Genomic DNA, 66,544 nt, shown 5'->3' with positions numbered 1-66,544 from the left:
CTGGTCACTGTCAGCCTGTCCCTTGTTTCCATGCCTCTGATTCTATTTTGCTCGTTTGTTTGATTTATTCATCAGATTCCTCTTATAGGTGATATCATGTGGTATTTGTCTTTCACTACATGGCTTATTTCACTTAGCATAATACTCTCCAGTTCCACCCACGCTGTCACGAAAGATAGGAGCTCCTTCTTTCTTTCTGCTGCATAGTATTCCATTGTGTAAACGTACCACAGATTTTTGATCCACTCATTTACTGATGGGCACTTAGGCTGTTTCCAGCACTTGGCTATTGTAAATAACATATGCTATTAACATAGGTGTGCATAGGTTCCTTTGAATTGGTGTTTCTGGATTCTTAGGGTATAATCCCAGCAGTGGAATCACTGGGTCAAATGGCAGTTCCATTTTTAGTTTTTGGAGGAAATTCCATACTGCTTTCCACAGTGGCTGCACCAGTTTGCAATCCCACCAACATGTGATTCTTATGATCAGAGGAGTTTGGGAGTTCATTACATCAAAACTCAGAGTACCATCACTGAATATGATCTCAGGCTGGAATAGGATATCATGGGGTGGGGATGTCATGGGCATTGAAGGACAGCATGAAAGAAAGCCCCAGGAGAAATGGGTAAAGCTGAAGGAGGGGGTAAGAGGGGATCATCAGGATCGCAGCCTTGTCTTGACCCTTGCGCAGTGCGTGCAAAGCACAGGAGCAATCATCTCAATCACTTGGCATGCCTCCTTATGCGTTATCAGTACAATTGGATGGGGAGGGCCAAAGGCTCCAGCAGCTACAAATAGCCAAGGTGAAACTGGGTCAAAAGGCAATATTGGAAGGTCATCAAATTTGTCATTCATTGATTATTTCAAATGGGCTTGGTTTCCCCAAAAACATAACAACACATCAGTAGAAAGGGCTTTTATTGATTGATTGGTTGATAGGTTGGTTGGTTGGTTGATTAATTGGCACATCCTCACATGTATAATATTCAGGGTCAAAGTTGACTTTATGAGTAATTAGAGCATATGGCTTCTAGAGCCTCTTGTAGCCAAAGAGGTTGTCCAGGTTTTCCCAGAACAATTCACTATTATCCCAGCTTTCTGTACAATCCTCAAAAGTATCCTAGTCTGTATGACAAATTGTATTACTTATATAAATTAGATAAATTACTTAAAGCTCTATTATTCCACATGTACATGGATATAATCATAGTTACTTATATTTGTCTAATAGCTTATATCTTAAAACGTATTTGTGTAAAATAAGTTGGAGATTATTATCCCCACTGTGAAGTTTTGGAAACACAGAGAGGCTAAGTGACATGACCAGTATCACAAAGCTATTAGAGGCAGAATAAAAACTGAACCCTCTTCTAAGCTATAGCCCAATGGGTTTCTTCCACAATAGTATTATTTGAAAGTAAAGCGGTCCTTCTCTTTAAATTATATTATCTTCATGTCCCAGGAAACACTATTTTGTCATTAAGATGTTCGTTCCTTTGAATATTTTAATATCAGTGGTAAAAGTTCCTTTTAAAATAAAAATATACTAAGCCTCTATCAACTAATACATCAGGGGGCTGTTAAACAAAGGGGTAGTAGAAAGCTGGGCCTAGTCTAGCAGGTAATGAAGGGCATGCCACCACTAGGACCCGTAACTTCCTGCCCTGGCAGGCAGTAGACAGAAAGATGGTAACAGAAGGAGAGCCAGTGAGGAGGGAGATGGGCCTTCTCAAAGGTTTTTTGTTGAGGGGAGTTGTAGGGCAAGGAGGGCACCATAGTTCTGCCTCTCAGTTTTGCCACTGTGGTCCCCAGCAATGCTAGTTGATTCAAAATAAGCAGAAACTAGTATTAACTCTGACTGGAAGCAAAGCGAGGCTTTAATTTTGCCCTAAATTCTCCCTTTATTGATTAAGGGAGAGAGAGCATCTTCTCCTTATAGAGAAAGACCTGATCCGATGATGGCAGCCAAGACGCTCCATTTAGAAGAGCATTTTCAAAATGTTACCAACCAATAAAGAAGTTTGTTCAGAATGAGACCAAGAATCTCCCTGGAGATATTTTTCTCTTTCTCCTCTGAAAGGCAGGATTCTGGGCCATGTCATTGTTCCCTGGTGGTGACCCCCCTTCTTTCCTGCAGCACGGGGTGGGGGCTTCTTGATTAAAGCAGAAACTCAAGGAGAAGGCTATTAGAAAATTGGAAAGGGTGGCAGCTAGAGAACAGATGCTCCTGCCTTATAAATTAGTAGAAGATTATGCATGGCCAGCTGTACCATATAAATGCCCGGTTTTTACACCACACCATGACCCACTGTGTTTATCATATGGTCCAGCATCTGGTCAATTCTGCCCCCAACTTCCATATATCTATTCAAATCAAGCATTGGCTAGGGATTTATTTATGTATATGATTCAATCTCAATCAGAATACCCTCCTGAGGTCTTAACTTGCAACATGGCCGAGAATTTAACCCAGCAAGTCCTTTGTGTCACAACTAAAAGTTCCTCATTCCCCTGGAGGATCATTTTATGTTCACAAGGCCTAGGAGACAAGTAGCAGCCAAATGAGAAATACACACACATGCACGCGCACTCACATAGATAGATATAGATACAGAATCCTCGAAGTCTTTATATACCAAGGGAACCAGGTAGGGGCACTGTAGAAAAAGGGAAAAGTAATGTTTTGTATGCCTTGAATAACTAAGACCTGAAAAGATAGGTTTCCCTGTGTTTTAAAAATCTTAGGCTTAACCTGAGGTTACAGGAAAGTTTTTTAAGTTGCTTTCCTTCGTAAAGCCATATTTTCCAAGGAGAAAAATCCATTAATTGATTTCCTGCCATTGGGTGTTTTACTTTAGATGTCTTCATTCATTTCTTTTTAAAAAGACCCACGTTATGCGGGCCCATCTTTGTGGAACAGTCAAAAGAGCAGTCTGATCATAGCCCCACACATCAAAACAAACTGTAGGTTGACCGAAGAATCAAATGAAAAAGTTCAAACCAAAAAGAACCTTAGAAGAAAACACTTTACTCATTTTCCTCTGGTGTGTGGAAGGTGAAAAGTTTTAGATTATATAAACAATGGAAGAAGTTGTAATAGAAAAGATTAATAGATTTTACTCCATGAAACTTTAAATTTTCTAAATCTTAAAATAGAACATGAACTGATTTAAGAGACAAAAAGCAAGGTGTGATTTGATTTGATTTGATTTTTTTTTTTGCAACAAATGATGAACAGAGTTAATAACCTTAATAGATGAAGAATTCTTAGGGATCGACAAGAAAAACCCCAAAGCAATTGTTAAATAGGAAAAAGACATAAATAGTTCTCAAAAAAGTAAATAAGTATCCCTCTGATTGGTATGGAGTGGGATAGTTTAAGATGTTCAGAGTATTCAAAATAAAGCAATATAAGAAAGAATTGTCATGCTAATAGTAATATTTTACTTATAGGGAACTTTTTTTAAAGACCAAAATATTTGCAATAGAATGATATGCCTTCTTCTCTATGATTTCATCCAACTAAAAAGTCTTCTGATATCTAAAGGAAAGTTTGCCTAGAAGTTGTAAATCTGAAACTCTAAACCCGGATGCTAAAGCACATTACTGAGCAGAATGCTATAACTATGGCCCACATCTTAACTCTGCATGGTACAAACAAAGGTGTCTCAAAATTGCTCACCTAGTGACCTATAAACATCAGTGATGCAAGGAAAAGTAACTTGTTTGCTTCAACTACATCATAATGATCAACGCATTCTCTTTATGAGATTTTGTTACCTGCAGTTTTCTTTTGTTTGTTTTTGAAAGGTAGCATTGTCCCTTTGACCATATTCCACACGTACGTCAGTACGGAGATTTATACATCAGAGTTGGTCAACAAAGGAGCTGTCGCAAGGTGTGTCTCTGCTTGGTACAGAAAGAAGTCATTTAAGACTTAAAAGTGATCTGGAAAATATTTAAGAATTAGAGGAAAAGAATCATCATGTACGGGCATTAAGTTGAGAGAGCTGGTTTTCAAAAATGCAAAGGAGGTGAGGGAAATGAGCTGCCTCCTTTTCCTTATGATTTTATCTCATGTTAACTTTATTTAGGTCCTCTGTATGCAAACATGTCAGTAAACATGATAAATCTGAAATTACACATCTTGGATTTGAAGCATATTATTTAATGGAATACTCTAAATGTGATCACAGCAGTTTCTTCACATTCTTCAAAACACAGGTTCCAACATGGCCCACCAACTGGCTCCTAACTGTCCATGATGAAAAAAAATTACCTTGGTTTTATGTAACTCAGCACTGTGGAGATTTTGAAAGGCTTCTGATTTCACTGCTCATGCTCTAACAGCCAGAGGTCACACAAAGAGAAGGAGCTGTCTCCCTTTGACCTCCACTGGGCCACACAACCCCTGTCTCCCACTTACCTTTAGATTCTCCCTTAACAGGAAAAAGACTGGGCATTCGGAACCACAAAATGTTTACAGCTTTATGTCAGGCACTTTACCTATACTGTCTCATTTAATTATGACAATAACAATATAATCCTCATTTTAAAATTCAAAATCGCGGCTCAAAAAAGATATGCAATTATCCATAATGATGAGATCCAAGATACTGAAGTGCCATCCCAAATAGCAAAGACATATGAAATTATGCTCACTGTAATTCTAATGATACATGCTTATGAGTGTATTTTCTTTGACAAGTTGTGATCTAAATATGAGATATATGGTAACACAAAGGTGTTAACTAAAACATAGGTTTAATAAAAATAGCCTTTCTTCAAACACAATGGTACCATAGCATGTGAATCTTTAAGACGAGGTCAGCGCCTATTCTATTTTGTAAGTGGCAAACATGCTTTCTTCAAGCTCACCCATCAATTTATCTTGAATGTATGGAAGGAATAAGGCACACTCCTGGTTCATAATAAGGAATTTACTGATTTAAAATAGCAGAGGGCCTCAGGTTTTTGCCTCTCTGTAGACGTGTAGCACGTCACTGACATCCTGTGGCCGTATTTCAAGGTGCAGTCTTCTACCTAAAACTAGCTTCTTTGGAGAGCCCAGCCAACAGCTGCCGGAAAGGACTACGGAGGGACGGCCCCTGCACTCTGGTGGCATCGTTGGGAAGCTGGTTATCGTTGGACTTGAATTCGGAATTGCTCAGCTAGGAAGGGCAGCTTTTCTCTGCTTGAAAGCCACAGACCACATCTTAACAATTTGCCCATGCCTTCGCCCACAGCACAACTTCTGTATTTTGTCTGTTTATATTCAGAGCACCTATTATGTTTGGGGCACCTGACAGGTATCTAACCTAAATTGTCTCATTTAATCACTGCAATTATTGTGTTGTCTCCCTTTTACAGATAAGACAGTGAAGTTTGAGGAGCAGTGTTTTCCCCCTAAATCAGATGCATAAAAAAGGACTTTGAAAAAAGAATTCACACTTTTCTCCCCATCTTCAAGGTCTGCCAACATCTCCACGAAGGTTTCCATGACTGCCTGGCACACAGGGATCTCACCCTCTCCAAACTTTAGTACTTAGCATATTCTGCCTTGTAGTGTTTTTATGTGTGTGGTAAAAACTTTGGATGGTGTCTGGAGGGGAGGAGTGTGGGTCGGCAAATCCAGAACAGAACACCCTCCAGGGACAGCATCTCACAGGTAGTGGAGAGAACAACAGTGACGGCTGACACTTGCCAATTGCTCCATGAGGGCTGGGAATAGGATGCCTCAAGTGCTTTACATGTTCTAATGATTGAATCTTTATACCAACGCCACAATGTATTATTAATAGCCCTGCTGCGCAGGTAAAACTGAGACACTGGGAACTGAAATGAGTTGTCATGGGTTAAATTGTATTTCCAAAATATTCATACGTTGAAGTCTTAACCAGTATCTCAGCACATGATCTCTTTTGGAAATAGGGTCCATACACATGTAATTAGTTAAGATGGGGGTTACACTGCAGGAGGGTGGGTCCCTCATCCAATTTGAGTGTGTCCTATTAAAAAAAACACCTTGTGAAGAGACAGATGCACAGTATGCAGGGGGCATGGATGGAGACGCTGCCACCAAGGAACGCCGAAGATTGCCGACAAAACGCAAAAGCTAAGAAAGAGGCATGAGACAGGTCCTCTCTCACAGCCCTGAGAACAGAGATCATTTTTATTATTGCTTTCCAACTTGGATACTTTTTATTGATTTTTATTATCTGCATAAAAGCAATAAGAGTGAGCATTCCTGTCTTGTTCCTGATCTTACAGGAAAAGCTTTCAGTCTTTCATTATTCTGATATTTGCGATGGGTTCTTTCATATATGGTTTTTATTATGTTGCGGTAGTTTCCCTCTATTCCTAGTTTGTTGAGTGGTTTTATCATTAAAGGATGTTGAATTTTGTCGAACGCTTTTTCTGCATGCACTGAGATGATCGTGGGGTTTTATTCTTTATTTGGTTAATGCGGTGTACAGGCAGACCTCGTTGCAATGTGCAGCACAGATATTGCCTGTTCTACAAATTGAAAGCAAGACCTTCCACCAGTAAAAAAGTTACATTCACTTTATTGCAATACTCTCTTTATTGCAGTGGTCTGAAACCGAACCTGCAATACCTCCTAGGTACACCTGCATTATGTGGATAGATTTTCATATGTTGAAACATCCTGGCAGTTCAGAAATAAAATGCATTTGGTCATGGTGTTTAATCCTTTTCATATGCTGCTAAATTCAACTTGCTAGTATTTTGTTAAGGATTTTTGCATCAAGGTTTGTAAGGGATGTATGCCTGCAGTTTTCTTTCTTGGAGTGCCTTCATTCTGTTCTGCCTGGGGCCCAAGGTCCTGTGTCTCATCCACTCTCCTCTAACCCACAGGAAAATCACCCCAGGCCTGGCTGCTGGCCCTTCCCTAATCAACAGTGTGTAATGAAACATACAGAATTAAACTTTCAAGTAATGGGTTCAAACTTGTGCGGGGGCACCCTGAAATAAAAGAAAGAAGATGTTTGTAGGGAACTGGAAAAAAATGAGTAAATAACTTTTTTTTGAAAAAGAGAGAGAGAGACTATGCAGTCCCTGGTGTTAATGGGAACTGTTTCTTCTGTCCTCTGTCTGTTCACTTCCTGTGAAAAGGGCTGTAACTCCAGGCTGCTCTCTACCCCTTTACCGCAGCGATTTTTCAGCCTTTTTCATCTCCCGGTACACATAAATTAATGACAAAAATTCTGGGGCACACCAAAAAATACATTGTTTCCAATCTGACAAAAAAATTTAAAATTTTGATTCATTCACACTAGACAGCTATGGTTGTGTTGACTGTTGTCATTTTTTTATTTGGTCAGTGCCTCTGACTAAATAGTCAGGTATTGCATGTTTTAAAAATTCTTGCAGCACATGGGTTGAAAATCTCTGCTTTAACTACTTGACCGCTCAATTTAGAAAGAATAACCAGACATTCTCAACCTCACTCTGCCTTTCTCCACCTTGGGAGTGAGCTATTCTGAGAGAGCAGGAACTCAGCTCTGCTTTTTGCTCCCAGAAGCCTGCCTCCATCCAGCATGCTTGGGCACGTGGGCAAGGTACCGTGTACCTGTGAGTTCATAGTAAGCCCATTCAGCTCTCATGTGATACTATGTCCTCCACTGTAAACTCTCATCAGTGATGAAGGTGTTACTTTTACTTCAATATTTGCCTTTTTGTTGCTTTTTCAACTGGTTTAGAACTTACGCAAAAAAAGAGGGGCATTATCTCTTGAGGACCTCAACAGCTAGCAGGTTGAATAGAATCTGCAGTCAATCAGCAGAGGCTCAAAGACTATCTTTCCTCCTGCTAACTAGGGCATAGCCACTACTGCTGCTCACAGTATGGTCCGCAGAATAGCTGCGTACTTATTGCCTGGGCACTTGTGAGAAACGCACTGTATTGCGCTCTGACCCACACTTACTGCATTGGAATTGGCATTTTAATAGGACCCACAGGTGATTTGTATGTACATTGCAGTTTGAATAACAAGGCTCTAGAGAGTTCGTAGCAAAAATAAACAAGAGTGAGCATTGAGTTCTCCCGACTCAATCTTCCATCGTAAGTTTGATTACTCATTATTTTATTCTTTTAAAAATCCTTTTAATTAACTTCTGAATGATGTTTAGTATAGACTGTATCTAACAACAAGTTTCTTCACAAACTTTTGCAATAGTAATAAAATTGTATAAATATGTAACCATTTTTTGTAAGGATATAGCATTTAAAAGGAGGGTAAAATGTTGTACATAATAGAAAAACAGATGAACTCTATTAAACAGATTTCTGTTTATTTACTACAGTATTTGGGTTTCCAGCCAATAGTTTAGTTTTGCCATAACACAGAGGGCTGTCAACACTCCTCCCAGTGGAATAAAAACTTTCATGTGAGTCTTTATGAGAGTCTCATTTACATTTTCGGCAGTGATTCACCACTTTTGACAGAAGAGGGTGAGAGACAAAGGAAAATGTGACTCGTTTATTTCTCTTTTCAACAGAATTCAGCTTGAGCCTTACCAAACACATTTCAAGATCATGTTGTAAGATAATAATAACACCTTATGCTTGTGTGGTGTACTACCATTAGCAAAGTACTTTCCCATTTACTATCTGGTCTCATCCCCCCACCAACTGGCTAGGGGGGTGCACAGAGCTTTTTCTCCAATGAGGAAAACCAGGCATGCTGAGGGCGACTTGCCTGAGACATAAAGTAGTGAAGGGCAGAACGAGGATGGACAGCCCAATCTTCTGACTCCAAGCCCAGAGTTGTCCCCAGATGGGAACTGGGCGGAATTCTCCGAATGCGCTCTGTTCCCCAGACCTGCACTCCGGATATGCATATACAAAGACTAACACGGATAGAACAAGTAGCACATTTTGGCACTGCTTGAAATGTTTTATCTTTGAAAATCTACTGAAATTTTACAACTATTAGCATTTAATTCTCACAACAACTCAATAATGTATAGTTACTGTAATTGCATTATTCCCCGTCTTTAGATGGTAGGTACCCATATGTACCCTTGGTTTTGGGTTATAGGAAAATTGATCAATACCCTGTCACAAATTAGCTTCTATGAAATTAAAAAATCCTCTTTGTTACTAGAATAACTACATAAATTTGGGTTATAAGTGACTTTAGACAGCATATGACATACATTCAGTAGTGTACTGGTAAATATCTGAAAACCAGCCTTTTGGAGAGAAGAGACCCCAATTTGTAGATCTTGCCAATTTCTGTGGTGTAATTATTTGCATCATGGTCAGTATCAGGTTACCAAGATGACGTCACTAAATTTGGAGCTTGGAAGTTGTGTGCACAATCAACTCTTATAAGCCGGTTCTGACGTGTTACAGGTCCAGGACCGTGTACAACCCATTTTTAAGCTGGTATTCTTCATAGTCATGAGTAAGCCTAAACTGCTTTGTTTTTAAGAATATGTTATAGGAATTTCGGCAAGTTTTTGAATTCTTGTTAATTTTTTCAAATGTTTTTTCTGGAGTGAGTTATACTAATAGCCTTTAGACAGCATGAAGAGTCATACATATGGCACTAAGTCAAGGGCTGGCAAACATTTTATGTAACAGGCCAGTGTTATATGGCCTGAATATTTGTATCCTTCTCTCCCACAAAACTCGTATGTTGAAAATCTAATGCCTATGGAGATGATATTAGGAAGTGGGGCCTTTGGGACACGATTGGTCATGGAGGTGGCGCCCTCATGAATGGGGTCAAAGCCCTTACAAAAGAGGCTCTGAAAGCTGGCTCACACTTTCCACCGTGTGAAGACACAAGGAGACATCTGCTGCTGGGGAGGGGCCTTCCCATGTCTGTGTTAGCACCCTGATCTTGGACTTCCAGCCTCCAAAGCTGTGAGAAATAAATGTGTGTTGCTTTCAAGACACCCAGGCTATGGCGTTTTGTTATGGCTCCCCGAATGGACTACGACAGCAAGATAGGACATGTTTTAGGCTTTGCAGGCCACACACTGTCTCTGTCGCATATTCTTCTTTGTTTTTACAATCCTTTAAAAATGCAAGTATTATTCTTAGCTCTTGGGGTAATCAAAAACAACTGTATTATGCCCAGATACCAGATTTGGTCCACAGGCTATAGGTTACTGATCTCTTCTCTAAGCCTTGAGAAGGCAAACGGGAGAAAGAAATAAGAATGGTCACATGGTCAAATACTCCTGTTCTTTACTGCATATGTGATTTTAGCAGGTCACAACCTTCTACCTTACAGCATTCTGTGGGTTAAATTAGTTAGTTCCTGAAAGTATAATGTTTCAACAACTATAGGAAATAGCATTATCCTAAATTGCCCATGAACTACTGCAACTACAATCTCAGTTTAATTGAATGTGTACTCAGAGCAGAAAGTACCAGCTCTTTGAATGGAAGCCCCAATAATAGAAGAGAACTGGAAGAAGTTTGAGTCATTATTATAAAACCGTCTGCTTGTTCTAAGCCACCCTTGAGGCAATGTACAGGCCTCCTGTGAATAGTGATTTCAACCTCATCTTGGCTTAGCACTGTTCAGGGCTCTGACTCCACAAATGCACTGCCTGGCATATAGTTAGTGCTCAGCCTATACTGAATGAATGAATGAATGAATGAATGAATGATCATATCTAATAGCTGAGCCCTCATCTTCTATGAACTATAGCTCTTGCAAGCCACAGCCTTAATCCACCTTCTCAGTCAGCCGCCTAACTATCCCAGCACCAAGAGGGTGCCCTCCCAATGTATGGAGATGTTTCCCTGGCTCAGTGGGAAATAGAGGAAAATGAAGCGAACACTCTGTATATAAGATAGTTGATCATCCATAACTGTTGAATACATGTCTGACCCATTCTTTATATTTTCAAAATTAAAATATTGTAATCATAATTATATTCTACTACTAGATAATAATTTCAAATAAATAAACAAATAAAAGGAAGAACTATCACTTTCAAACTGACTGTGAAATCCAATCGGACAATGAGGAAGCACGTCCCATGAGCTGGATTGATATGAGAACATCCTAGGACAAAGGTGATCTTCAGCTCTGCTTCTCTTTCATTATTATTTGATGTTCAGACAATGTGTCATTATTTGAAAAGGCTTTGTAGTAATTTGTTAATTTAGTATACTTTATGACCAAGAGTTTTAGAGTATTTTAATTTTTAACAAAATTTCCATTTGAACACATTCCTTGAGTTTTAAATTTTGATTTAAATCAAAACCCACTCATCCCAATTCTACTGTCTCGGAAATCCCCCACCTTCACTCTGGAGTGTGACCTGTGATGCCCTTTTTCACTTCAAAGAGGGTCAGTTCTACTGACCTGAAATTTGTTTTTACTTCATCTGTTAAGTTTCTTACTATACGGACAATGAATTAAAAGGTGGTAAAGATAGACTTAGGAATCTTGTTTCAGAAAAGGCATTTATTTTTCAGATGCCAGAGAGCAAAACTGTGCTTTTTTTCCTCTGTCAGTAAATGAGGAAATGGACTTTGGCATTGAATTACAACATGTGTTAGAATCCAAGGAGATGCTATAAAGGCCCACTGAACACAGGAGCTGGAATAATTAGAAAAGCTGGTATTGAAATAAATGGAAAGAGTTCTTCATAGGCCAATTCAAACTGGTCGATATGTTTTTATAGACTTATGAAATCATGCAGCATTCAGTAATATTTCACTTTTATTCATCTCCAGTGAAGCCATGTTCTAACCAGGAAATTCATTTCCAGTAAAAGAAGGATGGAAATACTGCAAAATAGTGATATTTAATTCAAATGAGTGAATATAGAATTTATAAAAATCAACTCTGGTGTATTAAAAGAAGTGAAACAAAGTTGCTTCTAACCTTACATAATTGATCCTAAAATACCTAGCAACAGGTTGCTACAGCCAAACCTCGGAGTACGAGAAAAACTGCGCTGGTGTCTGTCCTCACCTCTCCATGTGAAAATGAGTAACAGCGACTGTCCAGTCTCAAGGACTTTGTCTATATGAACTAGCCAGTTTCTGAATTCTCTACAGCATCACTTTAATAACAGACTCATTTTATTCTCTACTACTCTATATGTTATGAGCATCTTCCTTGCAGTCCATTGGTATCCCCAAGGGCATAAATTAATTTGGTAATTAACCTAAACCTCTGTTCCCCAAACTTCATGGCAAGAAACACTATTCTTATAAGATGTTCTATTAAAAAAAAAAAGGTTTATCATCAAATAAATTTGAATATACACTGCCTGATTCCTCTCTTGGTAACGTATAATGTGCCCTCAATTTTTAAATTTCTGAGAAGACTGGCAGTAAAGAAACATATTTGATCATGGATAGCTTTTATGAATTTTTCCCCCATGTAACATCCCGTGCAATAAGTATTTACAGAATACATTTTTGGGAAAACTTCTATAAACAAACTAAGAAGGAGAAAAACCTACCAATAAATAAATTCCATAGCTGCACTTCAAAGCCAAGGTTAGAGTACCAGAATCTCACTACACAACTCCAGGCCCCCGGGTGCGTGCCAACTCTTCTTTACTTGTACATGCACCTAAGGCCCCAGCACCACGAGGCCTCTACCCTCCAGTTCTCCCTGAAACCCACCCTCGTTACCCCTCAGCATTGTTTAAAGAACAAAACTCTTCGGAGTTCTTTGAGCTTCTGTGAAAAGACTTCTGTCTTTAGATGGAAGTTAGTAGTACTTACAAAAAATACATGTGCCTCAGCAGGACATCATTAAAAGTATGGCTAAGCAAAGTAGAATAAAAGCATAAGAATTGATATTTTAAATATCATTATTTGAGGTTATATAATAATTTTTGACTAAGCTAAGACATTAGACCTATGACTACTTCTCCCATAAAACTGCATTAACTCAAAAACACAAACAGGCAATTGTTGAAACTGGTCAAGAAGTACAGAGAAGAACAGACAAGAAAGTGGTGAGAAATGGCCTGTCGAATTCTGGGATGTTTCTTTCAGGCAGCAAAGTAACAATGAAAATTATCTCATCTCAGGAAATACTGTATGGTGATGGATATTAACTAGAGTTAGTGTGGTGTGATCATTTTGCAATGCATACTTATATTGAATAATTATGTGGTACGCTTGAAACTAATATAATGTTACATATCAATTGTATTTCAATTAAAAAATACTAATAAACAGTTGCACTTCCACATTTCCTCCCTGCTCCCCGACCCCACAGCTTTCAGAAATTTTCAAACACAGCACTTGCCAAGATTACACTCCCATGGTTCTTGGTGAAATTGTCTGTTTAATGTCTCTCTTAGAGTGTAATCTTCCTACAGAAAAGGACTGTGTCTACTTGTGCATGTCTGTGTCAAAACTAGCACAGTGCCAGCACTTAGAATCTATGCATCAATAAAATATTTGTGGAAGCTATCAAAGGAGAAAGATAGAGGAAAGAAAGAAAGGGACCTTTTGGAGGTTTAATTGTTTTACCAAAGTGAGGACGGATTTACACTATCTTCTCTGGTTTTCCTATGGCCCCAAAGGTTAAGTGTATAAATTGGCCATGAACCAGGAAATATTTAACTCACATAGTCATTGGATTATGGCATTTCTTTCATATGCATTGTATTCTAATCATGTGCATTGCAATAGTGCACCCACATTTTCAGAGGAAAGAAATGTAGTTCCTTCTTTTAATCCACACCCAAGGATATATTTTATTGATTTTAGAGAGAGAGAGAAAGGGGGAGAGAGGAAGGGGGGAGAGAGACAGACAGAGGGAGGCAGGGAGAGATACATGGATGCAAAAGAAACATCAATCAGTTGCCTCCTGTATGCACCTGAACCAGGGATTGAAACTGCAACCCAGGTATGTGCCCTGACCAGGAATCAAACCCACAACTTTTTAAGTGTATGGGATGACACGCCAATCAACTGAGCCACCTGGGCCAGGGCAAAATGTAGTTCTTATATTAAATGGACTCCATCTGGATTTTATATCTGGACAGAGTCATATGGTCATATGAGGTCATATGAGGAAAAGAATGGGATGAGAGGAGTAAAATTTGGTATTTTTATATTGTTTTCATGCAGCCAAGTAATTAACATTTAATCATTATGGTTTTCTCAGAAATCTCATTGTGATGATAATAATCATGACATTCTTAAGGTCATATAAGTGCTTTGTTGGAATGCACTGGGTGTTACCTGTCAGTTACCATTCAGTTACCAAGATGCATTAAAAAATTAATTTGATTATCAGGGAAGGAGGAAAAGAAAGGGAATCTGGTCATTCTACCTCACACTTCCTTTTCTGCCTTTAAAGCATACTCAGACAACCCAATTGAATGCTATATATATTTCCCTGTGATTTAGCTAAATCTGCAAACTGAAATTCAGTAGACTACCTGACAGCATACAAGGCAGCAAACACTTAAACATCATTAATTTACAAGCATGCTCCATGAGATCATCGATATATTCTCACAGAATAACAAGTTGGGGAGAGGAAAAGACAATAGTTTATTTTTTTTACTCTGCTCAATTGAAGCAAGAAAAGTCACACATTAACGTCCTTTTTATTATTATACTGGGCAAGGTGTAAAAAAAAGTGCTGCTTTGATGAAACAGAAAAGGACTCAGGTATTCTCACATTTCTTTTCTGAGCCTGGATTTGAGCAGGGCCATTCCATCTGATTGTAATTCCTATATGTAAGCAGATGTTCAGGCAGCACAACAAGAATTATAATAATCTATGTGGGATGTTCCTAAGACATGGCTTAATGCTTTCAAACCCATAAAGCTTGGGATTTTATGGAGATGAACCACATTATAGACCCATATGCAAGCATGTGCTCATCAAAATGATCTCAACTGACTCAAAAGCTCAGCTTATTTGCACCTCCTGACCTTCTGCAACTGACCTGTGTGATGCATTCTCAAACCAGTTTCCTCCTTCTAAAGACTAAAATCAGAAATAAAATACATATACTAACCAGCAGTAATAGCATGTGTTTTCAGGTTCAGATTTCTTGATCTAAAACAAGTATGGGAAACAAGATAAAGTGCCAAAATGAAGTAATTCTAAATTATAATCCATTGCCTCTCTAATATTTCAAGGGACATTGCCAGAGATGACTAGGTAAGAGATAGGAGGGGGGACAAATGGGAAAATTCACAATAGTAAACTATCTCCACAAACTGTACACAATTAATTGAGTGTTGGCTCTGGTGCAGTGAAAAGAAGGCAGGGCTTGGAATTCAAAAGGCTAGATGTGAATTGAGGCTCAGACACTTATTAATCAGTGACATCAAGCGGTTATTTAACTTTTTACTGCCAGAGTGTCCCCATCCTTAAAACGAGGATGACAATACCTGCCCCACAGCGCAGTTGTCAAATAATCTGTACGAGGTACCTAGAACCAAAGCACAGCCAGTGCCTGTTTTTTATGTTTCTTTCTTCTTATATTTTCTCTTTTTCACAGTAATACTTTCATTTTTAAAGCACCTGTTTTCAATGCTCTTCTACATAGACATTTTTTTTCCACGCTGTATTATCTTTAATGAAGTGCAGACTCTCTTGCAGTCATGTCACCGAGAGCTCATTTCCCCACTACTCAGCTTGGCCGCCAGCCTCTTGTCTCTCTCTCCGGCGATGGTGAGGTGGATACCCTTTCCACAGGGAGGGGAAATCCATGGTATGTTGCCTTTGCCAATAACAAAAATGTTGGGGAACCAAGTGGCAAAGCTGTTATCATTGGCATCTTTCACATGAACTGCGTCAAAAGAACCATGGTGTCTTTCTATGTTGGCGATAATGCTGATTCTTCCCAGGTAGCATCTCGGGTCACCATCCACTGGTGTCAAATTGATGACATCAGTAATTTTGCCAGTCTCCAAATCAATCTGAATGGTGTCGTTGACCTTGATGAGGGAATCAGGGTACCGGAAGGCACGAGGATCACGGGGCACAGACAAGGGATTCCTTTCATGTCCACAAAGACTTTCTTCACTTTGCACAACTTGTACTTGCTTCCTCAGGTATAATACCAGGAACAGCAAAGCAACCCTTGGTGTCGGAGATCAGACAGAAATGCTCTCTGGTCTTGTCAGTGCTGATGATATCCATAAAACCAGCAGGGTAGGTTACATCGGTTCGGGCCTCGCCATCAACCTTAACAAATGGCTGCACGCAGGCCGCCTTTGCTTCGCCTCCCATTAGGGCATCCTGAAGTCCGTTTCTTGGGAAAATGATGAGAGGACGACATCCTCTCAGTGTGTGTGGACCGGTAGATGGCCAAGGAGCAAACACACATATCAGTTTATCCAGCACCCACTGCTATGGAGCTGCTACATGCTTCACACGTTTCTTGGGACCAGGAGCCGTGGCTGCAGTAGGCACGAAAAGAGGCCACATGGATTTTTCTTAACTGATCTCATAGCAAAATATTACATAAATGTTAATTCTGTTTCACATATGAGAAAGCTGAGTCTCACTGTAGAACACAGGCTAGCTAGATTCTAGTCCTGTGCTAATTCCCCTAGACTGGACATTGAGGTAATTGAATTACATGAGGAAATAGCTCAAAAGAGTGAATAGACTCAAAGGCCAAAATTTAATAATCTAAGATGTTTAAAGCTATTAGGTCAGATAGACATAAGAATGTTATGCCAATCCAGATAATATCCATTTCATTTCTCACCACATACTTGGGCCTACCGGAGAATAGAAATAAGTATCACATTAAGAAGTATAGAGTGCACAGTGTAGAATTTAGCAGTATTGTGGAGAGCTGTGAAATGATTCCTTTAAAAAAAATTCATTCTTGTTTGTGATTATTGTTTGCAGAAATATACATACAATATACATAAGTATGTGACAGTTATTGAAAAGTTCTTGCCATGCCAAGGTGAATGTGAACTAGTAATGATGCATCAGTTGCAGCAACTTGAAAAAATAATAAAATAACAATATATTTAAATATTACTAGTAAAACCTTTTTTAAAATTTTTATTTTTTCATTTTATTACTACCACTGGCATACATAAATACTATTACTAGAAGTCTTCATTTAAAAATAAAGTTTTAGAACAACTTTATGAAAATCTTAGGGGGGAAAAGGTGAAACAAAAAGGTTCCATTAAGGGTTCAGTGTAATTTTTTTACCGTTTTTTTAAAATTTATTTTATTCATTATCATTTAGTCCCCCTATACTCCCCTCTTCCCAGCAATCACCGCGCTGTTGCCCATGTCCATGAGTTCTTTTTTCTTTTTGCTCAGTCCCTCTAACCTCTCTCCTCCCCCTCCCACTAGCTGTCATCCTGCTCTCCATCTATGAGTCTGTTCTCATATTCCTTGTTAGTTTAGTTTCTTCATTAGATTCCACATATGAGTGAAATTATATGGTATTTGTCTTTCTCTGGCTTATTTGACTTAACATAATGTTCTCCAGGTCCATCCATACTGTCACAAAGAGTAAAATCTTCTTTTTTTACACCCAAGAAGTATTCCATTGTGTAAATGTCCCACAGTTGTTTTATCCATTCATCTGTTGATGGACACTTGGGCTGCTTCCATATCTTGGCAATTGTAAATAATGCTGCAATGAACATAGGGGTGCTTACATTCTTTTGAATTAGTGTTTTGGGTTCCTTTGGATATAGTCCCAAAAGTGGCATTGCTGGGTTGAAAGATATCTCCATACTGCTTTCCACAGGGGCTGTACCAATCTGCGCTCCCACCAACAGGGCAAAAGTGTTCTTCTTTCTCCACGTCTTCCACAGCACTTGTGTGTTGATTTATTGATGATAGCCATTTTGACAGGTGTGAGATGGTATCTCATTGTGGTTTTAATTTGCATTTCTCTGATGATTAGTGACATTGAGCATCCTTTCATATATCTATTGGTCATCTGCATTTCCTCGTTGGAGAAGTGTCTATTCAGGTAATTGGCCCATTTTTTAACTAGGTTGTTTGTTTACTGTTGAGTTTTGTAGTTCTTTATAAGTTTTGAATATTAACCCCATATCAGATGTATTGATGAATAGGTTCTCCCATTCTGTGGGTTGTCTTTTTATTTTGTTGATGCAAAAACTTTGTAGTTTGAGCAAGTCCCATTTGGTTTTTTTTTTTTCTTTTGTTTCCCTTGCCTGGGGAGATATATCCAATAAAATAGTGCTATGAGCGCTGTCTGAGATTTTGCTGCCTATGTTTTCTCCTATGGTTTTTATGGTTTTGTGTCTCACATTTAAGTCTTTGATCCATCTTTAATTTATTTTTGTGTATGGTGTAAAAGGTGGTCTAGTTTCATTTTTCTGCATGCATCTGTCCAATATTCTCAACACCATTTATTGAATAAACTACTTTTAGCCCATTGTATGTGCTTGCTTCCTTTGTCAAAAATTAACTGACTATAAAAGTGTTGGTTTATTCTGGGCTCTCCATTCTGTTCCACTGATCTATGTGTCTGCTTTTATGCCAATACCACACTGTTTTGATTACTATGGCTTTATAGTATAGTTTCATATTAGGCAACATGATTCCTCCAACTTTGTTCTTTCTCAGAATTACTTTGGCTGTGCAGGAAGCATTTGCTCCAATTCTGTGAAATACCTCATCAGAACCTTGATGAGCAAAAATGCCTGGCAAAGAGAGGAACTGAGAAATGAGCAATAAATCTCTAGAGAGTGGAAAAGAAACAAGGTGAAGAATGAGGCCAGATGGGGCTGGAGAAACAGGCAGAGGCCAAATCCCAGCCATGATGGAGATTGTTCTTATCTTAAGTGCAATGATAAACATTGCTTGTAGCAAGAAAGCTACAAGATAGATTTGCCTGAAAAAAAAATTCTTTTTGACTAATTGTGAACTGATTGGAGGGAGCCCCAGTGGGTGTCCAGAAAACAGCCTCTTGCTGGCGGCTGCCGTGGCTGGTGTCGGGGCGCAGTGGCACTCACCAAAGCTTCATTTACTCATGGAGCTACCAAAATAATGTGGGTGATTTATCCCTTTAGTTTGAAATTTTAATTTCTATTTAAACACTGGAATATGGGTTCCACAGTAAAAGGGACTTTATCTGTTGAGGTACTGCTGAGCTCTCAGTTCCAAAGCAGTACTCAGTACTTAGAAAGTGGTACTCAATAAATAATTGCTGAATAATTGAATAAATGAATTTTAAAAGAAATATTCCTATTGGGAGTGTAGAAAGTTCCGATGGATCTTTCATACCTTGATATGAATGATAAATGTGAGCAAAGGCTCGGGGAGTGGGTAAGGTAAGGAAGCTGTGGCAACTTGCTAACTTCATTACATTTATATTTACATAACCATGGGAGATGAGCAGGTAATATCCTAGGCTGAAAATCTTAATGGGAACGATTAAAGATATAGTTCTGAGTCAAACTGAAATCTTGTGTGGTTAAAAACTTCTTTCAAAATGACAGCAATTTTTACGTTTTGACACAAATTGGTCATTAAACCTTGTTTTTCATTTCTTGGGTTCTTTTTTCTTCCAGCGGCAGGATTTGGATGCTACCTTTGAATGTGACCTATCTAAACTAGCTGTGAAACCCCAGTGACTTCCAGTCCTCGCTTCCAGGCCTGGGCCTGTGAGGAGCCAGTAAGTCTTGGCAGAAAGGTCAAAGTCAATGGTATCCTTTCTCCTGAGCACTGTTTTAGGGCTGAGACTAACACTGAGTGCTGCACTGAGATCACTCATCTCTTCTAAACCTTTCTGTGCTGCTCAGAATCGAAAACCAATTTTATGTGGGAAGAATAAGGGATCCCATACTGAGAAGATCTCTCCCAGTGGGTCTATACCTTCTGCCATGGTTGTAAACTAGGATATTGCATATTCATGTGTGGCTACACCCTGCAGGACACCAAGACTCAGGAGCGTGAGAGCACAGTGACATCCGGTGGCTGGCCGGCTGCATTTCCAAGGTCCTGAGCTCACAGATGGTGAAGGATGGAGCTCACACTGCGCCAGCCCCTGACTTCTGCTTTCATCCTTCCAAGCCTGGGAACCCTGTGAAACTCCAGGAAGATTCTGAATCCAGACCAAACAGGTCCTACCAAGAATATTGCTACCAATAAACCTGTCCTTCCATATGCTCTCCCGGGTTTTTACTTGCAGGATAATCATCTCTCTCTAGAGTTGCAATGTTTTAAGTTGGATTGTAAATGTTAAATGTTAATGTTCAACATTTGAGAAAATGCAAAATTCCAAAATTACATTTCAATTTTAAAAAGAAAGTTTGTCATTCATCCAATAAATGTTTATTGCATACCTAGTAGGTGCCAGGCAGTAAGCGAAAGAGGAATTCTGACCCTCCCAGAAGTTACATTGTTATTGGAAAGACTGGCAGTAAAGTACACAAACATGTATCTATGCGCACCGATAGCCCTTTGGTATAAACACTATGTTGACATACCTGTTAAAACATTTGTCCATTTTTATATTGGTATAAACACTATGTTGAAATACCTGTTGAAACATTTGTCCATTTTTATACTGGGTGTCTATTTTTTCTCATCAACTTGTAGGAGTTATTCACATTTTCTGCCTTCTTTTGATGTATACATGTATTGCAAATTTCTTCTGCTCTGTACTTTCTCAGTCTCTTTAAAAGGCATTTTTTGATGAACAGCGGTTGTTAATTTTAATGAATTCTAATTTATCAACTTGTACCTCTATGGTAACTTGGTGTTAACTGCTCAGTTTTGCTTGTCTTTGAGATTATCTTGGTTATTCCAGCCGATTTTGAGGTAAAAACTCCAAAGTGACCTATGTGCTAACCTAGCATTTCCAAAAACTCGTCAGATCTAAATTACTTAAATTATCCAGCAGAGGGAACTATGCTACAAAAGAGTAAAGCCAAACTACCTCTGGGTTTGGAGCAAAGTAGATTATTAATGTTGTAGTTTTGTCTTTCCATATCAGAAAACAGGACTCTTGAATTTCTTTTCACATCCTCTGGCTAATTAGCATGCTTGGCAGGTGCGACCACCAGCTGAATTATTATCCCAACAGTTGTTGCATTGAGAACTATTTTGGTGATCATGCACGCCAAGGTCATTCAACATTTGCCAGGATTTTCATCTTCTTTATTACCACTATTCTTTATGGTGCTGACTGAAGCAACCTCTGTGTCTATTTATAAACCCTTTCAGAAGCCATTTTTTCTATTAGGAGTGCTGTTTCCATTTTCCATAGTAGTTCTCAACCCAAAATAGAAAAGAAATGACCAAAACAACATCACAAACCCTTTAGTTAAGAATATTCTTGAAATTAAGTGAAAATTGCCTCATATCCAGAATTACATATATAGAATGTTCTACATATACAGTCTTCTAAAATCATTCTAGTTTTGCCTTCACATTTAGCTCTTGAATTGATTTGTTACTGTCTCATAGTTCTGGAGGCTGGAAATCTGAAATCAAGGTGTTGGCAGGGTTGGTTCCTTCTGAGGGCTGGAAGGAGGAACCTGTTTCGTGCCTCTCCCCAAAGCTTCGGGTGGTTTGCTGGCCATCTGTGGGGTTCTGGGCTTGTAGACACACGACCCCAATCTCTGGCTTTCTGTTCACATGGCATTTGCCCCACGTGCATATATGCATCCAAATTCTCTTTTTATGACACAAGTCACGTGGATTGCGGGCCCGCCCCACTGCACTTCCTTGGCTGAGGTGCATGCGCAGCTTCCGCCTGGTTCTCTTCACCTCACCCAGAGAGAGAAGAATGGGGCGTGGAGAACTGAAGACTTATTGCTCTATGTCAGTGACTTCCACCCTAACTTAACTAATTACATCTGCAACAACCTTATTTCCAAATGAGGTCACTTTCTGAGGAACTAGGACTTAGGACCTCAATACATGACCTTGAGGAGAAGGGAATATTATTTAACCCATAATAGTTATTTAACGGACCTCAAAGTATTTTTGTATGTGGTATGAAATAAGGTAAATACCCAATTTTCCCATAATTCACTGAAAATCCCATCCTTTGCCCGGTTAATCTAAAACACCCCCTTGGTCATGTACCTCATGTCCATAAAGGTAGGACTCTATAAGCTGTTTCATTAGTTTTTTAGTCTACTGTACATTGTCTCACTGTAACTTTATAATGTCTTCCCTAGACTCATTTGTTTCTCACATTGCAGGGGTGTTACACTTGGGCCCATATGTGCCCATTCAAAGGATCATAAAACGTACCTCCCTCAAAGCCAAATGTTTCCAGTCCAGAGTAGGGACTCTCCCCTTTGCGCCCCAGCGATAAGAATTCGTTTACTTTACAAAGTACTTGTTGACATAAGGGACAGGGTTTCCCTCCCTCTCTCGAAACCTGACAGTGGTAGCTAAGCAGTGTACAGTCTGTACAAACTTCCAGATTCCTCACTGGGGGCTTCCTCGGCTGTGGAGCATGCACAGCCTCCGCCTGGCTCTCATCACCTCACCCAGAGAGAGAAGAACGGGGCGTGGAGAACTGTTAAGTTATTGCTCAATGTCAGTGATTTTCAACCTGTGTGCCAGGAGAATGTTTAAAGCATGCAATGTCCGGCTATTTAGTCAGCGGCACTGACCTTTTTTCCCTTAGATTGTCAAATTAAAAAATGAAAACAGCCAACACGACAATATCTGCCTTGTGTGAATGTATCAAAATTATACCTATTTTTGTCAAAGCAGCAAAAACCATATTTTTTGGTGTGTCGCCGAAATTTAGTAATTAGTTTATGTGTGCCATGAGATGAAAAAGGTTGAAAATCACCGCTGTATGTAATAGCAATAACTCTAATCTCTGTCCTACAAACCTCATGTTTCCTTTCGACACAAAAATGAACAAATGTAGATACTAAAAGTTTATCATAGATCACTCCCAGCAATAAAAAAGAAGATAAACATTACTGATACATGTAAGAGTGTGAATGAACTTTAAAGATATTCTGTTGAACAAAAGAAGCCAGACACAAAATAATACATACTGTATGGTTCTATTCATTGGAAGGTCAAGAAGAGTCAAAATGAGTTAAGTGGTAACGGAAGTCGAAATAGCGATCCCCTATGTCAGAGGGGTCTGGGAAGACGCATGAGGGAATCTGGAGTGCTGGAAATATTCTATATTTTGATCTGAAGTTGGTAACATGGTTGTTTCTACCTGAAAAACCTAAGATTAGTGTGCTTTATGCACCTTATGTATGCCATGCCTTCATAAAAAACTTAAAAAAAAAACACCTTTTTGTGGGAATTGGCAAATGATTCTAAAATTTATATGAAAAAGTAAAGGGCAAAAAATATCCAAGATACTCTTATAAGAGCAAAGTAAAGGGACTTGCTCTTCCAAGGAAAAAAATAAAGTAATCAAAATAGTGTGGTATTAGAACAACAATTGGCCAATGGAACAGAGCATAGTCTATATTCATGTATGACATTTAGTTTATGAAGAAGATGGGACTGAAGAGCTGTAAGGAAAGGATGGTTTAAATAGTGCTGGGCCGACTGGACTCATATGAAAAGTAAAACTTGAACCCCTACTTTACGTCATATATAAGAATCAATTCTAGGCATGTGAAATGTGCAAAAATGAAACAGTAAAGCTTTCAGAAGATAGCTTAGAAGGATATCTTCATGATCTTAGGGTAAGATAACATTTCTTAAACAGGACACAGAAATGATGACCATAAAAGAAATAATTGGTAAGATCATATTACATTTAAGAACTTCTTTTATTACTCTAGCAAGAGAGTAGAAAGTCTAGCCACAACAAGAGGAAAAGTATTTGTAACATATACAACTGCTAAAGGCCTTATATTTGGTATGTGTAACAAATTCCTCCAAACAAATTAAAAACAAAAATAAAAATACAATCTAACAGAAAAAAATAGGCAAGAAACTTGGTCAGATCATGACACAAATGGCTAATGAACTTAAAAAGTTGTAAATGTCATTAATCATCAGAAAAATGAAAATGAAAACCACAATGATATACCACTACATACCCTCTAAAATAGCTAAAATTATGAAGCTTGAAAATACCGAGTGTTGACAAGAATGTGGAAGACAAACTTTCATTGCAGTTGATGGGCATGTACATTGTTACAACTACTTTGGCAAACAAGTTTGGCATTACTTACTTAAGGTAAAATCATGTCTGTCCTATGATCCAGCAGTTAGACTTCTGGGTATACATCTGGCAGAAAAACGTCCGCCTAAGCAATAGACACAGTGAGCATATTCAAACAAGGCTATTGTTAATAGCTACTAACTGAAACGATCTAAATCACCAAAACTAGAATGAATAAATACATTGTGGCATAGTCATACTTCACAGGATTATACTATAAGCAACAACGCAGATGACTCTCACGGTATCATGTCAAGTGAGAGAAGCCAGACACCATGGAATACACACTGATCTGGGGAAAAAATGAAAGGGTAAGAGAGAGGCCTCTGCCAGGTTCCCACTGTTCTGTTTCTTCACTTGGGTGGTGCATACAGATGCTTTCACTTTGTGGTAACTCACTGAGCTGTAACATCAATCTTTGTGCATTTTTCCGTATGTGAATTATACTGACAATTACAAAACCTTTTAAAATGCATGAACCACTTCTCCAAAAAACTGAAAAAAGTTGAGAAACATGATGACATTCCATAGGATTTTAAATATTAGGTATTGTTTGGATTTAAGCAGATGGCATAATATAAAAATGTGTGGCCTCAAATATCCACAAAGAATGGCAGAGTGCACTGAATAGATTTTAGAAATCTCAATACTGGGTGCTTATTTTCTCCCAGGACTCTCTCCTTTTCTCAAATTTGTCCCCACCCCAACCCTTTCCAGGGACCTTTATCTTGCCAGCTCTTTCCCTCTGCTCCCGTCCCCTAATATTCATGTTTACTTTCGGAGCAGTCACCTTAGTACATTCTGAACCTGCCTTGCACTACCGGAGTATCCAAGCATGGGTATCTGTTGCCATTCACAACTGAGTTTAAGATATGGAAATCGCTCCAATGCTGCATTTTTCTTAAGTTAATAAGTATACATCTCAATATGTACCTTATGGGGTTCACCCCTCAAAAGCATTTGCTTGATTTTCTTAAGTGCCAGGGGCATATAAGGAAGTCATTAAAAACATAGACTTTGGAATTAGATTAACCAGGATTCAGATTCCAGTTCTGTTGCTTATTACGTAACTCAGGGTACCATGACTAACTCACAGAACTGTTGTAAGGCTCTAAGAAGGCTGTAAATGTAAAATTATTAGCTTAACACCTTGCTCAAAGTAAGAACTCAGTAACTTCAGGTGATGTTACTGGTGATGATGATGATGATGATGATGGAGGAGGAGGAGGAAGAGAAGAAGACTTTATTATTATTTTTATTTTTCCAGGAAACTATTTGGAGTTAAACTGGAATAGGAAAAGTTTGTATTTTTTGTTTGCAGTATTTAGTGCTGGGATTGGGGGTGTGAGGGTGGGTATTGGTGTATGGTCTTTCTGATCAGAAAGCCCAAAAACCCATATGCCAGGCTCTAAAAATTAAGATCTCAGCATGATAAATCATGGCAAGAAACATAATCTTTATAGGAGAACAAAATACCTGTTTAAATGTGTTGAGTCATTTCAAAAGTCTCCTGAAGAATATATTATTTATTTTTGACTAGGAAAGTTTAGGCTGGGTGGAACTCAGACAGGGGTGAGTAAGAATTTAAAGGTATAAAGGAACTCCCTAAGGTGATTCTGGGTCAGAGGTAAAAAAAACAAAAGTCATAGCTGCACTCTTTAATTTAATGCATGGGAAACATCAGCTGAACGCCTACTAGTTGCTCAGGTTACCCTCAGCCTACACAAACCACAGGTGTCCGGAGTGCAGAGTGGTAGGCTGGTTAACAGGTATGAGGCCTGTGAAATTCTGACTTGCTTCCTGACTAGTGGAAAGGGGAACCTGAGGAGGAAGGGGCAGAGGAAGGGAAGGGGATATAGGAGATTATCGGCTCATGAACAAGGGGCGACCCACTTACAGGAAAGGACTCCAAGTCCCAGGTACCCCATCCTTTTCCACTTCCTAGTAGGAGGAAACAATGAACTGTTACTGCTCAAGTTAAGAAGGGTCAGGGGAGAAGGGATGGAGGGCCACACATGTGTCTGCTTTAGCCCCTTTAGGGCCATGACCCATTCATGTTTGAACAGAAATGCATACAAGTCCTAAAGCTTAGATACCAAAACATAACTGGCGGGAAATATCTTCATGGCAAATATGCATCATATTTATTAACCCACAAGACTTAAAATGATAATGTTGGAGCTGAACTAATATAATTGACAGTAAGAACAGCAGCTCAAGATAATGCTGATGATGTACTAATAACCTAGAGTCTTTCCTAAAATGTTCAGTCCTTCCTAAACTTTTAATAAGTCAAGAAGCATCCAGCCACGAAAACAGAAACCATACCAGTTACTTTAACAGAAAGAATTTGCTATGAAGAATTGGTTAAACAGATGTTGGAAAACTAAAACAAAACAACAACAACAAAAAAAAAACCCATACAATAAAAGGGGGATTCTGAGACTGAGGCAGAGAGTAACTACGGGAAGCCGTCCTAGGGCTGAAGAAACAAGGGGAAGACCTATAGGTGACATCCTAGAAAAGGAAGTCAGGAAACTGGAACTCAGGCCTCTGAAAATCGGGCATGGCCAGCCCATTGCTGGTATCCTTGAGGCAGAGCAACAGGGCCGATGCTGGGTGTAGAGGAAGAAGCGGAAAACCAGCAGCGGCTCCTGCCTGGATCAGACCCCGTGGCCCTACGCTGACGACAGAACTCGGAAGCTGGAAGACCCTGACCTCCTCCTCCAGCTTTGCGTGTTCCTCTAGCGCCCTCTATGGGTGAAACCTAAAGGACCCCGGCCGCAAGAAATGTTCGCGGAGTCCTGGCTTGGGCATCACAAAGCCAGGTCCAGGGAAAGAAACAATTTTACCTGGATTCATTTCCTGTTCCCAAGTGGGGAGGAGGAGGTAACCTATAAAGGGGACTCTGAAAATCCTGACCATCCTCTCACTCCCTCCAGTCAAAAAAATCTTTTTTCAATTATTGAAGATTCTTTTTTCTAAGGTAAAGGTCGTTGAGTGAATTTTAGGGTCGTTTCTCATTATCTGTACATTTGAAAACCGGTATTTATGAGAGAAAGAGAGGTAACACATCTGAAGTAAATCGTTTATTCTATTTTAGGCCTGTGCCCTATTTTTATAACTCCTTTCAAGGCCTAGAGCCGAGACTACGTCTCAGATTTTCCTTGGACCATTTCAACACGTTTCTTAATGGCAACCCCCGCCCTCCCATTTAGAAGGGCATGAGACCTAGAATCAGGCCTGTTTGGAAGTCCCCACGCCACTGCTCACGGGCTCGGGAGATTGCATTCAGGCTGACACCTCACTGTCTGGGTCTCCCTTTCCTCATCTGTAAAATGGGACAATACTTAATTCGAGGTGGCGAGGATTAAATGTAATCCAATATAGTGTATGGCAGAGTGCCTGGCAGTATGTTGAGAAATAAATAATCCATTTCATTCTTCTTTCAGCACCAACTTCTGACATTTTGAAAGTTTTAGGGAGGTGGCCATGAGGTCTGATTACCAGACCCACTTTTCAATGTGCCCGCCTCTTTACTGGAGTGGAGTTTTATCCCTGGTAGTGGCCTCCTTGGTCGGGGTCACAGAAACTCGCACACACTCAACTGAAACAAGGAACGGTCCGGGGACTAGAAGTCGACGGGACCGTCCCCTCGCCCTGGCGTCCAGCTCGGGACTCCTGCGGGACGAGGGTGGAGCGCGCACCTGGCACCGCCTCTCGCGGCGCTGGGCCTCCAGGAGCGCCGCGCGCAGCCTGAGCTGCCCGAGCGCGGCACAGAGGGGAGCCGCCGCCGCCGTCCGGGGCCTTAGGGACATCGGACACTGCCGGCCGCCGGCGGAGATGTGACCCCGCTCCGCCGCCCATGTGGGGCTCCCGACCCCCAGCGAGGGCAGCGGCCAGAAGGGCCCCGGCGCCGGGCCGTCTGGCCCTCCCCCTGCTGCTGCCGCCGATCCTGCTGCTCGCGGCCGCGCCGTCGGGACGCGCAGGTAAGTGGGCCGACCCGGGGCGCCGCCTAATGTCGGACGAGGACCTAGCCGAGCCGACTCCGTCCCGCCGGCGCTGGGTTTGCTACGCCAAGAGCCCCAGGGACAATCTCGCGGCGGCCACTCACGCGTTTGGTTCCGAGTCAAGTTTGCACCGCGCCACGTTCCACACTTTTTCCTTGCGGGTTCTAGGCAGGTGTGGAGGAAGTTTGACAGCTCCTCACAGCAGCGGGTGACAGTAACCCCGCGCAACGCTTTCGCCCGCGTGTCGCAGGCTCCCGCCACCCCCGCCGCGGCCGCGCGGAGAAGCGCTGGTGGAACGCGCGTTTCGGCCACCTAGACCTGGTACTCTTAAACCGGGAACTCCCCAGACCTGAAGGTGATGTCTGCGCTTTGCAAAACCAAACCCCTTGAAAGCAAGGTTCTGATCCAAAGGAACCGGGTCTAGAAAGAAGCAGCGTTTTTAAAGTAAGATCCCCTCTCCTGGGCACGTCATTTTTCCCCTTTTCAGGTGCGACCATGTACTTATATGTGGTGTCCTTTGATTTTTTTGGAAATAAAACTTGTAACTGATCCATGACATAAGGTGACTGCAGTTTTTGATTTCGCTCTTAAATTTAAACTCTACCAGCTGGAATCCAGTAAACCAGAATGTTCATTAACCCGATTTCTTTTTCTTCTGTATTTCTGGTATAGAGAAAAAGGTATTCGACCCCCCCCCCCGCCCCGGAACGTCTCTTTTTAATTGACATAGAATATTATATTAGTTTTAGGTGTACAACATGATGATTCTACATTTGTATACATTGCAAACTGATCTCCACCATAAGTCTATTACCTATTATCTAGCACCACCCAGAGTTAATACGATATGATTGACTGTAGTCCCCATGGTGCGCGTGACATCCCTGTGAGTTATTTTGTAACTAGGAGTTTGTACCTCCATCCTCTTCATCCGTTTTGCCAACCCTCCCTCCTTTGGCAACCACCCGTCTGTTCTATCTATGAGTCTCGTTTCGTTTTGTTTTGTTTGTTTTTGTTTTGCTTTTTAAAATTCCACATGTAAGTGAAATCACACGATATTTGTCTTTCACTCAGCCTAACACCTTCAGAGTCCATCCGTGTTGTCACAAACGGCAAGATTTCATTCTTTATTACACACACAACGCATCTTCTTCATCTATTCATCCATTGAGGGACACAGGTTGTTTCCCTATTTTGGCTATTGTAAATAATTCTGCTATATGAACATAGAGGCAGATGCATCTTTTCTATTGAGTGTTTTGTTTTCTTCAAATAAATACTTAGATTTGGGTTTACTAGATCATATGGTAGTTCTATTTTTAATTTTTTGAAGAATTTTCATACTGTTTTCCATAGAGGCTGCACCAATTTACATTCCTACCAGTAATAGTGCATGAGTATTCCATTTCTCTTCATATTCACTAACACTTGTTATTTTTTCTCTTTTTGATAATAACAGATATGAGGTGATATCTCATTGTGGCTTGGCTTGCATTTCCATGATGATTAGTGATGTTGAATATCTTTTCATGTGCCGGATGGTCATTTGTATGTTTTCTTTGGAAAAATGTCTATTCATATCCTCTGCCCATTTTTTAATCAGATTGCTTGCTTCTTTTCCTTTTGTTATTGAGTTGTGTGAGTTCTCTATATATTTTGGATATTAATCTTTTATCAAATATTGGATCTGCAAATATTTTCTACTATTCTTGTTGCCTTTTCTCTTTGTTAATGGTTTCCTTTCTTGTGCTAAGCTTTTTAGTTCCATATGGTCCCACTTATTTACTTTTGCTTTTGTTTCCCTTGCCTTTTGTGTCAGGTCCCAAAAAAATCATGACCAAGATTGATTGATGTCAAGGAGCTTACCTTTTGTTTTTTTTCTAGGAGTTTTATGGTTTCAGGTCTTACATACAAGTCTTTAACCAATTTTGAGTTAATTTTTGTGTATGGAGTAAGAGAATGATCCAGTTTAATTCCTTCCCATGTGACTGTCCAGTTTTCTCAACATCATTTACTGAACAAAACTATCTTTTTACCCATTGTATGTTCTAGGCTCTCCATTCTGTTCCATTGATCTAATATATGTCTGTTTTTATGTCAATACCATCCATACTGTTTTGATTACTATAGCTTTGTAACATAGTTTAAAACCAGGACGCATGATACCTCCAACTTTGTTCTTCTTTCTCAACATTGTTTTGGCTAATTGGGATATTTTGTGATTCCATACAAATTTTAGGATTGTTGTATTTCTGTGGAAAATACCATTGTGATTTTAATAGGGATTGCATTGAATCTGTAGCTTGCTTTCGGTAATATGGATATTTAAACAATATTAATTCTTCTAATCCACAAGCATGGAATATCTTTCCATTTATTTGTGTCCTCTTTCATTTCTCCAGTGTCTTACAGTTTTCAGCATACAGGTCTTTCATCTTCCCAGTTAAATTTATTTCTACGTATTTTATTCTTTTTGATCCAATTGTGAATGGACTGTTCTCCTAATTTCTCTTTCTGCTAGTTCATTGTTAGAATATAAAAACACAACAGATTTGAAATATTAGTTTTGTACCCTGCCACTTTATTTGTTTTTTGGTGGAGTCTTTCAGGTTTTCTACTAGTAAAATCATGTTGTTCACAAATAAGTTTTAGTTCTTCCTTCCCAATCTGGATGCCTATTATTTCTTTTTCTGTCAAATTGCTCTGACTAGGATTTTCAATACTATGCTGAGTAAAAGTCTCCAAAGTAGGCATCCTTGTCTTGTTCCTGATCTTAGAGGAAAAGCTTGCAGTTTTTCACCATGGAGTATGATGTTAGCTAGGGACTTCTTATTAATGACCTGTATTATATTGAGATATGTTCCTTCTACACCTACTTTGTTGTGAGTTTTAATCACAAGTATGTTGAATTTTGTCAAATACTTCTTCTGTATCTATTGAAATGATCATATGATTTTATCCTTCATTTTGTTACCATGGTATATCATATTGATTGGTTTGCAGATTTTGAACCATTCTCTTATCCCTGGAATAAATCCCACGTGGTCCATAGTGTGTGATCCTTTTAATGTATTGTTAAATTCAGTTTGCTAATATTTTGTTGAGGATCTTTGCATATGTGTTTATCAGGGACATTGGCCTGTAAGTGTATTTTTTTTGTGGTGTGTTTGTCTGGTTTTGGTATCAGGGTAATGCTGGCCTCATAAAATGAGTTTGGAAGCTTTCCTTCCTCTTTAGTTTTTGTCAGAGTTTGAGAAGGATAGGTGTTAAATCCTTTTTAAATGTTTGGTAATATTCACCAGTGAGGTAGTCTCATCCTAGACTTTTGTTTATTGGGAGTTTTTTGTTGTAGTTTGTTTATTTGTTTTTTGATTACTGATTCAATCTCCTTATTAGTAATTGGGCTATGCAGATTTTCTATTTCTTCATGATTCAGTCTTGAAGGATTGTGTGTTTCTAGGGATTTATCCATTTCTTCTAGTTTGTCCAATTTGTTGGTATCTAACTGTTCGTAACATTCTTTGGTATCAGTTGTAACCATTTTTCATTTCTGATTTTATTTATTTGAGGCCTCTCTCTATATATAATTTTTAGAGAGTCTAACTAAAGTTTTGTTAATTTCACTTATCTTGCTGAAGAACCAGGACTTAGTCTCATTGATCTTTTTTATTGTCTTTTTAGACTCATTTCACTTATTTCTGCTCTGATCTTTATTTTCTTCCTTCTACTAATTTTAGGCTCTGTTTGTTCTTCCTTTTTTTTTTAGTTCCTTTAGGTGTAAAATTAAATTGCTTATTTTATATTTCTCTTGCTCTTGTGTCACTATAAATTTCTGTCTTACAACTGCTTTTGCTGAGTCTCATAGATTTTGGCATGCATTAAATCCATTTCCATTTGTCTCAATATATTTTTTATTTTTCCTTGATTTATTTATTGATCCATTGGTTTTCAGTAGCATGTTATTTAGTTTCCACATGTAGTGTTTTTATTTGTTCCATTTTCTTCTTGTAATTTATTTTTAGTTTTATACTATTGTAGTTGGAAAAGACTCTTGATATGATTTCAGTCTTCTTAAATTTACTGGGACTTGTTTCATGGCCTAACATATGATGTATCCTGTAGAATGTGATATGTGCACTTGAGAAAAAGATGCATTCTGCTGCTTTTGAGTGGACTATTCTGTACCCAGCTATTAAATCTATGTGGTCTAATGTGTTGTTTAAGGCTGATATGTCTTTCTTCCTCTCTTTTTTTTTCTTCCTTCCTTCTTCTGAAAAAGATACTCTGTTGAAAAGATCTTCTGAAAAAGATACTATTTCTTCAAATAGGTACAACATACACTATTTCTTGGCGAAAGCCAAGGCCAGGATATTAGATGAATTAAGAGGTAGGTAATAGCAAGGCCAGGCTGTTTTGCTTTCTCATGATTTAGCCTAATTCACAGATAAACTTGAGCAAACCAAGAAGTTGAAGTTAACCTATTCCCTACATACTTTCTCACAAATGTTAGAGGTTTCACAAGCTTTGGCAAGTGCCAGATCATTTAAACCAAAACCATACTTTCTGACAAGTGGCTAAAATTCTAATTTCTGTATTTGTTGTTATGTTGCTATGTGATTTACTCACTCCAAACAGTAAGCAGCAAAATGGACATTCTGCTTTGGACATTGACAAGCATAAATTGTATTCTTTTTAAAAATTTAAACGTTTTATTGTTTATGCTATTATAGTTGTGCCAATTTTAGCCCCTTTGCCTCCAGCACCCAGTCCCACCCCCCGCCCCGCACTCCCATAGTCAATCCCCACACTGTTGTCCAAGTCCGGGGGTCCTTTATACATATTCTTTGACGAGACCCTTCGCCTTCTTTCAGCCAGTCCCCACCTCCCTCATCTTCTCGTAGAGCTGTCAGTCTATTCCATGTATCCATGCCTCTGGTTCTATTTTGCTTGTTAGTTTATTTTATTCATTAGATTCCACTTATAAGTGAGATCATGTGGTATTTGAAGGCTGATGTTTCTTTATTGATTTTCTGTCTGGATGATAAATCCATTCCTGTTAGTGGGGTATTAAAGTCCCCTACTATTATTATTTTGCTGTTAATTTCTTCCTTTATGTCTCCTAATATTTCCTTTATGTATTTAGGTGTTCCTTTGTTGGGTGTATAGATACAGTTGACTCTTGAGCGAAATCCTCCAAATCTTTCCAAAATCCCCAAAGAAGGAAAATACAGAGTTTATTATGTCTATGAACAATTGAACCTAACTTTAGTTTTGGAGCTTCAGAATACAATCTGAATATTACTAGTACATTTATGCTTATTAGAATTAAAATACTATAATAAACACAATGAGAGTACTTGTTGAAATGTCTCCTTTTTGATATAAACACAGCAGCATTGGGTATTTTATTTTACTGAGATGTTATTCCAGGACATACTTCATACACTCACAAATGATTCCACTGGAACTAATTAAACTTTTTTGATTATTTTTTAAAACTTTGTATTTTGAACTAATTTGAGTATGACAAAAAAGTTGCAGAAAGGGGGTAGAGTTTTCATAACTCCCTCATCCATTTTCCTCCAATTTTCTTCCCCTATGTAACCATTGTACAAGGTGCAGAACTAGCAAATTAACATTGGTATTACATATTTACTAAACTGTAGACCTTGCTGAACTTTCACCAATTTTTTAACCTAGGCCACTTTTCTGTTCCAGGACCCATTCCAGGACTGCACCTGACATTGTCATGTCTCCTTCATTTCCTCCAACCTATGATAGCTCCTCAGCCTTTCTTCACTTTCAGGTCCTTGACACTTTTCAAGAGTTCGGATCAACTCTTCCTTAGAATATTCCTCAATTTAGGTTCACTTGATGTTTTCTCATTAAAGTTATTACTTTTGCATAAGAAACCATATACATGCCCTGACCAGTGTGGCTTGGTTGGTAGGGTATCATCCCACAAAGCAAGAGGTTGCTGGTTCAATTCCCAGTCAGAGCACATGCCTGGGTTGTGGGTTCAGTCCCAAGTTGGAGCATGTGCGAGTGGTAACTGATCCATGTTTCTCTCTCACTTCGATGTTTTCTTCCTTTTATTTCTCCCTTCCTTCTCTCTAAAAATAAATAAAGAAAAATAATACCACACATATTATGTTGTCTTTCCATTGCAGCATTTGAAAGCATTTATGATATTAGTATATCTTTTTACTGGTGATATTAACCTTGATCACTTGGTTAAGGTGGTGTCTGAAGGGTGTCTCACCATAGAGTTAATATTTTCCGCTTTGTGATTAATAAATATCTTGTGGGAAGACACTTTGAAATCATGTGAATACCCTGTTTCTCCTCAAACTTATACCCACTAATTTTTTAGTATCCACCAGTGGATATTGACTGCAGTAACTATTATGATTAATGGTGACTTTTTTATTTCCCTCTTTTCTTCTTCATATTAATTGAAATACTATTGCAAGGAAGAACCATTAACTTCTCCCCCACTTATTTATTTATTTATTTGCTTATTTAAATGTGTCAATAAGAACTCATAAACATTTACTTTGAGTTGCAGTCCAGTACAATTATATTTGCTGCTCAAATTGTTGCAGTTTTGGCCATTAAAAGCTCTTCCAGTTTAGCTCCTCCTGCCTCCACTTCTCTAATGGGCACTTTCACTGCAGAATCCTCACTATTGTTCCAACTAGGACCATTTTTCATACTTACAGCTGACTATCCATATCATTCCAAGCTAGTCCTCCTCCATTTTAGATGAAAATACGTCTGTTGTAAAAGGTCCACTGAACTACCTACTAAATGCTCTCTCTACCTTGTTATTTTAAAAATTGGCTCATAGTTTTTAAGTTCAAAGTACAATATCACATGCAGTTCAAGAGCAAATAACATAGGGAAATGAGGTGTTTGAGGTGATCAGATTTAATGAAAAAGAATTACCTTAATACCCCATGCATCTATTCTGAGTTTTCAAAAGTTAAAATGCAACTTGACACAAGGTGATTTTTAAATAATCTTACTTTGAGCACTGTTCATTCATTCGTTCATTTATTTAATGTCATCCATTCATATTTTCCAGGAACTGTTCTAGGCATTGAGGTGAACAAGAAAACAAGGCTTCTTTCTTCATGGAGCCTTTAGTCTCAGACAGATTATTACATTAAAGTATAAATGCCAGAATTGAGAAAACCAAGCTTATTTAGAAGCACAGAACAAGGCAATTAATCTAATTTAGGGGTTAGGCGGGGCTTCCTATAAGAAAGGTCTTTTAACTGAGACTAATAAGAGTCGCTACTGTGTGTGTGTATGTGCACACACACTCATATATCATATCACAGTCACTGTACTTGAGGAGAAAATACACACCAAAAAGAAATAATATGTCCAAATAAATGCCTTACTATGAATAAATATTCAAAGCCTTTTAGAAAAACATAAATTCAATTAATAGTCATAGATAGGCAGCTATTCATCCACAGTATGTAAAATAATTATAATGCAGTATAAATTCATGTAGTTTTGTTTAAAATATTAGCGAGAAAATAAAGCTAAATTCTGTGTTCAGCATATTCTGCCCATCATTCATACAAGAGAGGATATTCATACAAGAGATGACATGAGATACTAGGACCAATTTTCTAACAAACAATGGGTCTGACATAAAAATCAATAATGGCATCTTCAAAATAGGTACTTTAAGAGGCTATGCACAAAAGTAGCACAACAATGTATTTCTTAAGCTCCTCTTTAGAGAATTCCAGGTAGATTCTGGCACACCTTGGTCAGAAAAAACCATTCAGTGGCAAATGTTCATCTTTGATACGTGGATTTAATTTTCAAAAGCATTCAAAGGCACTTCCAACAAACTTGAGTAATCAAACTGGGAAATACTATGTTGGGCAAAAACAGAGGTGTGACTATAAGATAATTAAATGGAAGTTTTTGCATGTCTGTAGCTACCTCTGGAGATAATTGCAGCTGAGAGGAAGCATGCCTCAGATGCCATGATCTGAGACGTATCGTGGGGACAACCATAAACACGCCCAAGCGAAGTGGGAGATACACACTCTTTGATGAGTAAACTCCAATACATTTACTTTAAAGTCCCCCTTTTTGCTATCAGGCACCAACAGCAATATTCAAAAACATGGTTAGGCACACAGATTTACTTTCTTAAGAGATAACATTGCTTTTGCTGTATGACCTTTGTATCGCTCATCTCTAAAAATGTGCCTGTACCTGGGTACATTGGCATATATTGATGGATGGTGTCCCACATTCAGAAAATGTCTGCCCCATGAGAACAGGGCCTTCTGTCTGTTTCTGTCCTCTACTGCCCTACCCCAGTGCCTGTCAGCTTCTATTTCTAGCACAGAGTTGGTGCCCAGTAACTATTTGTTGAATAAATGATATGGCTGTGTACAGTTCCACCAGGTAAAGCTTCAGTAAAGAAGGAATACTTGGGTTTTCCTCATTGAATTTCTTCTGTCTCTCCTTAGAAGCAATCACCTGTAACATGCAAAATTTGTAATGACCTTACAATCCCTTCTCCCCACAACCGTGTTCCTTAGAGCATTTCCTGAAGGCAGCAGGTGATTGTATTGGTAGAGAGAGCCCTGTCACGGTCAGAGCACTTGGGTTCAGGCACATGACAAAGGGCGGAGTCACCACTGGCACGTCATTCAGCCTCTCCGGGCCTCCATCTCTGTTCAGCACTGAAACGAGGGTGGTAGTTATCGGGGACAGTACTAAGCGAATAACAGTTGAGCTCTCTCTTGATGCCAGGCGCTGTTGGAGGAGCTCTGCATCAGAAATCCTACCAACAAGCCTGTGAGGCAGATAGTACTAGTGTCTCATTTTACAAATGAGCAACTTGAGGCACAGAGGTTAAACAAAGTACAGACACACAGCTGGTAAGTAGTAGAGCAAGGAGTAGACCCCAGCGTTGCTTTAGAATGCTTTGTTGTTAGAACATCTCTCTGACGTACTCATATAAAGTTATTAAAGCAATGAGATGGGGCAGGCGGCAGTGCCCTGTATAAATGTATTATTTATGTACTGATATGCAGATGTACATAGTATTATAGAGGAACTGAGGCAGCTTACATGTACAGCAGTGAGGGGGCAGAGAAATGGTGGAGATGGCGGCTATTGGAAGATAATTCAGTTCAGAGGAACTGATGTCCACACCAAACCATGCCCTTCGAGAACACAGCTGTGTATCTTTTCTCAGGTAAAGAGTTTCTGAATCACATTTTAAGTGCTGCTTAGATGGCTTACATTTTAAGGGCACTTGCTATATCATTAGGAGGCAAGGAGGAGAGAGAAGTTAATATTTTTCAAGAGAAGTCGTTTATAATTTGAAACAAAAGAAGATAACACCTTTCCTTTCAATGTGATGAAGTTAGAACAACACTTGAGATAACTGTCTGAAGGCAGCCATACTGTTGGCTCTCCTTTGTGGTGCTTGGCATGAGTTACCTGCAAGTTTTGCTTCCTAAAATTGGTTAATCACCCTCTGGTGCTTTTTGTACCTTAAGTCTTTTAACCTCATTTCCCACAATAGAAAACTCATTCAGAAGGTGATTTTTCTTTTCTTTCTTTTTTCTTTGTTATTGTTGTTGTTGTTGCAGGTGGGGGCGGTCTTACACCTTATTAAGGTGTTTTCCTATTTCAAAAGATACTTGAGGTGTGTAGCAACTACTTGCCATGGGCCATTATTTCTTCATTAAAAAGTGTCCATTGTGCTGAGGCCCTGAGAATAGTATAACTGATTTAAAGTTCAGGCTGTTCCCCCTCATTCGGATGCCTTTGTGAATCTGGGTCCAACCCTGATCACATGATTTATGTAAGCCCCGCCAGTCCCTGATTAGTTCAGATCAAACACATTTCTATTTGCCAAGCGCTGGGAATGCAAAGACTCTGTAAGATGTGGTCCCCACCTGCAAACAGCTCACAGCCTAGTGATTCCTTCACTCTGCTCCACCTTCAGAGGGACACAGTGGGCCGGCAGGCTGGAGGCTGGAGGCTGTCTCTGGACAAGGCCGGCCAGGGCTTCCTCAATGCCAAGGCTCCTCTAATTAGTCAAGAGCTTGAGAGAGTTGAATAGCCCCAAAGTGGAAGTCTCATAAGTCTGGCTGTTTACCTTAGCAGTGGAGGAACTATAACGGAAGAGTTGGAACGCCTCAGCCTGGAAACAGGGAGGTTTGGGTAACCGCAAAACCGATTACGCTGTCTCGTTTTGAGTCCATTCGGAGGACCTCACCATTTTTTATTGCTGTTCCTCAGGCACTAATTTATTCAAAGCATTTAGGCTTTTCCCACAGTGTGAGGAAATGGACATACATTTTACTGGCAGGCATGTAATTAAAACTGCAACATATTTAGATGATGACCTTAATACTTATTTTGAGGCCATTAGGAAAATGCCACATATCATTTCACTATACCTAGAGACCTGTCCACAAGGTACCTCTTGTAAACAATATAACAGCCATATTTTACAAAACTCTACTAATGAAGTTGTCATAGCTTTACCCATTGCAAATGCCATTTTTCTGTTGTATTCCTACTAGAAGAATTCAAGGGTAGACCCAGTTCTTCCTATGGCACTATAACAAAGATGAAGACATTCTAGAAGGCTTTCCAAAAGGCCAAGCTGTAACAAAAGGAAAACAAACACTGAGAGGGGACATAAATCTAAATGATGTGACTTACAAGATATAGCAACCAATCATTACTTGGAGTTTCATTAAGTGGACACCTCCTTGCGGAGGACCCCTCACAGCTTTGTAATGGCAGAGGCCATCTTAAGCCCCCACAATTCAAAGGGGCACCCCAAGTATCCCTCTATTGTTCAAAGCCCACACAGTGGCCAGGAAAGCTGAAAGGGAACCCAGAGGTTCTGCCCCTTTATGAGATCTTACAAAGTTCAATTTTTCTCTTCAAAGACTAGACTGTTACCCAGATAACTGTTGTCAGAAATGCCTACTTTCTTTACTGGAGACCATGCATACCCTACATAACATTACAGCATCATTATATTTTAGTTCCTAAAATAGTACAAGTTAGTAGCTATTAAATGGATGCACACATGGAGGAGCAAGGGGTCTTTAGTTCCAAAAGATACTGTAGGAGGAGACCACCAAAACTGTAAAGACACACAACAGCAGAACAAGTTAGGGTATTGCAGGTAATTTGGTGTGTCTGGTGAACACAGTATCTTTGGCAGAATTGCAAAGGGCAGTCAGACCAGACCATGAAGAATCTTGTGTTTCAAACCAGAGTTGTAATGGTACAGCATTCTCAGAAATAACTGTGTGCATCAATCCAACAGCTTTATGATTTGAGATGTAAAATCAATGGACTATGAGAGAATCAAAGCGGTACTTTCAGGCCCTGAATCTATGTGAAAAAAAAAAGTTCTTTGTTATCTGTAAATTGGTACTTGACTCCTGGTATCAATATGAGTGCGATGTATTCACTTTGGAGTTAAATTATCCTATCAGTACAGACAGGTTAGAACCATGACTGTCCTCAATCGGAATGTTTATCCATTCTTTCCTTTCCAAACTCGAGACAATGCTGTGCTGAAAAACTACAAAGATGTAAAAACCACAAGTATATACTAGTTACCAGTTCTTTGTTTCTTAAATGTGCTGTTTCTCCCCTTTTTGAAAAGAGTGCTAATTGTATTTTTTTTACCAGTCCCTTGCATCATCAAAACAAAAGGGCAAGTATTTATTGATAAATCCTCATGTGTTCGTTTACCTTTCACAACAGAGTGACTCTCTTACTCAGGAGACTCTTGCAGCTCGGCTTCATCGGGATGTCCCGTTGTTTCTGCTGTGAAAATAGAGCCCCACGCCACCCACCCATCTTCATACCCACAGCCAGCCTCTGGGTGCAAGCTCAGCCTCCCTCCTTGGGGCAGCTGTAATGAAGGGAGACTGGTTTCTCCAATGCTCTTCTCACCCCCATCCAATCTTTTCTCCCAGCAAACGGACATGAAGTGACCATTGGAATTATAAGCAGGCTCGTGGCTTCTCCTGATGACAAGGCTTCACTACTTGCCCACTGAATTCCAGATACAATCCAGATTCCTTTCCAGGGCTTACAAGGAAGAGGGTCTAGCCCCTCTGTACTTCTTCAGTTTCCTCTGGGCCACGCTCCTTTCCCAGGGTAGGGCTGCCCCTGGATGACACTTTGATTTAATGACAAGGGGATGATCCAAAACTGATGGCTTTTTCTGCCTACACAATCAGAAAGAATGTCAATCCAAATGAAGAATGTGCAGGACTAAAAAGCTGGGATATCCTCTCCCCAGAAAGTATATAAAATAGCAACATCTGTTTTAAAATGCATTTCTGTTAAAGCTATTTACTGTTCTGACTCCTTGTCAGTGTATTTACAGTGACCTTAACAAAGCATTTGTCTTTTTTAAAAAATCCGAAGGGCTATTGCTATGATCTATCTGCACTTGCTACCAGAAGTCTAAGTTTTTAGTCTTCTCATTGGGTCTGTAATTTTCTTTATAAAGATAAAATTGACCTATTACAAAGAATGCTTTTTCAAGGTTGTTAAAGCAGAAGTCATTTATAACATTATTGAGAAGGGAGGGGGGCATTTTTTTCCCTTCAGTTTAATTTGCTTTTTTTTAGTAATTAATCTCTCTTAGTCGCTCTCATTTCAGTCTTTATTGTATTAGCTATCTTTTGCTGTGTAACAAGTTACCTCAAAACTGAGCAGCTTAATACAACAAGTATCATCTCCCTCACAGAGTTTTGAGGGTCAGGAGTCCAGCGATGGCTTCGTTGGGTGGTTCTGGCTCAGGGTCTCCCCTGAGAGTGTAGTTGGTTGATAGGCTGGGGCTGCAGAGTCATCACAGGATCTACTTTGAGAGGAAAGCAAGGTAGAAGCCACCGTGTCTTTTATAACCTAATCTTGGGAATGATGTACCATCGCATCAGTCATATGCTATTGGTCACATAGACCAACCCAGATGCCACGTGGGAGGGGATTATACAGGGTGCAAACGCCAGGTGGAAGGAATGCCTGAGGGCCATCTTGGAGGCTGGCAGTCAAAATTGCTGTGACACATGATTTACCCATAGTGTGGACTTGGCGAAGGAGAGTTATATACGATTGTCACATTATTAATTCCCCCTATTTAACCTATTATTACCATAGTTGGGTAACATTTTAATAATCGGCATAGCACTTCTAGAGGATTATTTAAACAATTATAAAACATTAAACAAAATGTTGAATCAGTGAACGTTAATGATTGACAGCACCTTCCAAAATACAGTTCACTTCAGAAAAGCAAAATTGTTTCCTCATGGCAGTGACCAAGAAATTTAAATTAAATTAATTAAGTGAGCAATCTCTTCTTTTTTATTTTAAGATATTTCTTAAACCTTTTTTGGGTATGTTTTAGGCATTTTGTTTCATCGGTTGTTTTTTTACTTATATTAAAAGGTGGGCAGAAACCAATGTGGTATAAGATAAAGATTTGTATAAATTAAACACTGAGAAAATATGCCTGGACTAGAATATCTAAGATAACTTATATTTTAAATCTCCAAACTCAAGTTGCCACAGATCAGAATATTCTAGTTCCTTATCTGATAGTTTCATGGAGCCATGTGTTGGTAATATCTTATATCTGTGATATTATAATACATAGTCTATGTTAATATTAGTTCTTACGATATGCTAACCACTCTTCACATGTTAGTTCACCTAAACATGTAGAACAATATGTAGCATTTTAGATCTAGAAAGATCTTTGGAATTTTTTACATTAAAACTTTAGAGCAGTTGAGAAATACGACGCTCCGTTGTTCTGCCTCCCCATGTTCTCTGTTTCATCCTCAAAAATATGATTAAAATTTCGGACCTTGTGATAGCACTGAGTGGTATTAAATCATTGATCAATACACACTGTCAATAATCTCCAGCAAAAAGCCGGTACCAGTTGATATAGTGTGGTTCCAAAGAGTGAGAAGAATAGAAATCAAAGAAGGGCATTGGGCAGGCTGTGGCCCTTTGAGAGCCTCTTTATTCCTTCTACACATATACCCACATGGCGATCAGTATTTAACTTTCTTCTTAAAAATAAAACAGATATTAAAAAATTATCAAGGTTAAAAGTAGAAGCCATTACAAATATAGTACATGTACACACAAACACACACTCAACTGCCTCTATTTTGGTTACTCTGCCACATGTTAAAGAGATTATTTAGGTTTAGCATCAGGGTCATATAAAAAGTTTAATTCTAAGGTAAAAAATTTTTCTTTTCATTTGGCTCGTGAAATTATTCATTTGGCTCTACATTGCATAGAGCTAGTCTTAGCCAAGGGTTACCAGAAGCATAAAGCTAATTCCTTTTTCCGATGAGTCCCAGCTAATGTGCACAGGAATTATCAGACTTGAGCACCCTCCAGTGACTTAGCTATATTTTGTTTCCTGAATCTGATTTTCAGTATCAAAATTTTAGATTTCCCAAGTTCATCGACTAGAATATATGTATTTGTGATAGAATAAGTTTTCATAAAATTCAGTTATTACCCGGTACTCTGTGATCTCTCCCATAGTTTAATACTTTGATTCCTACCTGTTACCACTGACTTACTGATTTTAATTCAAGGATTATCCTTGTTTTCTTTCTTAAGAAACTATCTTTCACTCTCCTTTGTCCTTTTCTGATTTTTTGGTAGTTTCTCAATTCTTTATCATTTCTATACAGAGGATTTTTACAAATTAATCCTCTAGACACAGTTTTTCTTAGAAAACAATGTGAAATTATCAGCATTTGATTAAATCAATTGTCTTCTTTTAATAGTTTCTTTTCTAATTGTTGCTTCATACATACTCTTCAGTAAAGCTAACTCCAGCGCCAATCTCCGAACTTCTGCCCTTTCGGACATCTACTCTAAATTCCATTTCTTTATCTAATAATGGGATTATTTAGTTATCTGCTGGTGCACAACTAACTACCCCAAAATAGTGGTTTAAAACAGCTACTTCATTATCTCTCACAGTTCTGAGGGTCAACAGGGCACAGCAGAATGGTCTTCTGCTGGTCTCACTGGGAGTCTCTCACACACCTTCCGTCTGTGGCTGGTGGCTGGGACGTGCACAGTGCTCCTTCTGGCCCCTTGGTGAAAAGTATGGGCTCCGCTGGGACAACTGACCCTCTCCCTGGTCGCATAGCCTCCCCACACTGTGTTTCCGGCAGGGTAGCCCAACTCTTAGGCGGCAGCTCAGGGCTTTCAAAAGGCAAAAGTGGAAGCTGCCGGGCCTTCTTCAGGTTTAGCCCCAGAGTCACTCCTGTCACATTCCGTTGGTTGAAGTGAGTCACAGTGTCCGCTCAGGTTCAGTTTGGGAGGAAATACACAGGGCACCGGTACCGGGAGGCCGTGTCTGGAGACCAGCCACCACAGGGGTTATGTTTTCGTTTTCCTCTGTGAAGACCTTGATTTCTCTCTACTCCTTTTTCAGTTCCCTGTGTCCCTGGCAGTTTGCCTAAGCCTGCAAACATCACCTTCTTATCCGTCAACATGATGAATGTTCTACAGTGGAGTCCACCAGAGGGCCTACAAGAAGTGGGAGTTACTTACACTGTGCAGTATTTCATGTAAGTAGGTTCTTTTCCTTTTGGCTAATTTATAAACACCAGACTCAGACTTCAATTAATTGCATAAAGATAATCCATCTTTTGTATTCAGTATTATGTTTGAAAAGAAGAAAATTTGAGGTGTTTCATGTTAAATTTTCTTGTGATGTTTTAGTGGGTTAAATTAGAAAAGAGTTTCTTGGTGGAGACAGGAGCCCTGGGGGCTCAGGCAAAGGGAAGTTATTTAAGTTGGAAAAAGAATTTGGTCAAAGGATTATTCTGTGGCTGAGCAAACAAGGAAATCCATCATCTCTGAACATCTAAACTTATGGGAGTGATAGACATTTTTATGTGAAACTGAGCACAGAATTATGTGCAACTAGCTGTTCCTATCAAAGACAGTAGTGAATGGACAGTTTTATTTTTTACCTCTTCCTCAAAACTCATTGCAAGCAACACAGAATGCAAATCAGATAGACAAAACCCATCTTCAGAGTGACCCAGGAAATGCCCACAACCCGCAAGCCACAAATTAGGGGTGCACAAGCCAAATACTGTGAAATCTGTAAGAAAACAACCACAGAAGCTGGAAGTAAACCTATACCTTCTCAACCTCCAACAGTAGAGAATAATTTCACAAGAATAAATGTTACAGTACTAAGAGGCTTACCTAACAATCTAAGGATATGGAATCTAAGGATTTCCACCACCAGAAATTGAGGAAAAGTCCCCACGGAGCACCAGAATGTCAGAGAAGGAGGAGCTAAAACAGAAATCAAGTTGAAGTGATGTGTCCATCGCAGAAGCTCAGTAGCAGCCCAGGGAGAAGCCCTAGTGAGACGGGGCAGAGGGGACAGAGGCAGCCCAGGGAGGTGCCGTCAGCCACCTCAGCTACCTCAGCCTCCTGCTGTTGCAAACCCGAGGGTGGGCTGGCTCCCGGTCAAAGGAAACAGTGTGATTCCACGATCAGGTGTGGGACAGACCCTCACTCCTGTGCCCATTCACCTAATGTTCTAAAAATAGCTGGCTCCATTCAAAGAGCAATAGTCCCAAAGGAGCCAGCGCCACACCTGTCCATAATTACTGGAAGAGAGAAAGAGGGGAAAAAGAACACAAGTTAAAAGTTCCTGAAAAGCCTTTTCATGGAAGGAGAAGAAAAATTCAGACAAATAATTATCCATAATTGGAATCCATAAACATGTTTCTAATGATAAAGCTTAAAGAGAAGAAGTAGCAATTTCTTCTCAAAGAAGGCATTCTAAGACCACAGGAAGAACTTTTTTTTTTAAAGCAAGTGTGTAGGGCTTAGGGAAAAGAAGGTGGAAAAATAAAAATGTTAAATAGACTTCTAAAACTTATGATAGCTAACTGATAGTAATAGTTAACCAGGTAATAATGACTATCTCAAGTTGCATATCATCAATACACATCATGTCCAGCAAAATTTAATTAAAACTATAGCAAGGCATGTCTTGGGGAAGTTATTCAACTTTAAGAAAATGAAATGATTTCTGGACATCACAGCAAAAGCAGGACTCAAGCCGGATTGGTGGGGGGGGGGATTTCTGTCTGGCAGCACGCAGCAGAACACAGTGATAGATCTTCTCAGGAAAAAACAGATAAGGCCTGAGACTCTTACTAGTCCAACAGATGTATTTTCAAGCACTTGGGGAGTTCAGATATCACCCCCCTGAAACCTTACTGGGGGTGAGGGGAACCACTAACTAAAGATCATAGCCGCCTGATGTTAAAAAAAAAAAAAAAAGAAGATGAACGTGAACAAAGAGCTTAGGAATGACAGGAGGACAGCATTAAGCTTGGCAGCATGCACCACGGCAGTCAAAACGAAGAACCGAGACTAAATAGTGATGGGGCGTACGGCCATTGAACTTTCTCATGAACGTTTGATCCTAAACAGTAATAGGACAAATCAAAATGTGGGGAGAAACCATGGGTGCTGATTTTCGTAGCAGGAAACCATTAAATATGATCTAAAATGAAAATACTTCATTTTAATATCTAAGCTCTCAATACTTTTCCAAAAACAATTTTCTTAATTTAAAAGATCTTTTAAGAACTAATATCCCTTATGGTGGGGAAACATTTAAACTATAGCAATTTCTATAGTTTCACCTTTTTTATATATTAAAGTTTAAGTCAAATTGAATGTACTACTTTTATCAAAACCATATGTGTGGTACAATCTAGTTTTTACCTATATGTTCAGCTATCTAATTGTCCTTCTGGTTATCTATAAGCATAATGCGGTGTCCAGAATCATGTATACCAAATATCCCAGGGTAATGGGTTTCAGGGTGATGTATTTCTCTCTTGATCCTACTTTTCTGATTGTTTGAGTTTTTAAAAAAATGTACCATATTAACAAAAAAGAATCAAGTCATTTTTATCTTTGGAAAAATGTTCAGGCCACCAAAGGCAGTGGAAATCTTCACCTGCTGTTCATAGTGACCTCATTTATCTGGACCCTCTTTCTCATTTCTGAGGCTTCCCAGGAGCTGGGGTTTAGGAAAGACGACATCACTGTGCAAAGGGAAATGGCTCAGGGGTGGGGCCTTGCCTCCTTCTCCATTAGGTGGAGCAAAGAGCTTGCTCTGCCCTTTATCTGTCTCTGTGATTCAGAAAAGGACTTTTAAAAATGGGCAGGTTCATCACTGCTCTCTGACAGCAGATAATTTCGATTGCATAACTTTTGAAACAGAATATTTAAAAACAGACTTACAGGTGGACAGGACTACAGGGCGGTGTATTTCACTGGCAGGTCCCCAAGCTCAGCTCAAGTCAGACAGCCCTGGGTTCACAGCCAAGCCACGAACCTGGCAGGGTAATCTTGGGCGGGTTACATATTATTTTGAGTGAAGTTTGTTTCCAAGTAAAAGATGAAATCTGAACAAAAGTTTAAATTATATCTGCCAAAAAAACTTAATGTAAAAAGTATATAGTGTAGCACTAAAAACTCAAGCTTTGGCATCAGGGAAAAGTGGTTCACATTCCAGACGTGTCTCTTACTAATGACATGAGCTTGAGTGGTTTGGTCCCTTAATCTCACTGAGCCTCAGTTTCCTCATCTGTAAAGTGGGGTAAAAAATAATGGCACCTGCCTCCTAGGGATACTATGATAATTGAGATAAGCATGCAAATACTAAACACCGTCTGACGCAAAATCAGCACTTGGTAGATGTTTCCTGCCTTTACCAGAAAGCAGTCAGAGACCACAGAGAGCCCCTCCTGACTTTTTGCCTTGCACAAATATCATCACTGGAGTATTTATTGAATAATTCATGTCTGTATCTTGTCAGACTTACAAAGCATTTTGCCTGGAACCTGGTAAACAGAATTTTCTTCATCAACACCTGTCACGGGAAGTGGCCCCACCCTTGGCAGAGTGAGGAAGTGTGAGGAGGGAGGGTCAAACAGGCAATGGCAGTATTTCTGAAAACACACATCAAGACCTGTTAGCAGGCCATGAAATCAACCTTGAGGGACGTAACTAATGTTATTTTTAATGGGAAGTGGAATGGTATGGACCGGATTGGAATGGAAAATAATGGAATGCATGGCACGCAGCAAAACTTAGGTGTTATCTTACAAAACCTTTGTTTTAGTATGTTAGATACATGTATGATTTTTGTGAACCGGATCGCAATGGAAAATGTATTTCTTCCTGTGGCTCATGAAGTTTGAACGCCCATGGGCAATGGTGGTCACTCAGATGGAGAAGCTGGTCAGCAAGATCTGACTAAAGGATTTCTAATGAATTACAATAGGCATGCAACAGGAGGTTGTGTTGTTGTTGTTTTTTTCCAGGAATCTGTTGCCATATTCTGAAAGGGGAAGACACTGTTAATCTTTGACAACACTTGACAAAATTGAGATTTCCTGCCTCTCAAAAGACTCAAAAGTGCTTTTCTTGCTTTTGTAATATTTGTTTTTTCTTCCTTCTCTTTAGCTGCCTTTTTTTATAGATTTCAAGTGTACAATTCCATAACATATCACCTGTATATTATATTGTGTTCATTGCCCAAAGCCAAGTCCCCTTCCATCACTTTTTAACCCCCCTTTCCCCTCTTCTACCGCCCTCTCTCCCCGTTCGCCCTGGTAAGCCCCATACTGTTGTCTATTTCTAAATGTACTTTGTATCCAACCTTTAAATCTTGATGCTCCTGAAATTTTTATCCTGGGCTTTGCTTTGTCTGCATGGATAATTTCGTACACCTTGAAAGAGTAGTTTTATGCCATTTATTTCAAAATCACTACCTCCCACTCACAACTTTCTCCTGAGGCCCGGTGTCTGTGGCTGTCTGCATTCGGGTGTCTTTTACATACCTCAGGCCACTCGTGTCAACTGAATTCATTATTCTTCCTCCCTTCCACTCCCCATTTCCCAAACCCATTCTTCTTCAGTCTTCCTTATCTTGGTAAATGTTACCACTATTATACTATTTTTTCCCAGACAGAAAGAGACATCAACCTTAATTCATCTCTTATATCTGCTCCATCACCAAGTCCTGTGACTTGATATTTCTTCCTTCTGTCCTATCATTAGTTCCACTGCCACCTTCCTTGTCTAAGCCCCCTACACCTTCCACCTGGACTACTGCAGCATCTTCCAGCTCCGCTCCATGCGAGGACCAGAGTTATCTTTCTAAAACCCTAACCCATTTTAAACTTTTCAGTAGCCTCCCATGCAACCCTGTCTCTTTCCCCGGCTTATCTCCTGTCACTTAAACTTTCTATACCTCAGTCTCTCCCACCTAAAAATATGTCCCCCTCTCTATTTACTATGGGTGTTGTGTTTTTAATGAAGGAAAGGAAAAATCAATATGAACAACCTAGTTAATATTATCATTATCATCCTCATTATAATTATTGAAAATGCAGGCTTGGGCATGTATTTCAATCTAGTGAATTTCTCCTAAGTGCTTAAAGGCAAGTAGATTTTTAAGTTTTATGAAAATGTCAAGGTAATTTTTCTTCTAAGAAAAAAAATGGATTACTAATTTTTCTTAAAACAACCCATCAAATTCACCTTAGTATGCATGATGGACTAAAAACTTCCATAGATACCATTGCTAAAGAATTGATCACACAATATGTAAAGTATTTACTGTAGCCCAAGAATAATAATAAAATACACACTTGCAAAATGTACTATTCACATTATAACTCACAGAAAAGAAAGGTGATTACAGAAACTCTGACTCATGTTCCTGACAGCTAATGAAAAAAAATTGCCAGTAGCAAAGCAGATTCCTTTTATCTCAGTGACAGGCGCTTCTGTTGTTCTGAAGAGAAGGTCTTAAGTTCCATTCAGTTTTATATAATGACTGTGTTTTTCCTGTTGAAAAGCATAGAGGGCGCCACATTATTAATTCACAGTTTTGTTCTCAGCAGATATGGGCAAAAAAAATGGCTGAATAAATCCGAATGCAGAAATATCAATAGGACCTACTGTGATCTGTCTGCTGAAACTTCTGACTATGAGCATCAATATTATGCCAAAGTTAAGGCCGTTTGGGGAACTAATTGTTCTAAATGGGCAGAAACTGGACGATTCTATCCTTTCTTAGAAAGTAAGTAACTCACTTGTCTGTTAAACACGTATCAGTATCATGTTCATCTAATGCCATAGTGTTAACAGTTTCAGCCTCATAGTGCCCTGCTTGGCTCTGTCTTGCACTCTGTCCATCAGCTGGCGAGTGACCAGCCCACGGTGCCTCTCCCACTGGATTCTGGAGTCTCATCTTTAGAATGAAAGCTTTAGCCACATGACCTGTCTCTCTCCCAGATCCCAAATTGATGCTGGATGCCAATATTATCCAATTTCAATTTTATTTTATCATTTAGTGGAGCCTGTGTTATTTGAGGAGAAACTAACCAATTTTTTTTAATGTTGTGGGTTTATAAACCATTGAATATGTCCAAAAGATTGACTAAATATTATTCTGATCACCAAACTAAGTCTTTTCTTGTTATAAACTTGATGGTATGGTGGAGGTGTAACTCAGAAGTAAGACAACGTCTTCCTGGTACCTTCTTTGTAATGATTCCATTCCTGATCTGTAGCTGACTTGGATAAAGGCGACACTCAGAGCTGCCATAATGAAATTTACACGTCCTCCTTAGGGACCCCAAGCTGGAGGCTTTGCCCTGGTGCCCTTCTAGATCCGAGGGCACCTAACCAAACTGTGCCCTCATCCAAATGCAACACCCCCACCCCTTCTCTGCCTCTCTACAGACCAAGAGCGAAGAATGGGGTTTATATTTATATAAAAATAGTTACAACAGGGATTGTATCTGGACATTTAGAGTAAAACTTGGCTAACCTCATTCTAATCATTCCAATCACATTTCCAAAGGTGATGGAGCAATGCTTCATTTCTCCACATCTGGTTTTTGCCATGTGTCAAATCATACTAATGTTATTTATCACCAATTTTTCAAGTCACAGCAGTGTTATAGTTTTCATTGTATTTACCAGTATCAAGTACTATATATTCATGTGACTAGGAACTAAGTAAATGCACGTCTTCGATATACTATATTAACATTTTGTCAGGGTACGTGAAATGCCTGCTTCAAGATTTGGTGTGACTTGGACCCACCTTAGAGCATTCTTAGGGGCATCTCCAATAAGAGGTTGGGCTTTGGAGCTTTGATCCCAGTAGGATTAGACCATAGCTTTATCTGAGGTGATTTCTACAGCTGAACATAATTCCCTCTCCTCTCCCTTTTAAGCACAAATTGGCCCACCAGAGGTTGCTTTGACTGCTGATGAGAAATCCATTTCCGTTTTTCTGACTGCTCCAAAGAAGTGGAAGAAGAATCCAGAAGAAAGTTCCATTTCCATGCAACAAATATACCCTAATCTGAAGTATAATGTGTCCATCTGTGATACTAAGTCAAACAGAACGGTAAGCCTGAAATGGAATGGGGGCCCATAGTCCCTGCCACTTTTTGCGGTTAATGCTGGAGCAAGCAGCTCTGATGCTTTAATTCTCTGCACATGAAAATGGGAAGATGTGATCTTCCAAAGAGATGCCATCCAAGATAGAATTGAAGCTATGTAGAAACTTAAAGAACTGTCTTCAAATCTCCTCTACAGAAACTGTTAATGGAGTGTGATGTTGCTGTTGGAGAAGTTGTCCACCTCGATTTGATGGACAGCTTTCACTTGCATAACATCTGTCAGTCACTCTCCAAGAAAGTGGAAAAAAAAATGTTAGCAAGGACACAGGATAAAGTTGATTAAGAAACTCATCCTTATGTTATTACTTAGCATTGTTCCAAAGCCTGTTCCAGTCCTTGACCATGCTCTGCTGAGCTAAAGGAAACGGATATTTTAAAGCTGTTGCCGAAAAGGAAGCTTGTAGTCATAGTAAAGGATTTCATGGTATCTTGTCCTTTTATATCCTTGTAGAGTTATTTGTCTGGGGCAGTACTAGAAACCTTTGCCTGTAACTGCTGTTTGCAATTCCCTAACCTAGTGGTCTCAGTGGGCGACCAACCACACGCTGGTGCTCAGCTGGCCGGAGCCGGACACTCTGTACTGCATCCACGTGGAGTCCTTTGTCCCTGGGCCTCCTCGCCTTGCTCAGCCTTCCGAGAAGCAGTGTATCAGTACTCTGAAAGGTAAGCTTTAAAAAAACCTCAGCTGCTCTGAGGAAGGAAGTCTGATAAAACTAGAAGAAAGTGTGGCAGTGTAGACCAAGTGTTGGCAAACCTATTTCTTTCAGAAACAGGTTGAGGCAAAGGCAAAAACAGCTGCCACCAGAAACACATCGAGCAGCCTGGGACGCTGCCAGTGGACCTGGCCAATGTTCGGGAGTGTTTTCGCCCCCTCGGGGACTCTAAGCACAGCCCAGCATTTGCTGCCAACAAGCCTCTGCCTTAGGAAATAACAATTAGGAATTTTTTACACACATCTTTTTTCTTTTTTAAAATTATTATCACTCTGGTCAGTAGAAGTTCTGTGGTCTTCTTCAAGAACATCAAGTAACTTTATTGGTAGAAACAAAGCATTATCTTACAAACACCTTAAGACAGAAGGCTTTGCTCCTCCTCAGGAATACAAATGACAGGCTCCGCAAGCTGTGTTCATGTATCACTGACTGGCTAGTCTGGGATCCACGAATCAGTAATTACTATCTCACTCTTACAGTTGCTTTTCTCTCCTTTCTTTTGTTTGTTTCCTTCTCATGTGTTCTAATCTTGGTTGTCAAGAGTCTCTTTCCTGTTAGGAGACATAAAGTTAGGAGCTTGGCGTTTGTTTAATTATTCTTCCCCCTAAGGCATGAAAGGACCTTATACTGAAAACATGAAAATTTAAAATAAATCTTAAAGTTCACCTTTATTGAATGGCTCTTCTTCATCCATGCTTCTCTCTTCCAAATGTGCCGGCTAGGACAAATGGTACGACCTTTTCCCCCAAGCCGTGGTGCCATCGCCAGCTGCGGGACAGGAACAGTGGGTGACAGGACCCCTGCTCTCCTCTTCCCTCGTGCCTCCCACATTTCATGACGGAAGTGTCCCGGTGAATGAAAAGAGAGTTTTGTGAGCACAAATAAAAAGTGAAAAGTTTTATTTTTTAATCTTTATCCTTATCATACCTTTCCCTTTCAAATGAAGGATTCTCTACCACATGTCAAATAAAACTAAAATGCTAAGCAAGCAAAAACCAAAACAAAGGGGAGTGAAGAAATCAGTTTTGTGTTTTAGATAAAGTGTTCTGTTTACTAACAGCTTTATTAGTGGCCAAATAGTAGGATTGCATTTCCAGTGGAAGTCATTTAAACTGTTGGCTGTGCTAAACAACTAGAATGCAGATTAAATTAAATACTTCCCAGTAAGCAGGCAGAGTGACTTCCTAAGCAGTTTAAGAAAGGTAACAAAAGTACTAGGAGGCACCATTTCATGACCTTTTCCATGATATCCCAGCGGTTAAATCAACCCAGATACCTTTCTAAGACACTACTATGACAACTTAAAAAAAATCAGTATTATCTCTTTTGGGGCTATTTGAAAAATACTGTTCTCCATAGTCCTCCAATCCCTAAAATACAGATACAGTTTCTTAGGCTTATTGTAGCCAACATGTATTAGTGTACACTAAGTACCACCTGCCATTGCTGTCCTGGCCCCTTTTAATTGGGGCGAGTTCCGTCCAGAGATCAGGGGTGGTATCAGGAGGACTGGACTAAGTTGAAGCCTAAAGTAAGAGCAGATGATGCTCAGCCACCTGCAACATCTGCAATGTGGTGGTGGCAGCTTTCTCTGTGCAATCGATGACAGATGTGCTCCTCAGGAATTGTTCAGGGTAGAAGAACCTGTAGCTGGACCCCCATACCTGGTAATCTGCTTTACTCAAGTTTACTAATTCAAATGCTAACCTCGTCTTTAAAAAAAAATACCTTCACAGAAACATCTAGAATGATGTTTGACTAAATATTTGGGTACCATGGTCTAGACAAATTGACACATAAAATTAACCATCACAACTTTCAAGAACCCCATAGAAGCTTAACAAATAAAAGTCACACTGACCCCTGTTCATCAACTGTATACTCTAATCAATGGAGGGCCAGGACCACTTTTCTTAAAACTGTTCACCAGGTCTGTCTTTGCCCCAATGGACTTTTACTCATCACAAACCAACAGCACATCAAAACCTCTCTCAGGGCACACCAGCGCAGCCACCTCCCTACACACATCCCCAGGCTCCAGCTATACCCCGGAGGTCTGGTCAACCAGCACACGGATAGTCCCGTTGGTCACATAGAAGGCGACACCATATATTCCTGTTCTCTACTGAATGTATGAAAAAGATTGAGTCAAATGAGTGGCATGGGAAAGTGGGGCTGCTTAGCGGGTTCTTTACAAGCAAGTTTTGTTGCCTGGCTTGGAATGCTGTGAGCTGCCTGAATTTCAGGTACCTTTACCTTCAAATGTAAAAACCAGCATGAATCTCATAGCCAAACATAACATAGTGGAATATATCTTGGCTTGGCTTGTTAACATAGCCTTACTGTGAAGATCTGAGGCAGGCCTGACGGTTCCGTAAGACCAGCTATTGTCAGAGACAGCAAGTGTTCTGAGAGCCTTTATAACATTATTTATAAATGAGAAAACCGAATTCCTAAATGTAAGCAATCTATCTGCCCAAAGAATTCTTTACATTGCCAGTGTTTTCCCACCACACCAAATTACATCTGCCTTCCCCGTTTTTTACAGATCAAACACCAGCACGGAAGGTTAAAGTCATCTTCTGGTATGTTTTGCCCATATCTGTTACTGTTTTTATCTTTTCTGTGATGGGCTTCTCCGTGTACAGATACATCCATGTTGGCAAAGAGAAACACCCAGCAAATTTGGTGAGTGTTTAGCGTGGCAGGACTTGTTATAACAACACACCTGCAGGAGGATAGAAAAGGAGACTCTAAAACAGATACCATTCCTTTTAGGGGCAGAGGGAGTTTAAGGTCAGAGAGTTGATGGATTAAAAAACACTTACTTGGTTAACTCACTAGATAACCAAAGAGGAAAAGATTCCTTAGTTTTGACAAAGATTTTATGTTTAATGACCAGATTAAACTAGGTCTTAGAGTATGAGAGAAATTAAGTCATGCCCTTCCAGAGGTTCAAGCATAGTTGGAGACAAGAATTTCAAAATGGTATGTTATTGCTAAGGTGGAAGCAGGCACTGGGGATGTAGGTGGGCACTGAAATCCTACATGGAAGATCAGGAGGAGATTCATGCCTAGGCTTGGTTATGAAAGGTGAGTAAGAGTTAGGGACCTGCCGCAAGCAGAGGAAACAACAGGAGTAGCTGTTTGGTAAACCACACAGTATTGCTAAATCCTAAGGTTCCTAATGAGGAACTATGAAAGATGAGACTGGAGAGTGGGTGGGAAGACCAGATAATGAGAGAATTGGGCTGTTGTTCTAAGGAGCTTGGGCTTTTTTTTTGTTGGCAAAGAAATCTCTGGAGGGTTTTGCATGGGGAGTGTCATGGTCAATACCGTGTTTTATGTAGATCCAACTGCAGAGTGGGTCTAGGACAGCATCAGGGGATATGAGACTAGCAGAAACAAATAAAGCAACTAGAAGAGAAGATGTGCATCTTAAAGGAGGAGAGTGGGATGGAGGGCTGGAGGCAAAGACACGGAATGGAAGCAGACATAGGAGGCAAATGGCCAGGACTTCACCATTCACGGTGAGGAGAAGCAAGAAAGGAAAAAGGAATAAACCTTATGCTTCCGGACCATGCACTGAAGGGATTTGAAAGGCTGAGCATAGTTAAACAATAAAAATTATTTCTTTGGGAAGTATTAAAATATATGTTCACATGTAAATGAAGCATACAGGTGTTCCTGTTATTTATATTTTAAAAAGTTTCAGTGAAACTGCCTGCCTTTAGGTTTCAGAGTTAGCTCTTTAATGGCATTGGGAGACCTTTTCTGGGAGGAAAATTCACAGAACTGAACACAAGTGACTTTTTGGAATCAAAAAAATTGTAAAAGAGTGAAACTGAAGGATCTGTTTCATAATGTTAAATGAAATCATATCATAGATTAGACAATGAGGATTGTCACGTAACTCATCATTGGCCATCTAAACAGGCACCTCCCACATATCCCCAGCAAGATTTTAATACTAAACAAGTTTTTCTAACCTGATTGAGAGTTTCTGTATCTGCCATAAACTGGCAAATGGACTTCCTTCTTTGGCTTCATTATAGCATGACTAGACTGGAATATGGATGGAAGTAAGTAAGACCATCCCTACTCGTGTTCTTATCTTCCTTTTTCCACCAAGTTTTCATGCTCATCCACATTTTATGTCCAGGTAACCACAGCTTATTAACAAATACATAGTAAACTATAATTAACAAAGCAATTTCAAAATCTCTATCTCAATTAAGTTCTCACCACTCCTTTTGTGGCAGATATTCTAATTTTGCAGAATTAAAAACCAAGGCTGAAGAAATTAACTCCCTGAATTTCCTCAGCCAGTTGGAGAAGGGGACAGTCACACCCTTTGACCTGGACAAATACTCATTCAGTGAAACTCTTTTCACTTCCATATGCATTTCGTGTGTCTTGGGTCTCTTGCCTCCACATAACTGAGATTTTCTGTATATTCCAAGCATAACTTTCACTTCCATGAGTTGATAAGAATAGACTTTTAAAACTATCTGACAACAGTATAAGTTGTACTCAACAGTTGTTTTTAATGTCTCCCTTAAAGTGAAAACCATTCTCTTCTCTCTTTCTAGATTTTGATTTATGGAAATGAACTTGACAAAAGATTCTTTGTACCTGCTGAGAAAGTTGTGGTTAACTTTATAACCCTCAATATTTTGGAAGATTCTAAAATTTCTCATAAGGATATAAGTGTGCTGGAACAGACCAATGAAGTATCAGACCGGAATGAGCCTGGCAAGGACCAGGAGCCACATCAAGAGGAAATGGGGGTGAAACACTTAGGGTATGCTTCACATTTGGTGGACAGTTTTTGTGACGCTGAGGAAAGCCCCAAAGAGATTCTCCTGACCCAGCAAGAGTCACTCAGCAGAACAATGCCCACAGATAAAATGGTTGTTGAATATGAATATGATGTAAGAACTACTGACATTTCTGTGGGGCCTGGAGATCAAGAGCTCAGTTTGCAGGAGGTGGTGTTCCTACCAGGAAAATTATTTGATCGACAGACAGCTTTGGTGGACTCGGGCCTACACACAGTACTGTATTCGTATGCCCCTCAACTCAGAGACTTGGACCATCTGCCAACAGAGCATGTGGACTCAGAAGAGGGGCCAGAAGAAGAGCCATTGACTACACTGGTTGACTGGGACCCTCAGACTGGCAGGCTGTTTATACCTTCACTATGTGACTTTGAACATGACTCAGAGGTCTGTGAGCATCCTGAGTACAAGGAACTCCCAGGTGAGAGCCTTTTGTCTAGACTTTATGAGGATCAGGCTTCAGACAAGCCTCTGGAAGAAGATGAAACCTATCTAATGCAATTTTTGGAAGAATGGGGATTATATGTACAAATGGAAGACTAACACCCAAACTTCCCTCTCTGCCCGACCCCTACTACAAGACATGTGTGTGTGAACAATTGAGTGACAAAACAATAAAGCACCTGGGATAAAAGAAGTTTACCCATATTTTTCTGTGTCAGGGAGAACTACTTATTTCTCCTCTTTCTCCTCATAGCAGTTGTTTCATTCTGCCTCATATGGGCGATTGGTTCGTGCCTATGTGGCTCTCACAGGGACAGCAGGCCCCGGAGCACCATGGCTGACCCCTTGCATTGCATTCAGTAAGGGTTCCAGAACGTCTGCCAGATTGGATGCAGAATGTATTCAGGTGGATGTACTATGGCCTCTTTGTTATTTTCTAATAAGCATACTTCGACAATTATTTTCTGGGCATTTAAGAATATAACTGTAAAAAAATATTTCATGTCACAAATACTACTTTTTTAGAATGTGGTTTATCGTTAGAAGAATGAGATATTTAAAACATGCAAATATCACTAAATTGGTGGTAAACTGGTTACATTTAAGGACCCTAACCCACCACTAAATCATAATAATATCTCCGCGAAGTGAACAAATCAGCACAGAGCTTCTTGATATCACATGCTTTTTGAAGTGTTTTGTGGTGTTTGAAGAAAACACCACATTTTATAATAGAATATTACACTCATTTCTGGAAATGTTTTTCTTTAATTAAATGTATTGGGGTGACATAAGTTAACAAGATTACGTAGGTGTCAAGCGCACATTTCTGTGATACATGATTTTTATGTTGCATTGTGTGACCACCACCCAGAGTCAAATTGTCTTTTGTCACCATATATTTGGCCCCCTTTAACCTTTACTACCCCCAGCCTTTTCCCTCTGATGACCACCATACTGTTGTCTGTGTCTATGCATTTCAGTTTTATATACCACATATGAGAAAAATCACATGGTTCTCAGCTTTTTCTGACTGACTTACTTCACTTAGTATAATATTCTCAAGGTCCATCCATGTTGTCACAAATTGGTAGTGTTTCATCTTTTCTTATGGCTGAGTAGTATTCCATTGTGTATATGCACCACATCTTCTTTATCCAGCCCCTCTATTGGAAGACATTTTGGTTGTCTCCATGTCTTGGCCACTGTGAGTAATACTGCAATGAACATAAGGGTGCATGTAACTTTGTGAATATTTTTAAGTTTTGGGGGTAGGTACCTGTGAGAGGGATTGCTAGGCCACATGGTAACCCTATGCTTAATTTTTTTAAGAACTGCCAGACTGTTTTCCATTGTGGCTGTACCAGTTTATATTCTCACCAGCTGTGAATAAGGGTTCCTTTTTTCTCCACAACCTCCCCAACACTTGCTGTTACTTGTCTTGTTGATAATAGCCATTCTAACAGGTGTGAGGTGGTATCTCATTACAGTTTTCATTTGCATTCCCCTAATAGTTAGTGAAGTTGAACATCTTTTGATATATCTGTTGTCCATTTGTATGTCTTCTTGGGAGAGGTGGCTGTTCAGGTCCTCTGCCCATTTTTTAATTGGATTGTTTGTTTGGTGTTGAGCTACAATGATCAAAAAAGCATCCAACCAATGGAACATAACTGAGAACCTAGAAATAAAACTACATGTATATGGGAAAATAATTTTTGACAAAGGAGCCAAAAACACACAATGAAGAAGAAAAGCCTCTTCAGTAAATGGTGCTGGGAAAATTGGAAAGCCACATACAAAAGAATGAATCTAGATTACAGTTTGTCCCCTTGTACAAAAATTAATTTGAAATGGATCAAAGACCTAAATATAAGATCTGAAACAATAAATTGCATAGTAGACTAAATTAGGTACTAATTTAACATAGGTACTAAATGAGGAAACTTGGTCTTAGAGAAGATTTTATGAATTTGACCCCAAAGCCAAGGGAAGTAAAGGCAAAAATAAATGAAACTATATCAAACTAAAAAGTTTCTGCACAGCAAAAGAAACTGCCAACAAAAAGGCAACCAACTGAATAGGATATGATATGTGCAAACAACACCTCTGGCAAGGGGTTAGTATTCAAAATATTTGGAAATGTGTCTTATAAGATATTTCCATAGTCTGTAAACTAGAAGATGTTTAGCAGTTGAAACAATGTGTGACTATTATATTACTCTATTAAAATGGACAATGTCTGAAAGGCTACTTGGAATATGTATGAATGGATATTCCTCATCCACAAAATCTTAAAATGAATAAGTAAACAAGGACATATAAAAGAAATAAGTTAAATGCACATCTAAGGTTAAATGTATTAAAAATGCAACATAATTCACTGTGGAAACTAAAGTGTACCAGAAAACAATGCCATCCTAGTTAACTTCCCGTAACTATTCCAATCCCCTTCACCATTCACTTAGAAAATTAAATTCTACAATTACACTGCATTAAAATATGACAGAATTGATTAAGTTGAACCAGATAAAATTGTTGATATTTGACTGGTTTTGACCTGCAGAAACAGCAATTTCATATGATTTACCTAATACATGTTTGTTTTAATCACAAACTCATAATCCGCTGAGGCTCTTTCAGGGAAACAGATATCCATATTTCCTTATTTATATTGTTGGCACAGGCAGACGATGCTGGTGGGAGAGGTGGACTCTGGAGTCATGGTCTTTGAGATTGTCCACAAATCCAAACAGTTTCTGATCTAATGGTTTAATTTAGAACATAATTATATTAACCAGAGTGTTCTGTTCCTCTCGATGTTTGTGGAAGTGATTCTGCCAGCTTTGAAGAACAGGTTTATAATACTGACTGTAAAAGAAGAGCAGGAATGGGAAAGGGTGAGTTGTTACTAAGAGCAAAAAGAGAATAAAGTGTTCATTTCATTCACAAAATATTTATTGAGCCCCTACTATTATGTCTTGAAGTGTCCCCATGTATGAAATAGGGGTGACGACTCACTTAGGGTTGTTTTGAGGGTAGAGTTGGAATATAGAAGGCACTTAGAACGGTGCCTGGCACATAGTGAGTGCTGCGTGTGTGTGTGTCGTCATTAGCAGCAGCCGGAGCATGTACTTAGCACCAGAAAGAGAAGCCATTTAGACATACGACTATTTTGATTCAAAAGCAGAGTTTGCCTCACTGTGTTTTTCTCACCTGAAAGTACAATAGTAATTTGCTTCCCATTTATGCCTTCAGGTTGAAATCCACCAGAGGGTTTGTAAAAAGGATTCTAATTCTGAGTTGCTTTTCCATCTTTTGTCAGTCTAAGCACGTCAGAACTATTGAGCATTTTTAAAATTTTGTTGCTTCAGTGCTTTGCCACATATGCACACACACATACACGCACTGAAATGGGAGCACATACTAGGCATTTTTACGGGGAAGGTAACACCGTCTTAGAGGCTGTGTGTCTGGGGGGAGCGCCCCCCACGCACCTCTGCTGGCAGGCCTGCAGCAGCTCCAAGAACTCACCTTCTGGGGCCTCATCCGTTCTTTCCCTGGGCATGAGGTCCCGTGGAACTGGGAAGCTGAGGTTTCAGAACCTCTGACAAGTTCTCTTCATCATCTCATTGGCATTTTGTCTGCTCTGGGGTTTTTATACCTCCTCCACATTAGGCGAGTTTTCCCCGTGAAAACATCTATTAGTGGCTCTTTTTTTGCAGAAGCTCATAAATTCTAAACAACTGGGTGAATGAAAATACCCGACTGCAAAGTAAGTGAAACCTAGTGCCATGTTTTGCACAAAGGAAGAGAGTACGTGAAGAGGGACACTTGTCCTCTTGGCATAGGACATGGAAAAGATCTGGTGCCCCCAGGTTGAGCTCAGTTCAAAGGAAATCAGTGCAGAAAAAAACTATCTGTACAGGCCAGAGTGTGAGTCTGTCCAGCGTGGCAAATATAATGAGAACATCAAACAGAGGGCACCATTAGGATGGACTGGCACATCTGGGTCATCGATCAAACCAAGCACATTCTTCCTGGCTCTCACATTGCCACCTCCATGCCCTGAGATGAATTTTTGATAAATTATCTTTGAAGAACTATTTTTCTCTATTTTCTTTGTGGTTCCTCACATTATATCTTCCATTAAGCTTGTACCTGCAGTTTTTCCAAAGACCTCAGTCAAAAGCATGTGCCTATCATTTTTAAATAAATAGTGCCATGGTTGTGGGTATTTGGATAGTAGCTTTTATTTTGTTACCATAAAAGGTAAATGTACACATATTCATTGTAGAGTAACTAGATGTAAAGGGGGTTACCTATAATACCCCAACCCAGGTTTAACCACTGTAAACATATTAGGGTAAAGAAATGATTCTCAGCTCGGGGGCGGGGGGGCGGTGATTCTGCCTCCCATGGGACATTTGGCATTGTCTTGAGACATTTTTTACTTTCAGGACTCCTGAAGGGTACTCCTAGCATCTAGTGGGGAGAAGCTGGGAATACTGCTAAAAATCCTACAGTACACAGGCCCGTCCCCATAACAAAGAGCTATCCAGCTCCAAGTGTCAATTGTATAGCCTAAGTTGATAAACTCTGGTGTAGAATTTTCCAGACACTTCAATGCATATATGTATATATTTCCCCCAGAAGAGACCATACTGAACTCTTTCATAACTTGCTCTTTTCACTCAAACATGTGTAACAAACTATCTTATTTTAACTAAGGTTAACTTTATGAAGTTTTGATCTTATTCAACTAAAACTATTGAAATGGCAGGTTATTAGTTATTTTTCTAAACTTAATGCTTTAAACTATCATTGAGTCAAACCCCAACGAGAAGTTGGAGTTACTAAGAGCAAAGTGCTGTGAGTCCTTGAAAGATAACTGTCCTCTTCAGACTGTTATGCCCTGAAAATCACTCCCTCCACAGAGAGGCTGGATGACTCTTAGGGGTCGTTTATCTCCCTCGAAGGTGCTGAACTCCCCTGGGCCTAGTTCCTACTCCCTCTCCTCTTAGTCTTCTGCATCTTCAGTGACAGGTGCTTGAAGGCCACCTTGGCTTTCACTGCAATTCCTGGATAAGCATTTAAGTTTATCACTGACATTCTTCCAGACTCCTTTGTCTGTGGCACCTGCAAGATTTCTTTCCTACTTTGCTAGTTTTAGTCTCTAACAACGTCTCCCGCTGGGTTACATTTCTGAATGCCTCCAGGCGCTGGGTTAAGGCTCCCTAGGCATTGCTCCCGCCCAGGCTCCCTTCGGGGAGGGGGAGGGCTGGTGTGTTCTGGCATATTGGTGCCGGCTGAGGAGGCCCCTTCTGGCCTCAGGAAAGGCTGCCTCTTCGCGTATTCCCCTATAACTCTGCTCTGGTACTTCGTTAAATTTGGAAGCAGATGAGGTATTTTCCCCCTTACTTCCCCAACATATTTCTTTTGATCCCTCAATCTGTCATTCTCTGGACTAGGGGATACTTGAAGGTTTCCCACCAACTCAAAAGATAGACATATGGCTCCTGTTTATGTTTTCACTCGCAGGCCACTGAGACGAGCCCTGATGGGGATAAATACCATCTGCCATTGGCCAGTCTGCGGACCTGACCTCTGTGGGCCGTATGAATTAGCCGCTGCTCTTAAAGGTCTCATATAATTAAGATAGTTTACGTATTATTGTGTCCTCTAATAAAGTGAATTTTCCCTCAATCTAAAGTTGATTTTAAATACAGACACTTCAGAATATTTGATTAGGGAGGGGGGTACACAGTGGGAACTTTAATTTCAACTCCCAAAAGAGAGGTATGGGATATTGGATCTTTATTAAATGTGTTGATTTATATAGTTTTTAAAAAAATTGACCCAATGACACCCCAATAAATTAAATTTAAAAATATAAAAAGAAAAGAATTCAGCAGCATTTGACTTAACAAAAGTATATGAGGACAAAAGAAAAGGAACCTTAAATTTTTTCACATTGAGTGATTGGTTAACAGAAGAATCAGCATTCTTACATATGGCTGAAAGTAGTTTCTAAAGCTAAAAAGTTTGGAACCAAGTGAAGCTCAGTCGTTACTTAGACTTGTCGCCTTAGGCAATTTACTTAACCTCTTGGGACTAAATTCCCTCATCTGTGAAATGGGGATAATAATTGTACCTACTTCATTGGGGCATTAAGTGATTCAGTGCATTTAAAGTGCTCAGAAGAGTGCCTGACTCAAAATAAGTGTTCGGTCAAGGTCAGCAATAAAACTAAGCGCCAGGATACATATAGAAGAATCTTCATAGAAGCACTATCCATTTTTTAAAACTTTAAAAGAACACTAATATTCATCAGCCGGAGAAAGCTGCAAAAAAGGATGAAGTACACCTATACAGGGCAACACAAATGAATCTCACAGCCATGTTGAGCAAAAAGCGAGATTCCTGGAAGAATAATTCCATTTATATAAAGTCTGAAAGTATACAAACATGTAAAATTAAGTGCTATTTCTACTACATATGGTAAAACTATAAAGAAAGGCGAGGAAATGGTTAACATGAAGTTCAGGATTGTGGGTCCCCCAGGGAGATGGAAGCACACAGAGCTCACAGGGGCCTCAGTGGCGCTGGTAATGGCCTCCTTAAACAGGGTATTTCTTTCATTATCCTTCTTCAGACTGACATTATGTGTGTCCTAATGTATATTTCATCACAAAAAAATAATAATTAAACCTGAAAGACCCTGATTTTGTGTCATCCTCATAGGTTCTGTAGCTGGGGTCAGCTTTGTGCTCTGGATCAAGGCATTTAGAATGAGAGCTGTTAGACATTGTCCCTTGGGAGTTAGAAACAAGTGTTTTTATGTTTATATTCTGTTTATAAATCTTCTAGTGTACAAAATTCTGGACGGGAAAGAACTGTTGGCAAATGGACTCACTGGGTTTCTAGGGTGAAGGGCACATGTTGACAGCCTTGCCTTCGCTGAGAACTGCCAGTATTCAAAGAGCTCATGCCTGAGGCTTAGCAGGAAATGAGGACACACAATTCACACAGACCTTTGAAGTGCCAGCGCCAACTCCTACTCACAGGTAATGTGAGTTAAGTAATCAGATCACGGGCAGGCTGACCGTCCCACTGGCAGAAATTATGTAGAGTAATCAAGTCTCTTCCTCATGAAGCCGCTGCTGACAGTTGAGCTCTGCTAACTGATTTCAGTACGCAAGGACGAAGGATTAGGATTTTTAAATGCTTGGCCCTTACACTTCAGCTAACTGTTCTGTTCTGTAATGAGCTTGCCTTGGTTACAAATGGTTAGAGACCATCAACAAATAGAACGTGTTTGCTTTCCCTCAGTCCTGTCTTTCCTGCTGGCTTGTTGCTACCAGCTTCCAAAATGAAAGGTTTGGGAAACTGCAGATAAAAACACTTTCAGGTGGAAACACCTTTAATCTGGGTATAATGATGAACTGTAAACATTTAACTTTACCAAAAGAAATATAAACAGAGGTATAATAAAGACACTTGCTAATATTTCTTCTTAGCAACCCACCTTATCTGAATCCTATTCTCAAAGATCTAGAGCATTGTTCATTCTGAATGTCCCATTTCAACAATGGCTCTAAGCAACCAGAAAACACCTCAGAGAGGGTCTGTAGCCAGGACAGAAGGGGGAGTGTGGAGCGAATCCAGGAGTTAGGAAAGCCTGAGAGCTGCCACATGCAAAGGACTTTCCTGTAGATGAGGACATCAGACATATGCCTGTTGCTTCAGAGAATGGAATTAAGACACGTATTTGGGAGTTTGCAAGAAGGCAGAGTTCAGTTCCAAGGAAGGACATGCTTTCTATAATTAAGTGATAGCTCAGTTCTTACCCATGGAAGGAATGGAGGTCACTGCACCCGGGAGGGTTCAAACATAAGGCTGGTTTCTGCTGAGGCCTTGGCAGAGAGGATGCCTTCCCTGTGGGCCTGGGGGTTGGAGCACATGGTCCCTAAGGCCTCTTACCCCTCTGAATGTCTACTATGAAAAAAAGCAATATGTGAAATCATCTTTATTTCACCTTTTTTATTCTTCCTTTCTTTCAGGCAGTTCACTAGCTAGAAACTCATGCTCTGTTTTTAATAAATTGCAATAGACCTATGCTTTGTGGAGAGCTAAGGGGAGCCAAGGAGTGCTCTTCTTTGAATGTGATAGGAGCCTAGAAATTCTCACCTGAAGCACTTGGCACGAGATAGACGGTTCTGAGCTCTTAGGCTTACAAAAAATCATTTGAAGTCTAGGAATGTCATCTTTTTTTTAAATTTCCCCTTTTCATTACTATCTTGCTTAAGCAAGTCCTTTTCGTTATCTTTTTCCTTAATGAAGTTTTTTGGGTCATCAAAAAAGGGAATACTGCACACAAATAAAGTTCAAAACCTATCTTGTTTCCATAAATCTCTTTTGACTCTTAGAACAAAACTAGACATTGCTAGCACAACTGTATATCAGAGAAGTACAAATAAATGATAAATTAAGAGCAGTTTACATCTGAAAACATTACCCCTGTTACCTTTCAATCTACATAAATATTATTCACTCTAGGTATCCAGAAAACCCCAAGGCAGTTAACATTGGAATGAGTTTCTTTGCTGAGAGTATCGGAGTAAGCTGTTAAATGTAACTTAGCCAGTACCTCAATTCTTACTGCACTCAAGGTCTCAAGTATTTGTAAATTTAAAAATTATATTATTGTGCTTTTCCAACAGGTATAAAAACTGAAAATGGCATGCAAGGAGGTGGGAAGGAAGGGGGATATCTTCGTATCCCCAGCGCCTTGCTCAGTGTGTAGCACTCAGCTTGAATTTTTGATGAACAAACAAATGCACTGAAAAGCATGAGCAAAGACATAGGCATTTAAGTGTACACTATATTTCATTTGGCAAGGAATATGACTATCTCTAAAAATATTTTCATATGTAATATATTACTTGATTTCTAGAAAGTAAAATCCATGAAGGCAGGGATTTTTATCTTTTTTTTATTCCCCACTATGCGTTTGTTCCCAGTACCTAAAACTGTGTCTATCACATAGTAGTTGCTCAATAAATATCGCTGATGGTATGTATGGATAAATGAATCTTAAAATTATATAAATTATGCCTAGAAATAAACACAAACAAATTTATTTAACTGATCTTTGATTAAGGCACAAAAGCAATTCTATGGAGAAGGGATTATATATTCAATAAACGGTGTTAGAACAACTGGCTATCGATATGCAAGAAAAAAAGATTTCTAGATAAAGAGCTTCCTCTTTTTGCAAACATTTACTCAAAATGAATCATAGACCTAAATTTAAAATGCAAAATTATAAAATTTCCAGAAGAAAACATATAATAGAATAGGTGATCTTGGGTTTGGCAATTAGTTTTTAGTTACAATACACAAAGCGTGATGCAGAAAGGGGTCTTGACCGAGGAAGGGGCAAATGCTAAGTCTCTGAGATATAAACATACTTGTGCTTTGAAGAGAAGGTAAGAAAGAAGGTGGCTGGGTCAACCAAGAGGATCCTGAAAAGGAGAGGAGCGTAGGCAGCAGGTGGAGACCAGGAGCCTTGTGGCCACTGTGAGGCATTTGGGTTACACTCTAATGACAATGGGAAGCCATTAGAGTTTTATGCAGGTGACTGATATGATTTGATGCAGTTAATAAATGTCAGTCAACTCTAAATGTGGATGACTTTTTTTTTTTAATTAATTTATTTACTTTTTAAATACATTTGTCTCTGCCTTCCCCCCCCTCTTTCCCTTGCCCCCTCCCACCTTCCCTCCCTCAGCTCTTCCCCTT

The 66,544-nt window shown here is 39.5% G+C and overlaps 1 protein-coding gene and 1 pseudogene across 2 annotated transcripts; one reads left to right on the top strand and one right to left on the bottom strand.

The window, feature by feature from the left end:
• Window positions 1-15,594: 15,594 nt before the first annotated feature.
• LOC129066932 (40S ribosomal protein S4, X isoform-like) lies at window positions 15,595-16,420 on the bottom strand (annotated as a pseudogene).
• Window positions 16,421-27,909: 11,489 nt separating this feature from the next.
• IL20RA (interleukin 20 receptor subunit alpha) lies at window positions 27,910-57,067 on the top strand. Of its 2 annotated transcripts, none has more exons than XM_054568947.1 (7): window positions 27,910-28,105; window positions 43,644-43,779; window positions 49,171-49,349; window positions 50,515-50,690; window positions 51,264-51,408; window positions 54,007-54,146; window positions 56,051-57,067. In XM_054568947.1, the coding sequence occupies exons 1-7, from the start codon at window positions 27,982-27,984 to the stop codon at window positions 56,840-56,842; spliced, it is 1,692 nt and encodes a 563-aa protein (XP_054424922.1). In that variant the 5' UTR covers window positions 27,910-27,981; the 3' UTR covers window positions 56,843-57,067. The 2 variants fall into 2 exon arrangements, with proteins under 2 accessions (XP_054424922.1, XP_054424923.1); XM_054568948.1 differs by lacking the exon at window positions 27,910-28,105 and adding an exon at window positions 40,196-40,315.
• Window positions 57,068-66,544: the final 9,477 nt, after the last annotated feature.

The sequence above is a fragment of the Pteronotus mesoamericanus genome, unplaced genomic scaffold, assembly GCF_021234165.1.
Source record: "Pteronotus mesoamericanus isolate MK-2021 breed Mesoamerican mustached bat unplaced genomic scaffold, CSHL_Meso_final contig_20, whole genome shotgun sequence".
NCBI classification, from domain to species: Eukaryota; Metazoa; Chordata; class Mammalia; order Chiroptera; family Mormoopidae; genus Pteronotus; species Pteronotus mesoamericanus.
Note: the sequence above shows the minus strand (reverse complement) of the source record. Positions and strands in the feature narration are given on the sequence as shown.

Coding starts and splice junctions, on each gene's coding strand:
- IL20RA (XM_054568947.1), top strand. CDS start 27,982: ATGTGGGGCTCCCGACCCCCAGCGAGGGCAGCGGCCAGAAGGGCCCCG. Junction 28,106..43,643: donor CGCGCCGTCGGGACGCGCAG/GTAAGTGGGCCG, acceptor CTCCTTTTTCAG/TTCCCTGTGTCCCTGGCAGT. Junction 43,780..49,170: donor TACACTGTGCAGTATTTCAT/GTAAGTAGGTTC, acceptor TGTTCTCAGCAG/ATATGGGCAAAAAAAATGGC.